General features: G+C 40.4%; 3 protein-coding genes and 1 long non-coding RNA gene across 5 annotated transcripts; 2 read left to right on the top strand and 2 right to left on the bottom strand.

Moving 5' to 3' along the window:
• Nucleotides 1-12,293: 12,293 nt before the first annotated feature.
• tmem63a (transmembrane protein 63A) lies at nucleotides 12,294-34,425 on the top strand. The gene is made up of 23 exons (XM_061929795.2): nucleotides 12,294-12,437; nucleotides 14,397-14,566; nucleotides 14,644-14,723; nucleotides 15,411-15,489; nucleotides 15,560-15,597; nucleotides 15,676-15,818; nucleotides 16,186-16,237; nucleotides 16,639-16,747; nucleotides 16,821-16,891; nucleotides 16,965-17,045; nucleotides 17,670-17,787; nucleotides 18,055-18,188; nucleotides 18,316-18,462; nucleotides 21,804-21,957; nucleotides 22,034-22,140; nucleotides 22,205-22,291; nucleotides 23,936-24,001; nucleotides 29,246-29,408; nucleotides 29,531-29,636; nucleotides 32,456-32,623; nucleotides 32,708-32,823; nucleotides 33,642-33,692; nucleotides 33,827-34,425. The coding sequence occupies exons 2-23, from the start codon at nucleotides 14,399-14,401 to the stop codon at nucleotides 33,998-34,000; spliced, it is 2,412 nt and encodes an 803-aa protein (XP_061785779.1). The 5' UTR covers nucleotides 12,294-12,437; nucleotides 14,397-14,398; the 3' UTR covers nucleotides 34,001-34,425.
• Nucleotides 28,102-43,574, bottom strand: LOC133576512 (uncharacterized). Of its 2 annotated transcripts, none has more exons than XR_009811644.1 (5): nucleotides 43,518-43,574; nucleotides 39,400-39,442; nucleotides 39,217-39,277; nucleotides 33,833-33,938; nucleotides 28,102-29,382 (listed from the first exon to the last, which is right to left on the bottom strand). It is a non-coding gene; the product is annotated as an uncharacterized lncRNA (long non-coding RNA). The 2 variants fall into 2 exon arrangements; XR_012049315.1 differs by lacking the exon at nucleotides 43,518-43,574 and adding an exon at nucleotides 42,811-43,246.
• rsph9 (radial spoke head component 9) lies at nucleotides 43,442-47,729 on the top strand. Its single transcript, XM_061929796.2, has 5 exons — nucleotides 43,442-44,075; nucleotides 46,708-46,864; nucleotides 47,010-47,139; nucleotides 47,215-47,361; nucleotides 47,434-47,729. Exons 1-5 carry the CDS (start codon nucleotides 43,849-43,851, stop codon nucleotides 47,592-47,594), a joined length of 822 nt encoding a protein of 273 aa, XP_061785780.1. The 5' UTR covers nucleotides 43,442-43,848; the 3' UTR covers nucleotides 47,595-47,729.
• A 3,727-nt stretch (nucleotides 47,730-51,456) lies between these two features.
• On the bottom strand, nucleotides 51,457-56,423 carry mrps18a (mitochondrial ribosomal protein S18A). Its single transcript, XM_061929695.2, has 6 exons — nucleotides 56,226-56,423; nucleotides 56,012-56,043; nucleotides 52,553-52,657; nucleotides 52,303-52,426; nucleotides 52,154-52,223; nucleotides 51,457-51,607 (listed from the first exon to the last, which is right to left on the bottom strand). The coding sequence occupies exons 1-6, from the start codon at nucleotides 56,368-56,370 to the stop codon at nucleotides 51,463-51,465; spliced, it is 621 nt and encodes a 206-aa protein (XP_061785679.1). The 5' UTR covers nucleotides 56,371-56,423; the 3' UTR covers nucleotides 51,457-51,462.
• Nucleotides 56,424-72,089: the final 15,666 nt, after the last annotated feature.

Below are 72,089 nucleotides of genomic sequence, written 5' to 3' on the forward strand. Positions count from 1 at the left end.
TTCACCACCAGGGTTGCAAATAAGACATTCTCTATTAGATGCAATGGTTTTCCGTATTGGGACCATGATTTATGTCCTAACTTGTTCACCGGTCCTCGTATGGAAGGTACTTTTCCTTGTTGATGTCTCAAGAAGGGTAGAAATACAAGAACACACACACACACACACACACACACACACACACACACACACACACACACACACACACACACACACACAGAAGCCAAGGAGAGTTGGCTGAGTTAATGTCAAAATATTGACAGTGGAAGGAAATATTGTGATGCAAACTTGTACAAATTGTGTAGGTTAAAAAATGTCCCAAGATTCAATGCAAGCTTTTGATCTGATTAATGAATTAAACATACACAGGAGAATGTACAAGTGAAAAAAAGAGGGACAAGAAAATAAAGAGTGTATCAGTTTGTGAACTGTGATACTACAGTACTAAGCTTGAGTGAAACACCGGTGTCTTCTACCGCCTTCTGCTCATTTGAATGCACAGTTTTGCAGCTATCTGGACCTACTCCCACAATCATTGCTGCTGTTTACCGACCACCAAAATAAAACAAAGATTTTATTAGTGATTTTTCTGCTTTTATTGCTCATCTTTCTTCGCTTTCCCCTAATATTATACTGCTGGGGTTTTTTAATTTTCACATGGACAGCACCAACAGTACAATCGCCAGTGACTTTTCATCCTGTCTTCAAAGCTTTGGTCTGCAGCAGTACATCAACTTCCATACCCACTGTAAAGGACACACTCTTTATTTGGTTTGCTGTTCAGGTGTAAATGTTGTTAATGCCACTTCCAATTCACTACCTTACTCCGATCACCTGCTAGTATCTTTTACTGTCAAATTAAGTTTTTCTACAATTACCTTTCCCCGCAATATCTGTTTTCGCAAAATCAAGGACATTAACTCTGACACTCTTTCTACCGCCATTGACAGCCTCCCCGACAGTGACTCTCTTTCCTCTCCCGATGAACTGGTCACCTACTACAACAATAATCTTCATCATCTACTGGACATGCTGGCTCCAGAAAAAATCAGAAGCGTCTCTTTCACCAACTCTGCACCCTGATTTACTCCCACACTCCGCAATTAAAAACAAAGAGATGCCAACTTGAACGTCTTTACAAGAAAACTGGTCTCACTGTACACAAGGACATGTACATGCAAAACCTTCAACATTACAAAGACTGCCTAAACAACACCAACTACACAACTTTAATTAGTTCTAATGAAGGCAACTCCAAGACACTTTTTTCTATCCATGGCAACATTTCAAATCCTCCACACTCACTTCCCTCTCATATGGCCTCAACTTCTATTTGTTGTTCTTTCTGCAATTTTTTAATTCAAAAATCACCCAGATTCACTAACAACTTCCTTCTTCTTCTCCTCAACCCCAGTTCACCCCCCTGCCTCCCTCATCCATTCATTTTCTAGTTTTTCACTGCCTTCTCAGTTGGACATCACTGCACTTATCCGTCGATCGAAGCCATCCACCTGCCTTTTAGATCCCCTCCCTACTGCTTTGGTGAAAGTCTGCCTCGCCTCACTGATCCACCTCATCACCAATATCATCCATTCTTCTCTCACTACTGGAATTGTTCCCTCTGCTTTCAAAACAGCAGCCATAACACCAATTTTGAAAAAACCAGGCTCAGGTCCAAATAATTATAATAACCTTCGTCCAATTTCAAATCTGCCATTCATCTCAAAAATCCTTGAAAAAACTGTCTTCACTCCCACCTACAGTTAAATAACCTATATGAACAATTCCAGTCTGGTTTCCGCCCCCTGCACAGCACTGAAACAGCAACAAGTAAAAATCACAAACGATCTCCTCCTGGCAGCTGATTCTGGTCTTCTCACTATCCTAGTCCTCTTAGATCTCACTGCCTCTCTTCCTCCTTCCTCCCTTACAGACTGCCTCAGTGAACTCAAGCAGTGGTTCTCATCCAAATTCCTTCAACTCAATAGTAATAAAAGCGAAATCTTACTCGCCAAAACCAACAGCTTGTCCATTACTCTCTGCAGTTCCTCTGCCTCACCCTCCTCCCAAGTCAAGAGTCTGGGTGTCATCCTTGACAGCACACTCTCCTTTCAAGCCCACATAAACAACATTACCCGGTCTGCTTACTTTCATCTACGAAACATTAATCGTCTTCGCCCATCCCTTACCCCACATACTGCTGCCATACTAGTCCATAGCCTGGTCACCTCTCGCCTGGACTACTGCAACTCTCTCCTGTTTGGTCTCCCTCACAAGTCACTTCACAAACTTCAGCTTCTCCAGAACTCTGCAGCCCGGATAATCACCAGAACCCCTTCAATCCAGCACGTCACCCCTGTTCTGCAGTAACTACACGGGCTACCCATCAAACATTGTATCCACTTTAAAATAATTCTCCTCACCTTCAAAGCCATCCATAACCTCTCTCCGTCATATCTCTCTGAATTGCTCTATGTCGCCACACCCTCACGTTCCCTAAGATCTTCTTCATCTGTCCATCTCACTGTCCCCTTATTTAAATTGTCCACCATGGGTGCCCGAGCTTTCAGCCGCTCTGCCCCACATCTTTGGAAGTCTTTACCACCAGACCTTCGTAACTTAGACTCAATATCCTTCTTCAAATCACGACTCAAAACACACCTATTCCTGACTGCTTATTCATTGTAATCTTCTTATCTTCTCTATCTTTGTTGTTGTTGATGTTGTTTTTATCCAATTTGATTTTATTGTTTTGATTTTGTACGGTGTCCTTGAGTGCCCAGAAAGGCCCCTTATAAGTAAAATGTATTATTAGTATTATTAATTATGTGATAGAAAAGCATACATTATGTATATGTAGCAGTGACCTGCGGTGACCTTCACACCAGGAGCTTAATGTAATAAGAGTTGCGTGGAATTCCTACAAAAATAGACATACGTTTAAATCCAGAAAATATTGCACGCAAGCAAAAAAAAATTGTTTTTTTAAAGTGTGCGCACGCACAAATCCAAGCACATTTCTTTTTTACATTGCAATCAACTTGAAATTGATGCAGACTTTGCCCAGACCACACTTTCTTATAAATATGCAAATCATATTGAAAGGAGCCATGTGTTTTGAGCTTGGCATGCTCTGGCCAATCACTAGTCAGTAGGAGGTGCTTTCCAGTGAACATCAAAGCCAGTCAGTCTGTCTTGTCTCCAAGAACTGAACACAGGATGAAATAAAAAACAAAAACAAATGGTCAGGACAGGAAGAAGGTGAAGAAGTTTTGAAAAGATAGTCGCTACAATGATACGTAAAACTTTAGAAGCGGTGGGTGTCTCTGATTACCCCTCAATATAAATATGATTTGTGTAACTTACAACAAAATGTGTTCATACAGTAGCATGCTCACATGAGCCAGATTACTTTATTATGTAATTTTTGGTTGAATGTGCTCTTTTACGTTTAAACATGCAAGTACTATCAAAAATGATACGTAAGACTTTGACTCTCATTTGATTACGCAATTTATTATTACAACTCAGGAAAGGACTCGACACATAGAGGTCCCAGTGTGCAGACACCGGCTGCTGCTGCTGCTGCTGCCTGCCCGACTGTGCAGGAGTCAAATGAACACATTGTGACAGCAAAATGATCGCCTACAAAAATAATAAACGTCCTCACAAATAATAATATAAATATGAAGAATTAAATGCATTGGCGAAAAAGTTAATTTTGTGTCCTTACCGCAATATTATTTTCATTGTTGAAATCAAATGTTGGCAAAGCCCAAACGACCACCTCTGTGTCTCGCCAAAGTATCCACAGCCTGTAGAAATGTGCGAATGTGAAGCATGATGTTGGCGCACATTTTCATCAGTCTTGATACATCTCAACTTTGCCGTGAAATAGGGTGAACGCCAGGTTTTTCGTGTGTAAGGAAGCTTGATACATGAAGTCCCTGGTGAGGCATTGATATCTTTTCAATTCATATGTGCTAATCACTGTTCATACAGGTTGCTCATGAAGAGGATAGCAAGAAAAAGAAGGGGGTTATTCACTTTCATAAAAATTGTGTCAAATACTTCTTGGTCACACGTAACTGCTTTGATAATAATAAATTAAATAAAAACATTTGGAAGCTTTCTTACTTTCTACTGTATTTTTATGTAAAGTAGAGGCACTATCCTCATACATTGATGGATTACCTTTGTTTTGTCTGAAAGTCAAGTTTAGATATTTATTTGATCTCAGATATATAATTCTCCATTCCTATCTCAATTCGCCACATTCATTCATTCTGCAGCGCATTAAAACATTTTTCTTGCAACCAACAAAAAAACAAACGCGATTGGACACCAGATCATGCGAGGAGGTATGTGCGCCGTAGCAGACCCTTCGTATGGCGCATGTACCAGTCTCAACGTGCGGGATATAACCCGGAAGCAGATACCATTCAATCAAAACAGGTAACAATTGTAATGAAGAGCAGACTGGTTATTTTCTTCACAATATAAAGGAACATATATTTTTTTAAATGCATCGATGGCAGAAAAAAAGAAACTGAGATATATTTAAGGAAATTCGAGGTCCAGAACGAAATACGAACGAGATGAAAGAGAATGACGCAGGCATTTTACAAGGCAAATAATAAAGCGTACACAAACCTCTTCATGCTGCATTTGTGCACTCCAAACTGATTAACAATAACTCTGTATTCCATACAACTGGCAAGATAGTCCAGAACAACAGCAACCTTCATCTGGAACATTATCAGTTGGGGCACGAATGGTCTTTTCCTACGAAATTAAAAGTCCTTCCATCAGTCCACAGAGCCTTATAAATGAACTCCAAGACATTCAAAAGTTTTGTTTCCATGATTCTGCGTCCTAAAATATATTTTCGAAAAAACTCCTGTGTCGCCTGTCTTTCTTTGCTTTGGAGCTGCATCTGTTCAGATACATTCTTGATAGCGTCATGTTCGTAGCACAGAATAAGATCATTTCTTGATGCTGTCTGCTATTTAACATCAGCATAGCCATTAGAGACGTAATATTTGTAATCTGTGCTAATATTACAGCAAACATCAAGTACAACAAAGCTCGGCTGGTGACTTGAAAGGAGCCACAGAGGCGAGCGTGACATCATAGGTCAGGTGTGGGCAAACTTTATGGCTCAGGGGCCACGGCTGAGTCATACCAAAGACTGTAAAAATGGGACCCATTACCTCCCTGCTTGGCACTCAGCATCAAGGGTTGGAATTGGGGGTTAAATCACCAAAATGATTCCCGAGCGCGGCCACCGCTGCTGCTCACTGCTCTCCTCACCTCCCAGGGGGTGGAACAAGGAGATGGCTCAAATGCCGAGTATAATTTCACCACACCTAGTGTGTGTGTGACTATCAGTGGTGTTCTAACTTTAACTTTTAACATTGGCTTTTGAAATTTGACAGATGGGCCGGGCGGGCACATGATGCATTTCAAAGAATATCATATCTGTTGGAACTGAGAGTAGGCTTCTCAAACATGGGCTATTTTAATCATAATATGTCATGTCTGTGTGATCATGTTTTGTTTTGGTTATGTTCGGTTTGGTTTTTGGACTCTTTGGGCACTCTTGTTTGTTTTGTTTCCATGACAACTCATTAGTTTTCACCTGTCCTCATGTCACGCACCTGATTCATTTGGACTCACACACCTGTCATTAATCATGTTCAAGACTATTTAAGCCGGTAGTTGCCAGGGAGTCAGCTGGCGACATTAACTCTGTTTGACTTCTACTACCCATGTTACCATAGTTCCATGCCAAGTGTGTTTTGTCTATTTTCATGTTCCAAGTAAGTTTTTGTTTATCGTCCATAGTTTTGCCTTTGTGGTAGTTGTTGTTTCTTAGCCAAGTTTATCTCCGCCTTGAGCGCGCTTTTTGTTTGTACCCTTTTTGTAGTTAGTGTTAAAATAAAATGATGTCCTTACCTTCACGCCATGTGCACTTCTATTCTTGCATCTCGGGAAAACAAACACCCCATAGTCCACGTCCTGACATAATACATCTATTTTCAACAATATCATATAAGAACATCAAATAAACTTAACAATTGTATTAAAGGACTAGCACTTACATTCTCTTTTAGGGGAAGCAGTGTTGTTGATCAACCTTTTTTGCCAGTGCGTCAAAGTCTAGTATGAGTCTTGTTGTGGCTGTTCTCAAAACAGATCTTTGCTCAATTCTGTTTTAATGTTTGGCGGGCCGGATTAAAGGGACCAACGGGCCGGACGGGGCCTGCGGGCCGTAGTTTGGCCATCACTGTCATAGGTCAACCGTAAAAGCAATATATTTATCTGCGCTAAAAGAAAATAAGCACCCCCCAGAGGCACACTGTATATGACCATTAGTCCAATTAGAGAGGGTGCATGGACACCTGGACTTCACACGTAGGTGTCCATCCATTTTCTACCGCTTGTCCCTTTTGGGGTCGCGGGGGGTGCTGGAGCCTATCCCAGCTGCACATGGGCGGAAGGCAGGGTACACCCTGGACAAGTCGCCACCTCATCGCAGGGCCAACACAGATAGACAACATTCACACACTGGGGCCAATGCAGTCTGCCAATCAACCTATCCCCAGGTGCATGTCTTTGGAGGTGGGAGGAAGCTTGAGTACCCGGAGGGAACCCACGCAGTCACGGGGAGAACATGCTAACTCCACACAGAAAGATCCCGAGCCCAGGATCAAACCCAGGACCTTCGTATTGTGAGGCACATGTACTAACCCCTGTACCACCGTGCTGCCCACACGTAGGTGTAAGAATACAAAAAAAAAAAAAACTATTTGAGAAATCAGACTAATTTAGTGCATGTAAACGTTGTGACTGACACATTTTAAGACAAAATACACTACGACAGCATTTTTGATAAAACTGTTAAAACTTAAGCCAGCGCGTCTTGCGTTCCAGTGCCAGAACGTAGCTACCCGTACAGTAAGCCTGATTACGTCTCCAGCTTTCTTTGCATGTGTTTCATTGCTCTCTGTGTTCTTCCCCCGTCGTGCTCATTGTGTCCTGTGTTGTCATCATCCAGCTTCCCCGTTGTCAAGCTGTGTGTCTCATCTTCCCGGATCCCCTCTGGACTCTCTGCTGCCTCTATGGATCTCGACCTCACGCCTGCCCTCTGACCACGACGCCTCGTTCCAGCCCTTGACCTTACGCCTGTCTCTGGACTTCCGAGCCTGCCTTTCCCTATCTGGACTTCCGCCTCAATTCCAACACGCACCTTCAACACCCTCTGGCAACAACCCACATATATTTACCACACATTGTCACACTACATTCATTTGGATTACTTACACACCCCACATACATTTTCTTGTGTTAATAAACACGCTGCCCTGCCGTCTCCTTCTCCCGCTGTACCGTTACAAAAATTCTAAGTTTTGAACAAATAAATGATGTGCATTTAGGTAAAACACTTAAATATTTTGCCGTATGACATTCTGACAATAAAATTGCATTTGTGTGAAAATATTGGTATCGTTTTAAAGCTAATTTTCATTCACACAAGTCATTTACTTAAAGTAAATCAATCTGATGGAAAAATGTAAACATTTGACAGCACTATATAAAATGTAAATATACCTGAGCACTCCAGGTTAACAAAACCTTAAAGAAGATGGCACAAGTATCTTTACCTCACTTCCTGACTGTCACTGTTCCCCCTCCCGCTCCCTACTAAGTGGCCGTGATTGACAGGCGGGCTATATCCACGCAATATCACCCAGCACACGTTCCTATTCCCTCCTGGAGGCTTCATCCGCCGGTCAAATTAACCTTCCGTGCCAAAGGGAGGCGAGAGGAGCGGGTTTGCCCTGCGTTGGCCAATCAGCAGGTGATTAGGCCGGGTGCGGGAGGGGTGAAGGGTCACTGCGATGGGGCCATCGCAAGCCTGATTGGTTTCAATCAGCGGCCAGCCGAGAGGACCGCTGGGAGCTGAGCTGCGGCCAGCGCTAATCAACGCGTCCCACAGTGAGGCATGAACGGTCTCGCACTCACACACAAACACACACATCATGGACATCACTGTGAGTACACATTGACATAAAGAGACACAAACACACAGCAGGGAGAAATGAACAGTCCAAGGGAGGAAACCTATAAACATCCCATAACAAAAAGCTTGAGGGAAAAACCACAGAATGTTACAGTAAACTGAGTGACTAATTACATTGGATTCATTAATTTGACCATCTGATAGGCGCCCGTGACATTGCTTAGCGACGCCCTGTCCCGCTCAGACTGCTACACATCTCCCAAATGCGGAACCAGACACATTCTGCCCACCGTGTCGGATGCCGTGCTAATTCCTGATCCCATTTTTAGTCAAGCCCAGCATAAATCAGACAGTGAATGCAACGAAAAATATTATCATCATTGCTGCCTCCACATTGACCTGCTGGTAGTGACGTTACTGACTAGCAGTGGATGGTTAGGTGTCAGCGGTCACATGGGGGGGTTGTTCTTTTTAAAATAGACTTTGTCTTGCACGCTTCCAGTCACGTTTGTGTAGATGAAATTAACTTTACCCGTTACAGTGTTCGCAGTTTTTATGTCACTTGCCTTGCACAACATGACAGATTCTCCCCATCAAAGAAACTACACATCTCATTCCGAACATACACTCATATTGAAATTTCTACCAGTGTATTAATCTGTTCCAGTGTCAAACAGTGGCATGTTTGAAGTAACATTTATTTTAACATGAGGTGCCATCTCCTCCTGATAACAACGTCATCTGCAGTGGACATTTTTATTTGGTTTTTCATTCGCCACACCTAGTGTGTGTGTGACAATCATTGGTAGTTTTTTTTAACTTATTTGTCATAGTCACAAATGTTGGGGTAAAAAATAGCCAATGGTTGTTTGCAGAACCTGTGTAAAAAAGGTAAACACTAAAGAAACGAAACCCTACTGCTATACCATATCTGTCATGTTGCGGTATTGTGTTCTTTCAGTATAGCCTACTTTAATGTTGACTTGGTGTTTACTGACCATCCTGGACAGACACCTCTGAAATGAATGACTGTGTGACTAATTTACATAAAAGACCCAGCTGTCATCTTAGTATTGTCGATTTAGCCATATTGTACCGAGACTATTCCCTCAGTGCTAAGTTACATTGCTGATTTTATCATTTAGTTTGAAGTGATACTCTTTGCACTCTCTGGTTTCACCGATTATGGAGGCACCACCATACAAAACAAAATCCTAAAGACTACTTAGTATATGCGGCGTATCCATCCATCCATCCATCCATCCATCCATTTTCTACTGATTGTCCCTCTCTAAGTCGCACTTGCTAAAAAGATAACATAACATGATGAGTCATAAAAACACGGGTTAAATATGATAATGTAGAGGCTTTATTGAATTATTAACATTAGCTTATTTGTCCAAAAATACAATATTGTTACGCTTGAATTCATTCTTCCATCCATCCATCCATTTTATACCGCTTGTTCAGGCCCGTTGTGCGTTCTCTCTGTAAAGACGTGGATTGTTTTTGTGCAGAGAACTCCGGGCATTTTGCATATAATGCATATAATGCTCTGTGACCCAGACCGCTCTGGCTGCAGTGCCCTCTGCTGGTTGTTCAGGAGAGTGTGTAGGTCACATTTATTTGTGCATCTGGTTTGTGGGAGGAATGTCTCATCGACACAAAAGCAAAAAAGCGATCCACATATGCAAATTCAATACAAATACAAATACAAAATCAAGCATATTTATATTCAAATCTCAAAAATATATTTACAAATACACGTTTATTTATACAAATTCTTGATTTATATGTATGTCACATTTTTATATTTATACATTTTATTTGTATATATTTTTTTCAAATCTCAAATACGCGTTTATTTTTACAAATTATTTATTTATTTGTACATCACATTTGTATTAGTATTTGTATATGTATTAATATATGCATATGTATTAATATCATATTGATATATATATATAAGTTGATGTGAGACAATTCTACTTCCATACTAACCAGCTTTTTACCTGAACATTATTGATATCTTTAAATGTTGCCTTTAATTTGTTGGTAGTGATTATCATCAGAATAAAACACAGGCAATTTCAGTCATAAACATTTTATTTTTGACTTAGTGTGTTAAACATATTATACATCAAGCATATTTATATTCAAATCTCAATAATATATTTACAAATACAGGTTTATTTATACAAATTATTGATTTATTTGTATGTCACATTTTTATATTTATAAATTGTATTTGTATATATTTTCAAATCTCAAAAATATATTTACAAATATGCGTTTATTTATGCAAATTATTTATTTATTCGTATACCACATTTGTATTTGAATATTTATTCATATATACATATGTGTTAATATCATATTGAAATATATAAGTTGATGTGAGACAATTCTACTTCCATACTAACCAGCTTTTTACCTGAACATTATTGATATCTTTAAATGTTGCCTTTAATTTGTTGGTAATGATTATCATCAGAATAAAACACAGGCAATTTCAGTCATAAATATTTTATTTTTGACTTAATGTGTTAAACATATTATACATCAAGCATATTTATATTCAAATCTCAATAATATATTTACAAATGCACGTTTATTTATACAAATTCTTGATTTATTTGTATGCCACATTTTTATATTTATAAATTGTATTTGTATATATTTTCAAATCTCAAAAATATATTTACAAATATGCGTTTATTTATGCAAATTATTTATTTATTCGTATACCACATTTGTATTTGTATATTTATTCATATATGCATATGTGTTAATGTCATATTGATATATATAAGTTGATGTGAGACAATTCTACTTCCATACTAACCAGCTTTTTACCTGAACATTATTGATATCTTTAAATGTTGCCTTTAATTTGTTGGTAATGATTATCATCAGAATAAAACACAGGCAATTTCAGTCATAAACATTTTATTTTTGACTTAGTGTGTTAAACATATTATACATCAAGCATATTTATATTCAAATCTCAATAATATATTTACAATTACATGTTTATTTATACAAATTCTTGATTTAATTGTATGTCACATTTTTATATTTATACTTTTTTTTTTAATATAGTTTCAAATCTCAAAAATATATTTACAAATATGCGTTTATTTATGCAAATTATTTATTTATTCGTATACCACATTTGTATTTGTATATTTATTCATATATGCATATGTGTTAATATCATATTGATATATATAAGTTGATGTGAGACAATTCTACTTCCATACTAACCAGCTTTTTACCTGAACATTATTGATATCTTTAAATGTTGCCTTTAATTTGTTGGTAATGATTATCATCAGAATAAAACACAGGCAATTTCAGTCATAAACATTTTATTTTTGACTTAGTGTGTTAAACATATTATACATCAAGCATATTTATATTCAAATCTCAATAATATATTTACAATTACATGTTTATTTATACAAATTCTTGATTTAATTGTATGTCACATTTTTATATTTATACTTTTTTTTTTTAATATAGTTTCAAATCTCAAAAATATATTTACAAATATGCGTTTATTTATACAAATTATTTATTTTTTCGTATATCACATTTGTATTTATATATTTATTAATATATGCATATGTGTTAATATCATATTGATATATATAAGTTGATGTGAGACAATTCTACTTCCATACTAACCAGCTTTTTACCTGAACATTATTGATATCTTTAAATGTTGCCTTTAATTTGTTGGTAATGATTATCATCAGAATAAAACACAGGCAATTTCAGTCATAAACATTTTATTTTTGACTTAGTGTGTTATATTTATATTCAAATCTCAATAATATATTTACAAATACACGTTTATTTATACAAATTCTTGATTTAATTGTATGTCACATTTTTATATTTATACATTTTATTTGTATATATTTTAAAATCTCAAAAATATATTTACAAATACGTGTTTATTTATACAAATTATTTATTTATTCGTATATCACATTTGTATTTGTATATTTATTCATATATGCATATGTATTAATATCATATTGATATATATAAGTTGATGTGAAACCCCGCCTTCCGCCCGATTGTAGCTGAGATAGGCTCCAGCGCCCCCCGCGACCTCAAAAGGAATAAGCGGTAGAAAATGGATGGATGATGGAAGTTGATGTGAGACAATTCTACTTTACTTGGTATCGGGTCGATACAAAAATGTGCAGTATCGCCCAACCCTACAGGACCGCTGTGAAAATAACAATTATCCACACAGCTGAGCCGAGTGCGCATGTGCGGAAGAAGAAGAAGAAGAGGGCAAAGCAGCCCAGGGAGTTCTGTAATAATGTTGACGTTGTCTTTACAGCTTTAAGCAGAAGTTCCTTGTGCAGCTAAGCCTTGGATGCAAACACAGCAGGTAGGGTGGTATCTACTTTTTCTCTCCTTCGACGAGTGCAAGTCAGAAAAACGCCTTTTTGAATCAGGAGGTTTCTTATTGAAAGTCGGATAATGACAGTGGTGACTTGTCCGTTTGGAAGGAAAAGTTGTGCAATGTTGTCTCCGGTTTGTATCAAAATAATTCCTACCCGGGTTTATTTACTGAATTATTTATATTAGCTTGTCACAGTCTAACCACAGTTGACAGATAGTGCCAACCGGTTAAAAACAAATGTTAAAGGTTTGGTCGGTTCGGTAATGTAGTTACTCGTCCACTGCAAATAGAACTCCAGATGTTAGACGGAGCCGCGCTGTAACGTTGCATTGAGTCCTCGTGACGACCGGCGTGCCTGGTTTATTTTAAGTTTAGGCGTGGTGGGACAAGTGGAATTATTGACACGGGTGGGAGCAAAACATCACATTGTTCACGCCCACCCACGTGACATGACCCTGTGGTAAGACATGAAACACGGCAAAGGTTCATAACTAAGCGGAACCAAAACATTACAGAAGAAGTAACTCCACGACCCTATACTAGAGTTTGGGCCAAACAGGGCCACAAAAAAACAACATTCACGCCCATTAGAAAAATCTAAATAATGTGAACCACGATATCTGGGACAAAACACATGTAACAACCCATCCATCTTTTTCCGCTTATCCGAGGCCGGGTCGCGGGGGCAGCAGCCTAAGCAGGGAAGCCCAGATTTCCCTCTCCCCAGCCGCTTCGTCCAGCTCCTCCCGGGGGATCCCTAGGCGTTCCCAGGCCAGCCGGGAGACATAGTCTTCCCAACATGTCCTGGGTCTTCCCCGTGGCCTCCTACCGGTCAGACGTGCCCAAAACACCTCCCTAGTGAAGCGTTCGGGTGGCATCCTGACCAGATGCCACCTCACCTGGCTCCTCTCGATGTGGAGTTTTTTAAAATTATCACCATCATTCTTCTTATAAGACTTATACGACTCATGAGAGGTCCCGGAAGGACAGTTGATGAGGGACATGACAAGAAAGACTGAAAATAATCCATCAAATCAAAAACATGGTAAAGTAGCTCCCAACATAGTTCATTCATACAGTATAGGGGCGGTATAGCTCGGTTGGTAGAGCGGCCGTGCCAGCAACTTGAGGGTTGCAGGTTCGATCCCCGCTTCCGCCATCCTAGTCACTGCTGTTGTGTCCTTGGGCAAGACACTTTACCCACCTGCTCCCAGTGCCACCCACACTGGTTTAAATGTAACTTAGATATTGGGTTTCACTGTGTAAAGCGCTTTGAGTCACTAGAGAAAAGCGCTATATAAATATAATTCACTTCACTTCACTATATGTGATTAAGACAAGTCAAGCAAAAAGTCAATTGATGAATGTGTTTGCTCCTCCCATGACAGCCAGAGTGATCCTCACTGTACGGCAGGAAGCCCTAACCCATTTTCTGTAAAATAATGCTTTTTTGACATTTAATAATAACATACAATTAATGTACTTACTACATTACTTTACTCTGACGTCATCCCAGGCTCAAAGTTGTCCAATCCGTGTGTACATGAAGAGACCAACTTCGTCAACAATCTTTCTCACGGGGGACTGCTAGGGAAAGCAACGACTTCCCAGGTCAATAAGGGTAATGAGTTGATTAAAAAATATATATATATATAGTTTTGTCGAATCCGGGCAGGCTAATGTGCCAATTCTTTGTAGGTCCATTAAGTTCAAGTTAGGACTCTAGAACTTTGTGAAGATTGTCAGCCATCCAGGTCAGGGTAATCCGCAAACGATGAATTAAGGTAATTGGTATTTAAAGACGTTTGACCAACGTTAATCTAAAAGGCTTCTTCAGTTCTAAATGTTATTGATGGAAAATTCCCTCATTTCCCACCAGAGACATAAAAACTGGTAAACACTGTCATTGTGGGTTCACAAAAACTGACACTTCTTCTCCTGCAGTGATGTCATCTTGGTGGTGGGATCAGTGGTCGCTGAGCCCGAACCGAACGCTGCGCTCCACCGGGCCAGACGACAAGACCTGCTTTAATGCTACGCAGAACACTGTCCTGAACGGAGTCAGCTTTGGCGGCGTCCCTGTTGTGTTGCTGCTAAACTTTAGCGTCTTTTTGGTACTTCTTAGTTTTGTCTGTCCTTTTATTGAGATTGAATGGGATCGATAGACTGTTTCAATCTTTTGGGCCTACAGGTGTTGCTGATCCTCTTTTCTGTTATACGGAAAACGTTCTGGGACTATGGACGTCTTGCACTGGTGGCAGACAATGAAAGGTTTGTTCTGTTTTTAACACTCTACTTTTGGCTTAGTAGAGTAGGGACTTTAGTTATTTTACGATTTATATGAATATTGTATGCATTTACAGTCTTTGTAAGCTTTCAAACCCACATATAAACACTTTCTAGGCTCTCATTGTGTTTCACATCAACATGAAAACTTAAATGAGTACTCACATCTCAATGTACTCAATGTTACTTTAAAATTTGCAACGCACTGAGACCGTAGTAAATGACAGGAGGCTCCAGAAGACGTCTCAAAAGGCGCATCAGCTTTTGAAAACTTTAGTTACAGTATGTAAAAGGCAAATTGTATAGAGCAAGATAACAGAGTCTGCTTGTTACAGCACATTAAGTGGGGTTATACATCGTAACTCTACTTAAGACCTTAAATACACATGTTCTGCCAGAGAATAAGTCAACGAAGTAGGAAGGATAGTTGTTTGCCAACTTAGCAACTGTGTTGCTATATTTAGTGAGTTTGTATTATCTGCACCTTCAGAAAAAATCGAAAATACATATTGCAGTTTGGCTTTGTTCTAACCTCAGATTTAAAAAAAATTCTGGATCAGATGATTGTATGAGACCTGCAAAGAGTCCACGTGTCATTGCCATAGTAGCAAATTGGACAAACTGTTTATTAAATATTCTTTATAAAATTGTGTTGTTAAAATTTGCTTTTAGGGTCACTGAGTCGGGACGCCAACGTTACAGAAATCTGTCATCCTGTGTGTCCATTGGAGATGACCCGGAGTATGAACTGGTATGTAAATTAACAGAAATCCTGAACAAAGGGTACTTTGCTTCTTATTCAAAACATTGTTTTCCCATAGGGCTTCTGTTCTTGGCTTCCTTATATCCTCAGAATGGAGTAAGTCATCTTCTTTAATGCTCGTATGTGACATTATTACACCCATTGTTTAATCACACAACTCCTTTTGCGTCTCAGTGACGACAAGATAAAAGCCCGGTGCGGCATAGACGCTGTCCACTACCTGTCCTTCCAGCGCCACCTCGTCATCTTGCTGCTGGTCATTACCGTCACCTCCCTGTCAATCATACTGCCTGTCAACCTGACAGGGGACCTGTTGGGTGAGTTTGATTTTGAGGTTGTTGTTTTTTTACTCTACAGCCATACAAATTAAGTCAAGTCAGCATTTGAACTAATGTGTGAAGACTTTAAACAAATCTCTTTGCGACTAGTTTACTTTCACTTCAATTACAGTGTAGTTTGCGAAAAAGACCTTAAGCAGATACACCTAAATACTACTGAATGAACTCTCAATGTATAAATATATTTAAAAAAAAGTGAATTTCATAAGGACTGAATAAAAATTATTGATATGTCAACAAACCCTACACAAGCCTACTTGGATAAACAATATTAAAAAGGTGTGACTAGTTAAGTTGCATCCAAGTGCGTCTCACAATTTCCCGATCACATGATCATGTCTTTCAGGCAACGATCCACAGAGTTTTGGAAGAACGACTATCGGGAATCTTCAAAAGGGGTAACAAACAACAACATGGCTGCAGAACACAACCCCTGTAAAGCTACAGTAACATACACAAAGTCTTAGGCTACTAAAAGCTGCTCTGTTGTTTTAATGACCTGTTTGCATATAAACTCTATACAGTAGGACACATACAGCTAAATACACAAAATATAAAAATGCAATTTAAACAAAAAACTTCTGGGCCAAAGAAGAAACAATTACATTTTGGTGAGGATTTGAAAAAAGGGTACAATAATAATTCAGGAAGTAGCCACAAATGCATTACTCGATTAACTTTTGTCACTACATAATGACATTATGATTGTTTTGTTTAACATAAGAAATCTGACAGTGGCCCCTTGACTTTTTGTACAAAACATGAATTTAGTTTTCTTGTACTTTGCTGTCATTTTCAGAAATGACCTGTTGTGGCTGCACACTGTGTTTGCCGTCCTCTATCTGGCCCTCACTGTTATTGTCCTGCGACATCACACATCGCAAATGAAAGGCATGGGAAGAGACACGGTGAATTTGCTACTTCCTCATTCTTTTACTTCAGGAGCCACACACAGTTACTTGACACCGACTATATTTGCAGACCAGAAACACCTTGTTTGTAAAGGCTGTACCTAAAACAGCGACAGAGGAGGATGTAAGGACACATTTCATGTAAGTGGACTGAATGGAGTTTGCATTGTTCGCCATTTACACCTTCACATTAATTTGTCCTGCTTTTGCCTAGAGAGGCGTACCCCACTTGCAGAGTGTGTGCCGTCAACATTGCCTACGATGTGGCTAAGCTCATGCATCTGGACAAGGAAAGGTAAGCATGTAGAGCTAGTTAAAAATATAAGTCAGTATGTATAGTATATATAGTATATCAGCATGTGGAATTAAATTAGGGAATGGATTAAGCAAAGAAATCAAACAATGTACTAATATGATCCACTTCAAGAAACTCTTCAAACTTAAAGTGTTTACAAAGTACAAAGAAGAAGAACCATGATATACACTCTGAATTTATTTCATCCTTCTATTAATTTTCAAGATAATCTTACTCATCTCACCATTAGAAATATAACTTACTTCACCAATTAATATTTAGTTATTTTTATTGTTATTACTTATGGAGTACATTGTGAATAAATTGAGAACAGCAAATGAACAAAAGTTTTAGCAACTGCAATATAAAGGAAAAGGGGTAGAATTAAATAAGCTCTGCTTCTTCCTACTCCTTTTCGAACATGTTCAATAGAGAAATTGGAAATTGTGATGTACCATGTTGTATGCATGCATGTTCCAAATAAACTCAAACTCAAGTCAAAGTGAAAGAGGCAAATTGGTGAGAAGATTTGGAAGAACAAGGCCTATGTCACACTGACACTTCTGAGAAATGTTATCACAAGCCAGTATCATTTGTTCAGCGAGCTTTTTGTTTCCACCCCAGGGTTCGAGCAGGAAAAAACCTGCGCTACTACGAGCGTGTCCTAGAAAAGACAGGGAAGCGTGAAACAATATACCCCCGACTGTGCGGTTACCTCTGTTGCTGTGCCAACTGTGACAAGGTAAGACAAAGCAGAGGACTTCAAATCGTCATGAAAAGGGCGTCCTATGACGTCATCGTAAAATACACACTGGAGCTCACACGGGTTTGTTGTCACTGAGAGATAATTGTGTGTATTCTTGCCAACGGTGAAGGCTGTGTAAAGAATTAATCTGGTTTTAGAATCCCCGTCTTGAACTCCTTGTCAGTGGGGTGTGATTTTAATACTGGTATTAGTCATACAGTATGTGCATGGATGACAAGAAACATTCATGTGTGGCTCCCTCAGGTGGACGCAATAGAGTACTACAGCACTAAAGAAACAAACCTGCTGGAGGAGGTGAGGCAGCAGGTGGAGGTGGTGCCACAGCGCTCCCTGGGGCTGGCCTTTGTCACTTTGCAGACAGAAGCAATGGCCAAGTAGTAAGTAGTCATTTTATATAAATGTATTCCAAATTCTCAACACAAAACTTTTTTTTATTATTTTTTTGCGCACGAGGACAAGAAAATGTAATTATTCTTTTCCCTACCTGTCCTGTGCCACTGTTAGCATTCTGAAAGACTTCAACGCGCTGGAATGTGGTGGCAGGAGTTGTTGCTGTTGTGGCAGAGAGCCACAGCCTTCCACCAACAGTGGAGGTCTCAAAGTGAAGAAGTGGAGGGTGAGCTTTGCACCTCATCCCAGAAATGTTTACTGGTAAGCACCCTTCATTTCAGACTTTTACTGTGGAGCTTTATATCACCTTAGATTTGTCATTTACAGAATTCAACCTGATATTTCAAGGAAAATATATAGTTCAAAAGTTGGGGGGAATTGGTCAACAAAAATGGTGCCTTTACAAGGGTACACAGCAAAATAGTAACAGTACCTTTGTGCACATGGACACATTTAATTGGATAAAAATATTTCATGTAAACACGCCATTCGGAATATTCTGACTCGATCACACACGTTCAGATCACAATTAAATTCCGATCAAGACGGAAGTAATTCAGATTGGAGCACATGAAAACACATCTTCCAAAATTCGGGTAAGAATTACACTTACTGTTTTCAACAATCAGTTGAATTCTGATGTCAACTATACTTTGGTGGTGGAGCGGGAACTAGATTTAATAGTCTCGGAATGAAGTGATTGTCTTGCTGCTGTCTCACCCCATTCAACATGCAGAAGGAGCATTATATACTGTTGAGTTTGTTACTTTAACACAAGACTAGCAAAAACAAAAGTATAGTAGGGAGTGTCATGTGTCGATGTAACAATAAAAGAAGGTATCCAGTTGTCGTCCTAACCAGCTGTTTTATTCACAACATTACAGCTACTCCATGTGCTAACTGTTAGCCTCAAACACATACACACAATGTTGAAATATGAAGACGCGCCACAACATGAAAAGCACAGAACAAATACATTCCAAAAAGAGAGGTAAGACAAAATTAGTGAACAGAAGGAAAACAATTATAAATGTTGGAATAACATTGGACAAGCAGAAATGCACAAAGCCATGTTTGAAAACAGTGGAAGTCTACTACTCCTTCTTCAGCACCTGCAGTGAGCGATCTCGTCCAAAAGATGGAGCCATGCCACAAATAACACACCTTTCTGTTTAAGTTAGGTTCTGTGCATTTCAAAGTAAAGTATTCCGATTTAAGATGTGATGCATAAAAATGCTCGGCATAATTTTTTTCAGACTCTATGTACACAGTAAGATTCTAATCCGAATGATGATCAGATTAATTAAATGTTGTCCATGTACACATGGATACTGACATAGAAATAAATAATATAACATTGTTAATTAAAGCTGTAACTTTCATGCAGTCTAAAAGTTATGACTATTAACAGTCACGTGTACGACTTCTTTTTGCACTTTCAACTAACTACAACATACAATATTCTAACCGTAACATTTGGCGGCATTTAGAAGTCTATAGAACATCCCTCAAAATTTAACACTGTTGTATTCATAGGTCTTTTCAGGATACTTTTCAGAGTACTTCTGTTTAGTTTTTTGTACAGTGCGCCATCCAAATGCTTAACAATTCTGTGTGATACTATTAGTCAGAATTCAACCTAACATGTCAGGGAAAACAGGGTGACATTGTAGCATTCTAGTATTACTTAGAAGAAAATCTTAACTATTAGGGATGCACAATTAATTGATAATTTAATTAGTGCAACATCATAACTGCAGAGGCTGAGGTTTTTTTTGTTGATTTTTTACTCTTTGCATCAGAATTGTCAAACCTTGTGTCCTTGGTCTGCTGACCAATTGAAAGTGGTTACAAAACAGCAAATTTGTGTGCGTTTCAGCCGTGTTCGTTATTATTGTCAGTGTGCTAATAACAAACACCGCTTGTGTTGGTGTACAGTATCTGCAAAAAGGTTTAATGGTGACAGTGTAAAATGGCTAAAATAACTTCTCTGGTGACCGCAGTACAAGGCATGTCAACTTAGTTCACAATCTGGTGGAGGCTACAACAGGTGGCCAAGGACGGCTGTTGTACACATAAACCCAAATATTTTTGGTCGTAGATTATTACATATTGTTTTGTGTGGCAACCTGAAACAAGAACATGTTGATTGACAGTCGAAAATATTTTTTTCCTTTGCGCATCAGTTTAGCAGCTTTAAAAATCTAAAAATTGAAAATCGAATCGCTACCGCAATTTGAGGCACAGCAATTGCACTTACATTTTTTTCTCAAAATCGTGCAGCCCTATTACAGTAAATATGCTGCTAAAAACTACAACATTGTTATCAAAAGCTTATGCTGCCTGCATTTTTTTATTGTTGTTTATAGTACTAACAGTTATGTATATGGCTTCTCTTTGCACTTACTATTAATAACCAAGGGTGTCAAATTCTCTAACGTTACTGTCGCAGTATGCAAACGAGTTGTCTCGCCCTCTTGTGTTTGACTGAGAAAAACACTACAGCCATGCGGCACAAAGATAATCGGCGAAAAAAGGACCTCACTCTGTCAGGAAACTTGGCCGGTGACTTTAAATTGCGGGGATAGGATGAATTATATCTGACAAATAATGTAAAATGTTCATAATGAAATCAAATACCATCACAAGTTTGTTTATGGTTTGTATAAATTTGAATGTTGTTTTTTTTGTGTAAGGTGCATTGCTTTATTAGACAAGCTATAAAGAAGTGACGTGTGTTTTGACATACATTAAGCTGACTTTATACTATAACAAATCTGTGCATAAACAGAGGTATATATTACATGTTTTAATGATGTTTACGTCATATTTACAATCAGACACATTCATGGAGGATAATTGATCATTTTGTTTTAGTTGCATGAAACGGAAACTTAAGTAAATAACTTCATGTTCTGTGGTTATATGCGGTTTAAACAATTACATAATGTTGCACATTAATGCACATGTATGAAACATATGTGATTTGACGGTGGGGAAAGCCAATCAAAGCCAACATTTCCTGCGGTCTTTGACAACTAATTCTTACAAATATAGACATTTATTTTTTAAACCACAATTGGTAACATACCACATCACTGTGATTGATGGGTATTTTTATTTGATATTATCTGAAGCAGAGGAAAAGCAACAAGTTCAACATTAATTACCTATTACTGAGAAAAAATAGTGTTTTTTGATGTATTAAACTACAGCACTTTATAAGACTTGATGTTTTATTTTAGTAAAGAAAACAGACCGTAACTGTTCAAGTCTGTTAAACAAAAAATTATTTTATAAAGTCAGTGTTTTGTTATTTAAAATACATGATCATGATTAATCGCCCATTTTTTTTAAATCCCTTGACTGCATTATTAATAACATGTATACACTGTAAGTGTATTCAAAACCAGTAATTGCACACCATACTTCTTTTGAATGTAACTGTTTTTAACTATGTTTTTGTTTATTGACATTGTTGACATCTAAAACATACTTACTGGGTTTAGACTTATGCATTACTAACATAATGTTGAATTTGGCTTTCACTTTCTCTCTGGTGGCAAGTAACCCACTTTGACCCCACCAATCCTCCTTTTCAGGGACCACCTCTCAGTGCAGGGTTTTTTCTGGATCATCCGCTACATGATGCTTAACTTCCTGCTTTTCTTCCTGCTTACCTTCCTGACAACGCCCACCATCATCATCAACACCATAGACAAGTTCAACGTCACCAATCCCATCCACAATCTGAATGTACGTCTTAAAAACTCAACATTTTAGGAAGATGCTGTCCTCTGCAACAACTGTATTCTCCCTCCTCCCACCATAGAGCCCTATCGTCAGTCAGTTTTTCCCCACGCTCCTGCTGTGGTCCTTCTCTGCCCTTCTGCCCACCATCGTCTACTACTCCACGCTGGGGGAGGCACACTGGAGCAGGTGCGGCACATTCAGGTTTGGAATGCTGGGAAAGGCTTGGATTGAATGGTGTATGCTCTTTCAGGTCCAGTGAGCAGCTGAGCATGTTGCACAAGCTTTACTTCTTCCTGCTCTTCATGGTGCTCATTCTTCCCTCACTCGGGCTCACCAGGTAATTACAGCTGACTGCTACTACCATTTGCTTAAATTTGTGTGCCATCATATCATATCCTAATTTATATTGGACATACATTAAAGGAAAACTGCACTTTTTAAAAATTTTGCCTTTCATTCACAACCCTTCTGTAAAAGACAATCACACGTTTTTATTTATTTTTTGATCATTTTAATTTCTAACTATTTAGAAAATGCGAGCAAAAGTCTGCTTACAGTGGAGTCAACGGGAGTCGCTCTATTCCGCCTGTAGGAGCCTAAATGCTATTTAAGTTCATTTACATTTTATGGAAGGTGCTTTATGTTTATTCAGCAAAAAAGGGACTGTTTACTTTATTTGAATAATACAAACATTTATATATTGCATGCTTAGAGTAATTATAAGGCGAACTTTATTTGTAATTATTAAATTTGTGTGAATAATTTGATAACGTACTATTTTATACTGCCTTTATACAGTGAAGAATATGTAACTGTTTAATTGCAAGTATGGCAGAAGGATCTGTGTGGTAATAAGGTTTGGACACAGTGTATTATAGGTTATGGCAGTCAGGTATGGTGGAATCGAGCCACACAGTTTTTTTGACCTTACTCTTACTTTTTCTTACTCTTTCTTACTGTAACACACACGCTTTATTTTGCCACAAGTAAACGATACACAAAACGAAGAGGAGCGTTTGGAGTTTTGTTTGTCGTTGCGGGAGCAGGACAAAGTAGAGGAGCGTCAAGCTAAGGCTTCATTAGGAAACTACACCGCTTATTAAGCGTTTTTAAAAACCTCTAAACACCTACATCATCCTATTATAAACACACTACAAGTATACATGTAGTACAACAAGTACATTCATAATAACATGTTATATTATGTATTTTGCTCATTTCAAGTATACAGTGGCACATTAATTTTATAGATGCATCACAACGTTCACTTTTTCCTTCACTGCACTCATGCAGACTTCATGAGAGCCAACAAACATAATAAAACAACACTTACTGTATAATGTCTGCTTTCACTGCAATGCAGACTGTTGGGATGTTGATATATTCCCATTTAGATGAAGAATGACTCAATCCTTTCAAAGGGATAAAATAAAGGGTCGTCTGTCTTTTTTGTCATCTTCTGGTCTAAATTGGCTGTCAAAGTTTAGCAACTTCCCAGTTTATATCCATTTTTTACTATCAAGGTGAGAGGCATGATTTATAATCTAGAATTACCTTTCACGAGCTCAGAGACGAGAAAGCAGCTCACAGGTGAGGATGTTAATACAGCAGCATAAGGAAGTTACCTCTCTGTGATCAATGTGCTGCTAAATGTAGGTCCTTAACGTTAGCTCTTATAATAATATCGCTATTACTTGGTTAATATTCAAGTCAGAAAATGTAAATGGAGTATTGTTGGCGCTTTTTAGATAGTTATTTATTGTCTTTTATTGTCTTAATAAATGTAATAGATGCAAAGATGTCATTGGTCTAAAAAAATATTTTCTCTCAAGGATTGTGACTTATAGGCAAAAAAAAAAAAAAAAAAGGGCAGTTCCCCTTTAAAATAAACACTTAGACTGTAAAGTTTAGATTGAATGTTAGACAACTGAATATTTCTCCACGCATGTTTGGTCAACTCACTTTTGTTTCTCCCTTTCAGTCTTGCGTTGTTTTTCCGCTGGCTGTTTGACAAAGAATTTCTAACAGATGGGAAACTGCGGTTTGAGTAAGTTCCCCTTTCTGGTGAACGTCTCACAATTAGACACACATTCTTTAATATACTATTCCACATCACAAAAGTAATCTAATTTTAAATCAAGCAAACAAGCACATCTTTCTGTATCGGACATACTTTTTGATTTTGTGTATTAAACATTGTTTTGTTCAGCAGTCAAATTTATAAAGATGACAGATTATCAAGAAGACTGATTTTAGAAGTACTTTTTCTACATTAAAACTGAAGAAAATGCTTTATATTATACATTTTGTGTTTATGATGGTATTATATATATATATATATATATATATATATATATATATATATATATATATATATATATATATATGCCGATGCCAAAACCCAAAATTGTTCTACTCCAATACGGGGAGGGTGTGCCTGCAGGGCGAGGATGGTTTCTCCCTATCGTAGTGAGAAAACAATTGTTGAGGTGCAAACTAGCAATCATACAATGCCAACGACAGTCGTTGAAGTGTAATTTCCCCTAGTTAGCATTGAGGTATGTGTGGCAGAATGATCGCTGTGGATCAAAAACTAACCGCCCGAAACAGTCGGAATCCCCCACGTTAGCATTCCATTCATCCATCTTCTTCCGCTTATCCGAGGACGGGTCGCAGGGGCAGCAGCCTAGGCAGAGAAGCCCAGACTTCCCTGTCCGAGGGGCATCCTGAGCAGATGCCTGAACAACCTTAAATGGCTCCTCTCGATGTGGAGGAGCAGCGGCTTTACTTTGAGCTCCTCCCGAATGACAGAGCTTCTCACCCTATCTCTAAGGGAGAGCTGAGAGAGGAAACTCATTTCGGCCGCTTGTACCTGTGATCTTGTCCTTTCAATCATAACCCAAAGCTCATGACCATAGGTGAGGATGGGAATGTAGATCGACCGGTAAATTGAGAGCTTTGCCTTCTGGCTCAGCTCCTTCTTTACCACAACGGATCGATACAGTGTCCGCAATACTGCAGACGCCCAATCTTCCCCCAGCCCGGAGATGGCACACCACCCTTTTCCGGGCGAGACCCATGGACTCTGACGTGCTGATTCTAATCCCAGTCACTTCACACTGGGCTGCGAGCCGATCCAGTGAGAGATGAAGATCCTGGCCAGATGAACACATCTGCAAAAAGATCCCCTCCACGCCCTGACTTTGCCTAGAACTTCTGTCCATAAAAGTTATGAACAGAATCGATGAAAAAGGGCGGCCCCGGCGGAGTCCAACCCTCACTAAAAACGGTCTAACTTACTGCCGGCAAGCTCTGACACCGATCATACAGGGAGCGGACCGCCACAATCAAACGGTCCAATACCCCATTCTCGGAGCACTCCCCACAGGACTTCGCGAGAGACACGGTCGAATGCCTTCTCCAAGTCCACAAAGCACATATGGACTGGTTGGGCAAACTCCAATGCACCATCAAGGACCCTGCCGAGACTATAGAGCTGGTCCACAGTTCCACGACCAAGACAAAAACTACACTGCTCCTCCTGGATCTGAGGTTTGACTATCCGGCATAACCTCCTCTCCAGTACACCAGAATAGACCTTACCGGGAAGGCTCGGGAGTGTGATCCCATGATAGTTGGAACACACCCTCTGGCTCCCCCTTCATAGATGGCTTCCCTCACTCTTCTTTCGTACTGTCCATCCTCCCTGTCCAGAATCTGTAAATTTTTGTTCAAGATGCTGCCCTTTCCCCATTCTTTGACAGTGACAACACTATGTCCGCTTTACCTTGCATGTCATCACCCCTGCGCGTTGCGCAGAAGTGCATCCAAGTGCTACGTTTCCTTTGACTTTTGTTAATTTTCTTTTCTTTTCCAGTTGCCAACATCTCTTTGTTATTCCAAAAACAGTTCTCGAGTAGGTTCAGGTGCCTATTAAACTCCTCCCCTAAGTTAACTGCCTTCGTAAGTGCGTTCACATGATAGCGTTCACATGAATAGAGCCATCTGGGACGACTCTAATGATGTCATTACTTAAAGCCAATTAAGCTGATTTTGATTCTGATTCTGACTTTGAATCTGAGAGGGCATCATAGGCAATTTCAATAAGATTGACTCTCAAACGAATGAATTACAACTGACATTCGGTTCTCATCGTTAACTTGAAAAAACATTCAAAAGACTTGACTTGTTCACAAACGTCACATCTCTAAGAAGAACTATTTTCTTCATGTTTTGTGCCAGGAAGTTACAGCAATGTTCTGGGGGAGTGCGGCTAAGGTGGCGTGGTATTACCGGTCTTGGTGGGGACGAGCGCCTTGCATAATTTACTGACCATGTTGGTCTGACTATGGTCCTTTTCAAAAAATCCAAAAAACTGCTATTTTGTCAAGGTGACTTTTCCTGTTTTATCGACAATTTCTTTGCTCTCTGTAATGCTTATTTCAGTTTCTCTTCACACTCAAGAATCAATCGCGAGACAACAAGACGGTGCAACCAAACCTGATGGTTGATACTGTTACCAGATTGGCTATAAGCGTGTCACTCCCACTGATCAGTGATCACTTCCTACGTTGCTGTGTTACCAGCAAGCAAGTGCCTTTGTTAATGTGAACAACCTTGGTTCTGGTTTCTTCCAAAAAAACATATTTTTTATTGGTATCGATTTCGTGTCTATCGCGATATATATTGAAATCGGGGTTGGGTGGTAGCGGGTGGTGTATATTGTAGCGTCCTGGAAGAGTTAGTGCTTCAAGGGGTTCTGGGGTGTTTATGTTGTGTTACGGTGCGGATGTTCTCCCGAAATGTGTTTGTCATTCTTGTTTGGTGTGGGTTTACAGTGTGGCGCATATTTGTAACAGTGTTAAAGTTGTTTATACGGCCACCCTCCGTGTGACCTCTATGGCTGTTGATCAAGTATGCTTGCATTCACTTATGTGAGTGTAAAAGCCGCATATATTATGTGACTGGGCCGGCACGATGTTGGTATGGAGGAAAAGCGGACGTGACGACAAGTTGTATGGGACGCTAAAGGCAGTACCTTTAAGGCACGCCCCCAATGTTGTTGTCCGGGTGGAAATCGGGAGAAATTCGGGAGAATGGTTGCCCTGGGAGATTTTCGGGAGGGGCACTGAAATTCGGGAGTCTCCCTGGAAAATCGGGAGGGTTGGTAAGTATGATGCTGATGCTAACTGCAGGAATGTCCACCAGAGCTGTTGCTCATGAATTGAATGTTCATTTCTCTACCATAAGGCATTTCAGACAATTTGGCAGTACATCCAACCGGCCTCACAACCGCAGACCACGTGTAAACACCAGCCCGGGACCTCCACATCCAGCAGGTGCACCTCCATGATCTTCTGAGACCAGCCACCTGGACATCTGCTGCAACAATTCGTTTGCATAGCCAAAGAATTTCTCCACAAACTGTGAGAAACCGTCTCAGGGAAGCTCATCTGCATGCTCGTCATCCTCATCGGGGTCCCAACCTGACTGCAGTTTGTCGTCTTAACCGACTTGAGTGGGCAAATGCTCACATTCGATGGCGTCTGGGACGTTGGAAAGGTGTTGTCTTCACGGATGAATCCTGGTTTTCACTGTTAAGGGCAGATTGCAGACAGCGTGTGTGGGAGAGTGGTTTGCTGATGTCAACGATGTGAATCAAGTGGCCCATCAATCAATCAATCAATCAATGTTTATTTATATAGCCCTAAATCACAAGTGTCTCAAAGGGCTGCACAAGCCACAACGACATCCTCGGTACAAAGTCCACATAAGGGCAAGGAAAAACTCACCCCAGTGGGACGTCGATGTGAATGACTATGAGAAACCTTGGAGAGGACCGCATATGTGGGTAACCCCCCCCCCTCTAGGGGAGACCGAAAGCAATGGATGTCGAGTGGGTCTGACATAATATTGTGAAAGTCCAGTTCATAGTGGATCCAACATAATAGTAAGAGTCCAGTCCATAGTGGGGCCAGCAGGACACCATCCCGAGCGGAGACGGGTCAGCAGCGCAGAGATGTTCCCAGCCGATGCACAGGCGAGCGGTCCACCCCGGGTCCCGACTCTGGACAGCCAGCACTTCATCCATGGCCACCGGACCTGTGCCCCCCACCCCCCCCTCCTCCACAAGGAAAAGGGGAGCAGAGGAGAAAAGAAAAGAAACGGCAGATCAACTGGTCTAACAGGGGGGCTATTTAAAGGCTAGAGTATACAAATGAGTTTTAAGATGGGACTTAAATGCTTCTACTGAGGTAGCATCTCTAATTGTTACCGGGAGGGCATTCCATAGTACTGGAGCCCGAATAGAAAACGCTCTATAGCCCGCAGACTTTTTTTGGGCTCTGGGAATCACTAATAAGCCGGAGTTCTTTGAACGCAGATTTCTTGCCGGGACATATGGTACAATGCAATCGACAAGATAGGACGGAGCTAGACCGTGTAGGCCCATGGTGGGGTTATGGTGAGGGTGGGGTTATGGTATGGGCAGACGTATGTTATGGACAACGAACGCAAGTGCATTTTATCGATGGCATTGTGAATGCACAGAGATAACGCAACAAGATTCTGAGGTCCATTGTTGTGCCATTCACCCGAGACCATCATCTTATGTTGCAGCATTACAATGCACGGTCCCATGTTGCAAGGATCTGTACACAATTCCCGGAAGCTGAAAACAACCCATTTCTTGCATGGCTAGCATACTTAACGGACATGTCACCCATTGAGCATGTTTGGGATGCTGTGGATTCAGCGTATATATGACAGCGTGTTCCAGTTTCTGCCAATATCCAGCAACTTCGCACAGCCATTGAAGAGTGGACCAACATTCCACAGGCCACAATCAACAACCTGATCCACTCTATGCAAAGGAGATGTGTTGCACTGCGTGAGTCAAATAGTGATCACACCAGATACTGACTGCTTTTCTGACCCCTCCAGACCCCAAATAAAACAAAACTGCACATTTCAGAGTGTCCTTTTACTGTGGGCAGCCTAAGGCACACCTGTGCAATAACCATGCTGTTTAATCAGCATCTTGATATGCCACACCTGTGAGGTGGGATGGATTATCTTGGCAAAGAAGAAGTGCTCACTAACACCGATTTAGACAGATTTGTGAGCAATATTTGAGAGGAATAAGTTCTTTGTGGATATAGTAAACATTTTAGATCTTTGAGTTCAGCTCATAAAAAATAGGAGCAAAAACAAGTGTTGCGTTTATACTTTTGTTCAGTGTATATATAATTCAATTTGAAAATTTTTCTAACTTTGCCATCTGTGCACCAAGGTGTGTGTTCCTACCGGACCAAGGGGCCTTTTTCGTAAATTACGTGATCGCGGCGGGCCTGGTGGGCTCGGCCATGGATCTATTGCGGCTGCCTGGCTTGCTGCTTTACACCATTCGCTTGGTACTGGCTCGCTCCGCTGCCGAGAGGAAATACGTCAAACAAGTAAGAAAGACACCTCAACAGCGGGTTACATTTTTTGCTGTAGAAATCTTCATTTTCATAGATACCATAACATCACAGAGAAATGTTTAAGATTAATATGAATGTTATTTTTCTATCAACAGAACCAGGCTTATGAGTTTGAATACGGGGCTATGTATGGCTGGATCCTGTGTGTCTTGACGGTCATCATGGCATACAGTGTGATTTGTCCCATTATTGTACCTTTCGGTGAGTTAAATCTCCTAAAATTGAGTGCACCCTTTATATTTCAACATTTTATTGTATTTTGAAATGACAATACTTTAGAAAGGGAACCTGGATATACTATAAAGTACTCTATGTACAGGCTTGTTTAGCAATCAAGATTTACTATCCACTGAAATAGGCTCCAGCGACCCCCGTGACCCCAAAAGGGACAAGCGGTAGAAAGTGGATAGATGGATGGATGAAAATAATGCAGGATACATTAACAAATTGCGTCATTAACCAGTTGTATTATTTTCTCAAAACTCTAATAATATATTTGCTAATTTACTGTTTATATCTTGTTACTGTCTGCTGTAACATGATTCTATCTACACTAGTATTGAAATATATTTAACATTTTAGGGAAGACCATTTAAAGAAAAGATGGTTGAAGTGGATTATTTATTTAGAAAAACATTAATGATCCTTATGTTTGGTAAAGAAGCATCTTCTAGACCAGGGGTCGGCAACCCGCGGCTCCGGAGCCGCATGCGGCTCTTTGATCACTCTGATGTGGCTCAGCTGCATACTTGCTGACTCTCCCGATTTTTCCGGGAGACTTCCGAATTTCAGTGCCTCCCCCGAAAATCTCCCGCGGCAACAATATTGAGGGCGTGCCTTTTGCGTCCGATTTTACACTATCTGCGTGCCGGCCCAGTCACATGTTGTATGCGGGCTCTGCCCTTCACACTTCTTTTTGTTTTGTTGTGTTTATGTTGTGTTACGGTGCGGATGTTCTCCAGAAATGTGTTTGTCATTCTTGTTTGGTGTGGGTTCACAGTGTGGCGCATATTAGTACCAGTGTTAAAGTTGTTTTACATGCCCACCCTCAGTGTAACCTATATGGCTGTTGACTAAGTATGCATTGCAGTCACTTATGTGTGTCTGCAGAAGCCGCATACAACATGTAACTGGGCTGGCACGCTGTTTATACAGCCTGTAGAGGACGCTAAAGACAGTGCCATCACGGCACGCCCTTATTATTGTTGTTTGGGTGAAAATCAGCAGACATTCGAGAGAATAGTTGCCCTGAATATCGGGAGTCTCCCGGAAAAATTGGGAGGGTTGGCAAGTATGACGCTGTCAAGCGCCATTCATATAGAACTTGCGAAATAACGTCTCACGGGCCGCGTGTCTGGTTTATTCATAGCACAAAGCAAAAAAAAAAAAACTGTATGCAGTGTTATTTCATTTTAAAGGCCTACTAAAACCCACTACTACCGACCACGCAGTCTGATAGTTTATATATCAATGATGAAATCTTAACATTGCAACACATGCCAATACGGCCAGGTTAGCTTACTAAAGTGCAATTTTAAATTTTGCGCGATATATCCTGCTGAAAACGTCTCGGTATGATGACGCCGGCACGTGACGTCACGGATTGTAGAGGACATTTTGGGACAGCATGGTGGCCAGCTATTAAGTCGTCTGTTTTCATCGCAAAATTCCACAGTATTCTGGACATCTGTGTTGGTGAATCTTTTGCAATTTGTTCAATGAACAATGGAGACAGCAAAGAAGAAAGCTGTAGGTGGGAAGCGGTGTATTGCGGGCGGCTGCAGCAACACAAACACAGCCAGTGTTTCATTGTTTACATTGCCGAAAGATGACAGGTCAAGCTTTACCATTGGCCTGTGGAGAACTGGGACAACAGAGACTCTTACCAGGAGGACTTTGAGTTGGATGCACAGACGCGGTACCGTGAGTACGCATGCAGCTACGGCTTCCAAACATTTGATCGCTTGCCCGTACGTGCGTGCCGCTATGTGCATGTCACGTACGTAACTTTGGGGACTTTGGGGAAATATATGTGCTGTATGAACTTTGGGGAGGTGAACGGTACTTTGGAATGTGGGATTGAGTGTGTTGTGCAGGTGTTTGAGTTGTATTGGCGGGTTATATGGACGGGAGGGGGCAGGTGTTTGTTATGCGGGATTAATTTGTGGCATATTAAATATAAGCCTGGTTGTGTTGTGGCTAATAGAGTATATATATGTCTTGTGTTTATTTACTGTTTTAGTCATTCCCAGCTGAATATCAGGTCCCACTCGCCTCTCACAGCATCTTCCCTATCTGAATCGCTCCCACTGCCCTCTTGTCCTTCACTCTCACTTTCCTCATCCACGAATCTTTCATCCTCGCTCGAATTAATGGGGAAATCGTCGCTTTCTCGGTCCGAATCGCTCTCGCTGCTGGTGGCCATGATTGTAAACAATGTGCAGATGTGAGGAGCTCCACAACCTGTGACGTCACGCTACTCGTCTGCTACTTCCGGTACAGGCAAGGCTTTTTTATCAGCGACCAAAAGTTGCGAACTTTATCGTCGATGTTCTCTACTAAATCCTTTCAGCAAAAATATGGCAATATCGCGAAATGATCAAGTATGACACATAGAATGGACCTGTTATCCCCGTTTAAATAAGAAAATCGCATTTCAGTAGGCCTTTAAATTTCAAAAGAATTTTGTGGCTCCCATTGTTTTCTTGAATTTGTGAAACGGGTCAAAATGGCTCTTTGAATGATAAAGGTTGCCGACCCCTGTTCTAGACGATAAACAGCCTACTAGAAAGGTATAAATAAATCAAATTAAACAATTATAAATTGTGTATACCCCACAACCATGTTTTATTATAATTAAAATTATTATGCTTGTTTTATGTTTTTTCATTTATTTTTTTAACAAAATACAAATGAGTTTGAGTTTGACACCTGTGATCTAGACAAAAAGGCAGTATATTAAATGTAGATTAGAATCATCAAAGTTCCCCTTTAATGTCTCAGGTGTTGTCGTCCACCAGGTCTCTTATACATGATGCTGAAGCACTTGGTGGACAAGCACAACTTGTACTTTGCCTACTTGCCGACACCCCTCGACCGCCAAGTCCACCTGAAGGCTGTCAATCAAGCTCTGGCCGCGCCCATCATCTGCCTAATATGGCTTTATTTTTTTTCCGTCCTCAGAACGGGTTAGTGATAAGCACGTCAGGTCACATGATGACTAAGCAGAAATCCTTAATGACAGGAAACAATAATGCATAATGATATTTCAGGTTTCCTGACCCCAACGTCTCTGTTCACCCTGGTGGTCCTGATCATCACTATCATCATCTGCCTCAGCTACACCTGTTTCGGCCATTTCCAGTACCTCAGTCCACACAATTATGAGGTGAGTTGCACCTTATGGCTTACATGTTTCTTTAATACGACTAGGGATATTCCGATCAGAGTTTTACGCTGCTGATTCCAATACCAATCATCTATAAATGAGGTCGGCCGATACCTATCACATGTATTGACTGTACATTTTTAAATGCATTTAATTAATGCTGTTGATAGTTTAACAACACAATATTCAAACTAGTTCCTTATTCTCTTTTATTATAAGCACATATTTGAGCATAATAGAATAGAACACCCTTTATTGTCACTATATGCATGTACAATGAGATTAAAAGCAGCTACTTCTCTGGTTTAGACATGAAATAGAAAACAGAATAACACAAATACTGATATACTATCCGTGGTATCGACACACCAATTTACGGCTTGATCCGCTCTGCTCTATGTGTTGTATACTGACTGCGACAATGCTGACAGTTGTTAATTTTTTATCCTCTCTAGACTCTTTATCAATATATTTGTTAATATCCTGTTAATAGCTTCTTACTTTCTTTCCATTTCAACTTCTTAAAGTTTACTAAGCATTTATTTATTGGTGTTGTTTTAAGCTAATTTAGCTGTTAGCTTAGCTATTAGCATGCCTGCTCCTGGCTTGCAGTTGGTGTGTAAAATGTTTAGCCCTGTCCTCTTGTGATAATAATACATGATACGATCTTTAAGATACCAAGAAATGCAGTTTGTCATTATGGAAGTGTTTATTACCAGCTTAGGAGAGTGGCTCCACACTGTATGGAGACACAAACGAAAATCGGCCAATACTGATCAATAGACACATCCCTAAATGTGATGTTTTTTCTTATTCAGGTGAACAAGAAAGATGAGGACTCGCCTGAGGAAGTGGAGGTACAAACTATGGTACGGCTCTTGTCTCATTAAGACACAATAATTCAAATTTAGCAACACCATTGAGTATGCGGTCATTTGTTCTTAAATTGTGTGTGTGTGTGTGTATATATATATGCATACACATACACACATTTATATTTCAGGTTTACCTTCCAAGAGTGCTGAATCCAAAATCGTCAGTGGAGGCTTCAAACGGGTCTCTGACCCCGCAGTCTTACGGTTCTACTGAAGGCAGCCCGGCACACACCTCCAGTCCTGTAGAGGGCAGCGTGATAAAAGACAAAGGCATTGAAGTTCAACACTCAACACTGAGCTAGAATGAAGACATTCACTGTAATGCTGGGATATGTGCTTGTACTTTAGGACGTTTTGGGGTCTGATATGTTTACACAAAAGCAACTTTTTGGGCCTTTACGATAAGTGTCAATTTATCAAACAACATTCCGCAAATTGTTGACACTTGTTTTGTAATATAATGCTAGTATGCTTTTTGTCATTTCTTGTGGAATAATGAAAGTCATGTTGAGAGGGACAATCGGTAGAAAATGGCTGAATGGATGTTGCATAAGAACAAAATACGCAGTGACGCCAAAAAACCTTGTGAAGAATTGCGCTTAAGACTTTAGGTGGAACTGCACTTTTTTGGGGAATTTTCTAACTTGTAAATAAAAGTCTGCTTGCAGAGCCAATGGGAGGTTCTCTATTTCGCCCATAAAATCCAATAAATAACCATTCAAAAACCGCCACTAATACTCAATTTACATTTCGGGATTTGAATATTAACCAAGTATTAGTAATATTGTTATTATAAGCGCTAATGCAGACAAACTATTTGTAATGGCGCTGTGATCACAGGCCTGTGTACAAATTCAACATGATCGACTGGCGAGGTGTTTCCTTGCTTCCTTTCTCCCTGGATGGAATTTTATTGTATATCATAAATCATGCATCTCACCTGGACAGAAAAAGTGAGGACGTATTCCGATAAGTTGGGACACTTTGACAGCCATTTAGGACCTGGAAATGGCGAGAACGGCGTGAAAAGATGTTTCCCCCAATGATGAAGAAAAAAACTGTGATACTTTTTTTAAATTAATGCGCCACGTATGCTTAAAATTATCAAAATACGTCAATATTGAATGTTATTATAAATGTGCCCAGTACTACATTACATATATACTTACATTATGTATATAAAACCTCAATGGAGGTGTTTGGATGTTTTAGGGCTTTATAGGCAGAACAGAGTGGCTGACATAAGTCCATTGTAAGTGGACTTTTGATTGCATTTATTTAATATATAGAATGCAAAAAAATAACATCCCTCATAATGATTGTGAATGATAGGCAAACTTCCAAAAAAAAAGTGCAGTTCCCCTTTAGTAATTGATTTTGCACTTTTTTTTTTATTTACACATTGAAGCCTGTTCATTATTAACCAACAAGTGCCTACTGTAGTTATCTCGCGCTGTTGTATTAGCCATCATGTCCAAGGTTTTTATTTTAAAGTAATGATGTTAGTGATGAAACTTGTGTTGGACAAAATCCATGCATTCACAAAATACAAACATTTGAAGTAATGAGCATTGTTTGTCAACAGAGGGTGCTGTCGAGTCGCAGCAGACAAGCAAAAGCGGACATGGTTGGGGGATTTGAAAGGGAACTTGACCTTGGTATATGTCTACACTTGACAACAATACTACCAGTAGCTCCGCCCCCTCACCTGATCTCAAGACCTTTTTAGGTCTTGAGCTGGTGTTGTCATGTAAAGCTTCTTGGCTGTGCTAATTAGCACAACATACATGGTTAGTGGGTGACATGAAAAGGGAGCTTTTGAGGAAATGGGATCCAGTTTAGTCCAGTCATCAAAACAGCAACATGTCGCGCACACACCAGCACCAAACAGACACCACTTGGCTGTGCTGAACTTAATGAACCTGGGAAAAGAGTGATACGATTGTAGAAGTTCCGCATGAAAAAATATGGGTCACAATAAGGACAAACTCTCTCAAGGCATGAATCCAGAACCGTGTGTGCCAGTCGCACGGCCTTTGCGACTCATTTGGCAAACGATTCAAATTCCAGCCAAGAAGAGCCACGGCACAGATGACGTGTGATGCTCACGCATTGCTGCGCTAGTTGTGACCCCAAGAGCCAGGAGGGCGATGTTGGGGGTAAGACAAGTATTACATTGTTTAACACAAGGCCTTCAGCAAAACAAAACATGTAACATTGTACTCAACAAGGGCAATCTTCCAGCCCTGACTGCAGGGCAGGCTGGGTTATGAAGAAGTCTGATTGTCAACCATGAACAGGTGTGCGCAGGATGCCAATCAGGGACAGGTGAGGGAAACAGCAAGAGTGGTGAAACCAGACAGGAAGTTAACAAATAAAGGCGCTGGACAGGAAACAATTACAGAAAGTAAGGAAACACAAGAACATGTCAGACCTGACACGACAGTTTGTGACAACATTTAAATTAAGTGTATCAAATGGAAATTTAAGGAATGTCGTGGTAATGTTTCACGCCAAGATCGATGAATGTGACCTATGATTTGCCAGCTAATGGGAGCATCTGGCAGCAACATGCTCTGTGACGCTCACGCCTTTTGTCCTAGCAGGATTAGTGTCGTGGCAACACCGGATGGCTGAGCCTCCTGGGTGGCTGCAACTGATTCGGATTCTAAAGTCTTCCTCCCGTTCTGGCCTGAGGAGTGCGTGGCGGTCACTAGAACCCAGCTTCCGTGTAGCCTGCCAGCTCTAATGAGGTGCCATCTTGCGCTCAAAGTGTGTGGGCGGCGCTTCTGTAGAAAGAAGTCACCCCACTCAGGCTCCTTTTTCCACGTTAGCTTGGCGGGCAGAGGGCCAACCAAGCAGCTGAAATCACCACTGCTGATGAAGCATGTGACTCCAGACTGAGGCCTTTTTGTTTGGACAATTGCAGCCGAGGCTTGGGAAGAGGCTGGCATGGAAATGATTAGACATTTCAAATTCATAAAAAGGGAAAAGCCATTTGTTCTTGAGAGAAAGCTCCTTAGAGAATATTAATAGAGTCTAATAGACCTGACATAACCCCTACCTTTACTATTCACTGACACCACCTAAAGAGCAGACATGGCATCTGTAAAGCTGATGTTTACACAGAACTCGGCTGACTTGCCTGGCCCATTGTTAAAGTATGTGATCTGGGGTCATTATTAGTGTCAGTTCAACATCCAAATTATGCTTAAGCTACACTCACTACTGAAATTAGCTTCAGATGTTTCTCATGCATAAAAGCTATTTTATAGCCTATTTAAGATAGCTGATTGATGGAGAGGTGTCCTGCCTGGTCCAACCTGGTTATATACAGTATAGTTAATGTAGGTGATCTGAGGTCAACGTTTCAACAAGACATGTTTTTCTCTCCATGAGGAGACAGTGCAGCTACCAAATGATGTTCAAGCTTCTTTTACAGGTTATATAAGTCTTTAATACACATCTTAGTTGGCATAAATGTGTAGATCAGGGGTGTCAAACGTACGGCCCACTGGCCAAATCAGGCCCGCGAACAGGTTTAATCCGGCACACGGCCCGCACGATCAGTTAGCTAAATATAAAAATGAGGTGCAAATTTTTTAATGAAAGAAACTGCTGTTCTAAATGTGTACTGGATGTCGCAATAGCAATTCAAATGTAACCCACACATACATGACACTGTTTAAAGAGTTAAGTTTAAAAGTTAAAGTACCAATGATTGTCACACACACACTAGGTGTGGTGAAATTATTCTCTGCATTTGACCCATCACCCTTGATCACCCCCTAGGAGGTGAGGGGAGCAGTGAGCAGCAGTGGTGGCCACGCCCAGGAATCATTTTTGGTGATTTAACCCCCAATTCCAACCCTTGATGCTGAGTGCCAAGCAGGGAGGTAATGAGTCCCATTTTTATAGTCTTTGGTATGACTCGGCCGGTGTTTGAAATCACAACCTACTGATCTCAGGGCGGACACTCTAACCACAAGGCAACTGAGTATGTAATGAGACTGTGCACCTTCACTCCATCTCGAACACATAAAAGATGACATCTGCAGATTATGCACAATTTAAATTGCGGACAAGGAGCCTTAACAGACTTTGCATTCTAAAATTCTTCACCGGTATAAAAAATGACTCTGTTGACGACAAGTGTACAAGTTTGGCTTCGACAACAGCGGCAACTTACTGGGAACCTCTTGTCTGTTGGACGTGCTAATATGGATCAATTCTACCAATTTACAGTGCATCTGGAACGTATTCACAGCGCTTCACTTTTTCCACATTTTGTTATGTTACAGCCTTATTCCATGATGGAATAAATTCATTTTCGTCCTCAAATTCTACATACAATACCACATAATGACAACGTGATAAGGCTTTTCTTAAAAAAAAAAGAAGCAAATGTTTTAAAAAAATGTTTTTAAATAATCCCATGTACATAAGTATTCACAGCATTTGCTCAATACTTTGTTGATGCACCTTTGGCAGCAATTACGGCCTCAAGTCTTTTTGAATACGATGCCACAAGATTGGCACACCTATCTTTGGGCAGTTTTGCCCATTCTTCTACTGTACGCAGTACCTCCTAAGCTCCATCAGGTTGAATGTGAAGTATTGGTTTTCATCCAGGATGTCTCTGAGATGGTTGTCCTTCTGTTAAGTTCTCCTCTCCACAGAGGAATGCTGTAGCTCTGACAGAGTGACCATCGGGTTCTTGGTCACCTCCCTGACTATACTAAGATGAATGCAGCAATATACAGAGACATCCTTGATGAAAACCAACTCTTCCAATCCAATCTTATGGAGCTTGAGAGGTGCTACAAAGAGGAATGGGCGAAGCTGCCCAAAGATAGGTGTGGCAATCTTGTGGCATCGTATTCAAAAAGACTTGAGGCTGTAATTGCTGCCAAAGATGCATCAACAAAGTATTGAGCAAAGGCTGTGAATACTTATGTACATGTAATTATTATTATTTTTTTAAAATAAATTTGTGAAATTATAAAAAATAAAAACAACTTTTCACTTTTGGAAAAAGGCTGTAAAATAATAAAATGTGGAAAAAGTGAAGCACTGTGAATTATTTCCGAATGTAGTGTAACTTAATTTTTCGAGGGAGTGAGCCTTTAGAATAGAGTACAGTGCGGTCCCTTGATTTTTTTAAATTTTGTACGATCCATTTTAACACAGTTGTTGCTCTCTCACATTACATCTCACACGTTAAAAAAATAAATAAAAAAATATGTATTTATTTATTTTTATCTTAGTACCAATGTTCTTACGTTTTTATGTTTCATCTATAAATTTGCACTAATGGGTTTGCTTGCAATTTCGTTGTACAATGTACAAAGACAATAAAGATCTACTCTATTCTATTCCCACGTGTGTAGTACGTACATGTAAACCAATCCGAGGTCGTCCAGCAAAAATGGCTACTTGGCAGGCAGGTACCCACAATGCATTGCAAAATCACAGGCCCTTTCAAGCCCTATGGGAAAAATATTACAAGAGGACTTACCATAGATGCTGAAAAAGTGTTGCTAGCATGCCTCCATCTTCCCTCATCCACCACACAGAATCTACAATAAAAGATGTAGAAAGATTTTTATCATACATAAAACAAAAATTCACTGTTTTTGTTGAAATTACATTGGTTGTATTTATATGGATTTATGTATGTGTATCCTGTATACTCACTAACCTGTCAATTTGTTGAAACGCTAACTGGTTTTGGAGAACACAGCCTTTAAAAGGAAAAATAGATACATTTAAACTCAGAGGGGATATAATTTTGGTTTGATTTCAAAACAACCATCATGAATAATGATTGAAAACAAACACCTGCGTGACGATTCTGGTTAACATTAGCTTTCATCAGAGCCCCCGCACAACGGCGTCTTATTGGATGTCACGTGATGTGTTTGAAACAGCCAACCAGTGGCGTTGTCATGGGTCAAATGACCAACCTGCTGTCTTGATCTCAAGCACCTACAGTATGTATGACAGGGATGTTCAACTAACGGCCCGGAGCCAAATCCGGCTTGAGAATTACACCAGTTCAGTTCAAAACTTTGAGAGATAAACATGTTTGCAGCCAATTCCTAAAAACACTGGAGTGCTCCTGTTGTATAAAGGAACTTGGACCACGAGAAACACATGGACACCTTGCATTGACATTTGAACTAACAAACTTGTGATTTACGTAACTGATGTGTTTCTCAAGGCAGTCCTCTCCTTTTTGGCAGTTACACTTTTTCTTCGTCATGTGATTTATGTAACTAAGGCAGAGGTCGGCAACACAAAACGTTGAAAGAGCCAAATTGGACCAAAAATACAAAAAAACAATCTGTCTGGAGCTGCAAAAAATTTAAAGACTTATGTAAGTGTTATAATGAAGGCAACACATGATGTAAGTGTCTATATTAGCTATATTAGCCTACTATCAAAGGCTGACACAAATCTTCGTTTGTAGAAATGTAGTATTCTAATTTTTATTCTACACATTTTTGCAACATTGGAAATCATTAGTAAAATGGAGGCTTCTCACAGGATGAGATAACTTCCGGAAATTACTGTCTCAGAATGGCCAAATGTATAGATGTGTGTGTCCAAGTTAAAGGAAACTGCAGGCTGTCTTCTTCTAATGGATTTATTACAATCTTTGCAAGCTGGGTAATGTTTGCTGTGGTCTGGCCCAACATAGCACACAAACAACTATCTGAAATGCAGCCAATACTACATACAGATAATGTATCATGAGACATGCAAATATAATTTAAATACACAAAGGACATAAGTACAGCATATTAAATGAGCTCAAATATACCTACAAACGAGGCATAATGATGCAATATGTATATACAGCTAGTCTAAATAGCATGTTAGCATCGATTAGCTTGCAGTCATGCACTGACCAAATATGCCTGATTAACAAGTCAATAAAATCAACAAAGCTCACCTTTGTGCATTCACGCACAGCAAAAAACGTTTGGTGGACAAAGAAGGAGTGACATAAAACACGTCTTTCTGTGGCAGCATCTGAGAAAGTTGTACATGTAAACCAACTACGATGAGTTCAAGGATCGCTGAAATTAGTAGGACAAAACGGTGCTTGCCCAATACTCTCATCAGTTAAGCATGTTTAAATAATAAATGATAAATGGGTTGTACTTGTATAGCGCTTTTCTACCTTCAAGGTACTCAAAGCGCTTTGACACTACTTCCACATTTACCCATTCACACACACATTCACACACTGATGGAGGGAGCTGCCATGCAAGGCGCTAACCAGCACCCATCAGGAGCAAGGGTGAAGTGTCTTGCTCAGGACACAACGGACATGACGAGGTTGGTACTAGGTGGGGATTGAACCAGGGACCCTCGGGTTGCGCACGGCCACTCTCCCACTGCGCCACGCCGTCCCTAATTTTAATATAATATTAAATATTAATATTAATATAATTTTAATATAAACAATGGGATTTCTAACAATTAGGGAGGTTTGTGTCATGTCTATTCTCCTACGGAAAATATATTAATCTTTATATTCATTATATTAATCTTTTTCCATTTTCACAAATCTCTGAAAGAGGTCCAGGGAGCCACTAGGGCGGCGCTAAAGAACCGCAGGTTGCTGACCCCCGAACTAAGCTGTTGCTGTAGCAATTGTTTACTTCAGATGCAGTCAGTAGTCATGTGTTCAACATCTTTAGTTATACTTGTGTTCCTCAAGGTTGCATTCTAGGTCATCTGTTTTTTTATCATTTGGGCTATTCAAGTTCAGTTAAAACACTTGTGAGACTCGCATTTTTGCAGCAGATTCCTAATAACACTAGAGTGCGTTTTTTTTGGATTGATTTAAACTTTTATTAGTAGATTACAAAGGAAGAGAATACATTATATGAAACAGTACAGTTTACACAGTACAGTACATATTCCGTACAATTGACCACTAAATGGTAACACCCAAATAAGATGTTCAACTTGTTTAAGTCGGGGTCCACGTTAATCAATTCATGGTCATAAAATTGATCTTTGATTAGCTTTAAATAGCTAGCAGAGGGTCCTTAAAAAAAGCAGAGCGCTCCTGTAATTAATAAAATAGACCAAAATCAAATGTCTATTATATAGGACGCTGTTTTTTTTTTTGAATATACAAAATAAGACTGATAAAGGGAAAAGTTCATTAAAAAATTGTAGCCAGTTGCATTATCCGATAGTTAGCAACAGTAGTAATGGACAGATTTTGATGAAACTTGCAGAAGATATACAGAATAGGTCCTCGAACAAGTGCTTTTGTAGTTTTTATTATCATTCATATATGAGCTTGTCAAAATACTCATTGTTGACATTCATTCTGTCACCGGCATACAGCCAGCCATGCATTTCAGGTTAATCAATATTTACACCGGTTTTTTTTGGTTAGTTTCCTAAAAATAACCACAATACATGGTGTTTACGTGACGTCACACATCCGGGTTAACCCGGGTCATCCGCCATCTTGGGAGGCAAACAAAACACACCTGGCCTAGTTGACACGCTTCACGATTATTGACAATAGCTTCGAGCAAACACTGGTGAAAGGCGCATAATGGTTATTTCCTGTTGGGTGAATGGATGTACAAATCGACGGGATGGATCAGTGCAGCGAGGATTTTTCAGTATTCCTAAAATTAGACACAACGAAGGAGAACAGACAAGGAAAATCAGCGAGGAGAGACGACGCTTGTGGTTGGCAAGCATCAACAGGAAAGAGGAGCCATCTCAACATTCCAAAATATGTTCTGATCACTTTGTAACAGGTAGGATTACGTCTCAATCTGTTTATTAAACATTTTAGAACGATGTATTGTTTATTTTTTTGTCAATTTGCTATTCTCGAAGCCCTTTATGGGATGGACCACGAAAGCGAAAGCCCCCCCCCCTCAGGATATATAGCGCCCATCTCAGCCCAGGTTGCTTGTACACGAATATAAAATTAACAAATTTATCACATATATAAATAAATATAAGTGGATGGGAGAGGACAGGCTTGGGCAGACTCCCCTTATCCTAAGGAGTCCGACGTGTCCTCGCTAAACACATGGTTTTAATGTACGTTATATATACATACCCTGCCCACTACAAGCACTTTCTCGTTTGCAGTCATGCTTTTAACGTCGCTGACCCATCCGTTAATAAACTGGTTGTACGCCTCCAGAGACTTGAATGCCCTCAATTCCTCCATTGTATAGGCACTGGTGTAATTGACGAGGTAGTTCAAAATGTCTATGTACGTTATGGCCGGGAGGCATTTGTGGTCATACGTGAAACTTTGTTTCGGCACTTCGTACGGGTCAACGCCTATGCATTGTGTCTTCTGGTTGTATCTTTCCAACGTCTGGTTGTCCAAGCCTTCTTTATACTTCTTTTTTGCTGGTTTCTCGGCCATTATGCATACGTTTGTGAACGGGTTCGTATATATGAATTTGCTGATGTTGTACCGGTGCGCTTGCCTTTCAAAATGGCGGATCGCGCGGAGCATCATGGGAAATCAGTCGGGCGTGAAAACTATGTATATAGGAATTATTTTTTTACCTTAAATACAATGGTTATTTTGTTAAGGAAACCTTTAGCGTTGATGCGCATGCGTGCGCATGCTCAGTGACGTTAGGTAGCAAATTTGTTTTTACGGGTGGCACATTTGCTCAAAAAAACAGCCCTTGTCCTTAAGAGTTACTTTCTGGGAACAATAGTTGAATAGCACCTTCTGAACGTTTTAATGTACGTGGGAATGAAAGCCGAACGCTAATTTACAGTGTGTAGTTGAGGTTTGCTTACCTTTTAATTCGTGCAACGCTTCTATGGGCGCCATTTTTAATATTTAACCGTTCTGACGTGACGTCAGGTGCAGGTGACACGCGCCTACCAATCAGATGCTTTGTTTAAACGTTGCTATAGCAACCAGGAAGTACGCGGACAAATGACGCTCAATGAGTTCATCGGCAAGTTAAACCAGACAACGACGCAAAAGACGAAGTAATTTATAGGAATGTGTGACGACTCGGTTTATTGACACTAAGGTGACCGAAAGGAATGTCCGGAAGTGTTGGCTTGTGTTAGCCAGCAAACTAATTGACAGCAACACTATTGCTCATTACGTTAAACCATCATGGACGCCAGTTCGTTATCCTACTCGCTGGAGCAGGTTGCTGGCAGCGGGTGCATTTTGAACTCTGAGCAAAGGGCAGCTCTGCAAACTTCTCTGATTATCGTGAAGAAGAACTACAAATTCAACCGGGTGCTGTTTTGGGGCAAAATACTCGGATTAAAAGAGCATTACTTTATCGCTCAAGGGAGGAGGGATGATGAGCTGAAGGACACGCAGCATTTCTACAGGTAAACCTTCTATTGCAGTGTTTTTCAACCACTGTGCCGCGGCACACTAGTGTACCGTGAGATATTGTCTGGTGTGCCGTGGGAGATTATGTAATTTCACCTAATTGGGTTCAAAATATTTTTTGCAAACCAGTAATTATAAATGTGCCATTGTTGAGTGTCTGTACTGTCGAGAGCTCGGCAGAGTAACCGTGTAATACTCTTCCATACCAGGAGGTGGCAGCAGGTAGCTAATTGCTTTGTAGATGTGGGGAACGACGACAATGGTTTGCAGGTAAAAAGGTGTCTAATGCTTAAACCAAAAATAAACAAAAGGCGAGTGCCGCTAAGAAAAGGCAAAACTAAACTGAACTGGCTGCAAAGTAAACAAAAACAGAATGCTGGACGACAGCAAAGTAGAGATGCGCGGATAGGCAATTTATCTCATCCGCAACCGCGTCAGAAAGTCGTCAACCATCCGCCATCCACCCGATGTAACGTTTGATCTGAACTGCATCCGCCCGCCATCCGCCCGTTGTTATATATCTAATATTAATTTTAAAAAAAAAAAAGGGTGAAAACTACGCGAATTGCACCTTGTGCAGACAAGATTTTTCGATCGGACACGGAGGAATTAGCGATGTAAAAGACCACGTTGGGACAAAAAAACACAAGTCTAATGCCGTTGCTAGCGATACAAGTGGAAAACTTTCAACGTTTTTCGTCGCCCAAACAGATTCTTTGGATGTGATAAATGCCGAAGTTTTATTTACGGAGGCAATAATTGAGCATGGACTTCCAATTGCACTGGCTGATCACATGGGACAGTTAATAATGTAATGCAACCTTTAAAAATCATTACGCGGTGATCGCGATCCCAAAAATAAACTTTTCTTGCATGATAATGTCCAGAAAAATTCGCCTTATATTACTATAGAGTCCTTTTAACGAATGAGTTTGATGGTTTATCACAAACCTTAAATGAAATTCCATGGCCACTGTCCTGCTCTCTATATCAACCAGGGTGAGCCCCACCCCTTTCGTGAGCGCACTGAGCGCAGAGTGACCCCTTTTACGCGCCCCCGGCAACAGGGGTGGCAAGCAGGTAAGCTGCGCGGGCGGAGCGCGCGGAGTGACCCATGTTACGAGCCCCCGGCCACGGGGGTGGCGGGCAGGTAAGCTGCTTACCTGCTGCGCGTGACGCCGGCCGCGTCGAAAGCGGACGAGGCGGGGTGTCGGTGCGGTGGGCGCGGTAGTGACCCTGGACGTGCGTCAGGCCCTTCTCGCGGATCGCCTCAGCTACGGCTCCCGGTGGGGCCCTCTCGGGGGAAGGGGCCTCGGTCCCGGACCCCGGCGAGGCGTCGGGGGCCTTCTCCGCTCCGTAAAAGTGTCCATCTCTTTTTTTTTTTCTTCTGTTGTGGCATATGCAGCAGGTGCCTGCTCGTTTTTCGTATGTGGGTAACAACATTTAACTATGTATATATATTTCCCAATTGGTTTAACTGCCACCCGCAAAAAAAAAAAAAAAAAAAAAAAAATCTAATTAATCCGCCCGACCCGACCCGCGAGCGGATAAAATCTTATTTTTTTTTATTTCATCCGCCCGATCCGCGGATAATCCGCGGACTCCGCGGTTGTGTCCGCAAACCGCGCATCTCTAGAAAGACTTACAGCGTGTGGAGCAGACGGCGTCCACAAATGACATGACAATCAACACCAAAATAGGAGCGTAAAACGTGAATTATATTTATATAGCGCTTTTTCTCTAGTGACTCAAAGCGTTTTACATAGTGAAACACAATATCTAAGTTACATTTAAACCTGTGTGGGTGGCACTGGGAGCAGGTGGGTAATAAGTGTCTTGCCCAAGGACACAACGGCAGTGACTAGGATTGCAGAAGCTGGGATCGAACCTGGAACCCTCAAGTTGCTGGCACGGCCACTCTACCAACCGAGCTATACCGCTTTGAGTCACAAGAGAGAAAAAATGCGCTATATAAGACAAGAACTAAAACACTACACACAGGAAAACACCAAAAAACTCCAAATAAGTCACAACGTGATGTGACAGATCGTGACAGTACACCTACTTTGAGACAAGAGCTATAGTGATGCATGCTTGGTTATGGTTGGAATTCATATCCAACAATTGCGAGAACTACTTTTTATTGTCAATATCGGCTGATGGGTTTCTTTTTTTTTAATGTTTTCTGCTGGTGGTGTGCCTCGGGATTTTTTCAATGAAAAAAAATGTGCCTCGGCTCAGGAAAGGTTGAAAAACACTGTTCTATTAGGTGTGTCCATACGGCACATTAGATTTTTTTGTGATTTTACCTTTAATTAAAACTATGACGAATATTTTAGTCCAACAAAAACATGTTTTAGCAACAAACGTATTTAGTTACTGTTTACTAATATACAACAGTATACAAAAACAATACATTATTCCCTTAACTAAAAACAGCAAAAACTACTTACTGGCTCTCATTCGAATAGTTTTTGCCCTCCTATTATCCGAATATGTTAAAATAATATAATGTACCAACACAAAATATTTGTGAAAATAAACACAATAGAAAGAAGCCTACAATGCAGATCAACAGAACTTTACTGATGCTATAATTATTCTGTATTACGATGTTGGGGTCTCCAGCTTCAACTGCATTGACTGGTTCCTGATCCCCACCACCACAACGGCAATGATTGAGGACGTCTCCAAAACGGCGAAGGGCCGATTCGAAGGTGACCCGTCTTTTGTGTACGAACCAAAGCAGGGAGACAGACTTGACGGCACGGCCGAAGAGTCGACAGTGAGTATGATCACTCAAGACCTTCTTGAGCTTCCTTGCAGTGGTGCTCCTAACATGTCAAGGATTACAAGGCTTGTGAACACCCCTCTTCTTCAGATGAACCTATAGATTTTCATGCGATTATGGTTTCTTTTGGTATGTTTAGAACAAAGTGACAGAGGAAACCAGACTCGCTGTGACGGTTCACCTCATCAACGAGGAAGCGTCTGTGGTACCACGAGGTGCCTTCATCACCAGCACGCACGGAGTGGTCCATATCAACCGTAGCTTTGGCGGTGACTTTGTCTCACTTTTTTTTTTAACCATATACATGAACATTTACTTGAAAATAAATGTGATGTGTCCCTTAGGACTTTCTTACTCTCAAGCCGGGAAACTAGAACACTTTCTTCATTTTGCTCAACCTAAGACCCTGAAAAAGAAGTCCCTCCTGGAGATGGCTGAGTTGAACCCTGCCTTAGACTTCCTAGATCCACTGAGTGAAGACATTCCAAAAGGTAACACAAGAAAAACTGCTGTGTCTATAAAGAGTCGGCACTGTTAAAGTCCTTGTGTGCATGTATGTATAGGATCATGGAGTCTCCAGTTTGAAGGTGCCAACAAAGTGTGTGTGATCCGCAGCCTGCTGTGGTTGGGCCTGACCTTCTACCACGTACCCATGACACCGCTGCACGGATTTGGCTATATTGGATACGGAACCAAGAACTTGGACCTACCCTTCATGCTTTAAAATATGTTTATTTTAAAGCACAGGTCTCAAACTCAAGGCCCGACGCCAAATCTGGCCCGCCACATTATTTTATGTGGCCCGCGAAAGCCTGGAAATAATATGCGTAAATAAAATGCTTAATCTTTTCTTTCTAAATATATTTGTTATTTCCCTTTTGACGTTCAAAATAATGTACTGCATGCAATTGCATACTTTTTTGAAATTCATCCATCATTTTCTACCGCTTGTCCTTTTCGGGGTCGCGGGGGGTGCTGGAGCCTATCTCATCAAAATATTATATTATCATGAATTCCAAAAATATTTTTTGTTAAAATAAAGAAATACTGTACTTGACTTATGTACTAATTGTACACTGTAAAATTGACAATAGATTTTACGGTTAAATTCCGCCGACTTGAGGTTTTTTTTACCGTAAAATCAACTTTGGTACTGTCTTTTTCTTAATACAATAAAAACAAAAACATTAAAACAAAATTTTACAGTAGAAAAAAAGGCAGTTCTGTTGCTTAAATTTTCCCGCTAAAAACCGTGGTATTGTTTTTCAATTCCATTCTATTTATTAAATTTGTTTATATGCTGTAAAAAGACCCCACTGCTTTTACTGTAAAATTCTGGTGACTGAGCTGCCAGTTTTTAAAGTAAAATGTAAATATTTTTTTTGCAGCTTATGTTAAAAAATATATACAGTTAATGTATTATATATACTGTATATACAAACCCCGTTTCCATATGAGTTGGGAAATTGTGTTAGATGTAAATATAAACGGAATACAATGATTTGCAAATCCTTTTCAACCCATATTCAGTTGAATGCACTACAAAGACAAGATGTTTGATGTTCAAACTCATAAACTTTTTTTTTTTTTTTGCAAATAATAATTAACTTAGAATTTCATGGCTGCAACACATGCCAAAGTAGTTGGGAAAGGGCATGTTCACCACTGTGTTACATCACCTTTTCTTTTAACAACACTCAATACACGATTGGGAACTGAGGAATCTAATTGTTGAAGCTTTGAAAGTGGAATTCTTTCCCATTCTTGTTTTATGTAGAGCAACAGTCCGGTGTCTTCACTGTCGTATTTTACGCTTCATAATGCGCCACACATTTTCGATAGGAGACAGGTCTGGACTGCAGGCGGGCCAGGAAAGTACCCGCACTCTTTTTTCACGAAGCCACGCTGTTGTAACACGTGCTGAATGTGGCTTGGCATTGTCTTGCTGAAATAAGCAGGGGCGTCCATGAAAAAGACGACGCTTAGATGGCAGCATATGTTGTCCCAAAACCTGTATGTATTTCAGCATTAATGGTGCCTTCACATACAGTATGTGTAAGTTACCCATGCCTTGGGCACTAATGCACCCCCATACCATCACAGATGCTGACTTTTCAACTTTGCGTCGATAACAGTCTGGATGGTTCGCTTCCCCTTTGGTCCGAATGACACGATGTCGAATATTTCCAAAAACAATTTGAAATATGGACTCGTCAGACCATAGAACACTTTTCTACTTTGCATGAGTCCATCTTAGATGATCTCGGACCCAGAGAAGCCGGCGGCGTTTCTGGATGTTGTTGATAAATGGCTTTCGCTTTGCATAGTAGAGCTTTAACTTGCACTTACAGATGTAGCGACGAACTGTATTTAGTGACAGTGGTTTTCTGAAGTGTTCCTGAGCCGATGTGTCGGGAGAAAATTTGTCCCGGGAGGTTTTCGGGAGAGGCGCTGAATTTCGGGAGTCTCCCGGAAAATCCGGGAGGGTTGGCAAGTATGCTTTAGAGATTGATGTCGGTTGTTGATACAGTGCCGTCTGAGGGATCGAAGGTCACGGTCATTCAATGTTGGTTTCCGGCCATGCCTCTTACGTGGAGTGATTTCTCCAGATTCTCTGAAACTTTTGATGATATTATGGACCGTAGATGTTGAAATCCCTAAATTTCTTGCAATTGCACTTTGAGAAACATTGTTCTTAAACTGTTTGACTATTTGCTCACGCAGTTGTGGACAAAGGGGTGTACCTCGCCCCATCCTTTCTTGTGAAAGACTGAGCATTTTTTGGGAAGCTGTTTTTATACCCAATCATTGCACCCACCTGTTACCAATTAGCCTGCACACCTGTGAGATGTTCCAAATAAGTGTTTGATGAGCATTCCTCAACTTTATCAGTATTTATTGCTACCTTTCCCAACTTCTTTGTCACGTGTTGCTGGCATCAAATTCTAAAGTTAATGATTATTTGCAAAAAAAAAAATGTTTCTCAGTTTGAACATCAAATATGTTGTCTTTGTAGCATATTCAACTGAATATGGGTTGAAAATGATTTGCAAATCATTGTATTCTGTTTATATTTATATATATATATATATCTTCGACCCAACTCTCTCGTTTGAATCACACATTAAGAGTGTTACTAAAACGGCCTTCTTTCATCTCCGTAATATCGCTAAAATTCGTTCTATTTTATCCACTAGCGACGCTGAGATCATTATTCATGCGTTCGTTACGTCTCGACTACTGTAACGTATTATTTTCGGGTCTCCCTATGTCTAGCATTAAAAAATTACAGTTGGTACAAAATGCGGCTGCTAGACTTTTGACAAGAACAAGAAAGTTTGATCATATTACGCCTATACTGGCTTACCTGCACTGGCTTCCTGTGCACTTAAGATGTGACTTTAAGGTTTTACTACTTACGTATAAAATACTACACGGTCTAGCTCCGTCCTATCTTGTCGATTGCATTGTACCATATGTCCCGGCAAGAAATCTGCGTTCAAAGAACTCCGGCTTATTAGTGATTCCCAGAGCCCAAAAAAAGTCTGCGGGCTATAGAGCGTTTTCTATTCGGGCTCCAGTACTATGGAATGCCCTCCCGGTAACAATTAGAGATGCTACCTCAGTAGAAGCATTTAAGTCCCATCTTAAAACTCATTTGTATACTCTAGCCTTTAAATAGCCCCCCTGTTAGACCAGTTGATCTGCCGTTTCTTTTCTTTTCTCCTCTGCTCCCCTTTTCCTTGAGGGGGGAGGGGGCACAGGTCCGGTGGCCATGGATGAAGTGCTGGCTGTCCAGAGTCGGGACCCGGGGTGGACCGCTCGCCTGTGCATCGGCTGGGAACATCTCTGCGCTGCTGACCCGTCTCCGCTCGGGATGGTGTCCTGCTGGCCCCACTATGGACTGGACTCTTACTATTACGGTATGTTGGATCCACTATGGACTCGACTCTCACAATATTATGTCAGACCCACTCGACATCCATTGCTTTCGGTCTCCCCTAGAGGGGGGGGGTTACCCACATATGCGGTCCTCTCCAAGGTTTCTCATAGTCATTCACATCGACGTCCCACTGGGGTGAGTTTTTCCTTGCCCGTATGTGGGCTTTGTACCGAGGATGTCGTTGTGGCTTGTGCAGCCCTTTGAGACACTTGTGATTTAGGGCTATATAAATAAAGATTGATTGATTGATTGATTGATATTTACATCTAACACAATTTCCCAACTCATATGGAAACGGGGTTTGTACACATGTATATTCACATTGTTAAAAGCGGCCCTCTGAGGGCAACCGTAACTGCTATGTGGGCCTCATTGAAAACCAGTTTGACACCCCTGCTTTAAAAAGTGACAAATGTTATAAGTTATTGAAAAAAAATTTGGTAAATGTTATTTGATAACTCAAACACCTAATTTTCCTTCCATGATGTCACTTTAAGTTCACTCTTAGAGCTTTTTGGCAATAAAAAAAGTAAATATGGTTTAAGTGGGGCCGCTTGTGAATCATTGAAAGGGTTACGCACCTTAATGAACAAAAATAAGTACTATATATACATAGTTAAAAAGAAATTTGGTGGAGGCTTAGTGTCTTTCATTGTTTAATATGAAGGGGCTTGGGACCGTAACGCACATTGTTTTTGAGCAGCGGGCTTCCAACTTGCATGTGCTTCTTGCACCACTTCAGTCCTCGTTTATAAATGGGCTTGACAGACTTGACGGACCAGCAGGTCAGGTATCTGCACAGGAGAAACAGAAGAACAAGCATTTTGTTTAGGCAATGGCAAAAAACTGTTTAAAATATTAAACTAAGGCTGTCAAAATAAACGAGGTAACTCATGTGTTTAATCACAAAAACTAATCGCATTAAATCATGTACACACTTTGATTAATAATGCAATTTATTTTGACATCACAAGCTATTTTACCTTAACACTTACACAGTCAGTGATCAGATCAATGTATAAGTCAGTGCAAAAATGAGCGAGGAGATGGACTGGTGTATTCGCTGGCAAATTTCACTCTAAAAAACAGCCTGAAAGAACTTTAGATAAAACTGTTTCCATGATTTGTGAAAATAAATGACATGCATTCAATTGCTTAAAAACGTTCCTGGGTGACACTCTGACAATAAAATTGCATTTGTGTACAAATAGAGATATTTTCTTAAATTAATTGTAATTATGCAAGCAAGTAATAACCTGTGTGAATAGTCCAAATTCCAAAATGTAATCAATCTGATTTAAAAAAGCTATCATTTGAGAGACCAACAATAAACACATCACCTGTTGAGTTGTGGCTTGGGCTTTGGGACATGGCCCTCTGGAAGTATGGGCCTGTGGTCAGGAAGCAGACCTGGGACCACAACAAAAATGGTCAATTTGTTTACTTGATGTCAAAACAAGGTTTTAATTGTAAACGAACGGTAACAAACCTGCTCTGTGAGCCATCTTTACACACACGACAATCTTGCGATGCTCCTCAAGACATAAGCCAGTGATTTTTCTGGGCAGCATCCCTCCATCTGAATTGATGAACTGACTGAGCAGCACCACATCCTAGTAGACCATGACAAAAAGAAAACCAAGAATTTAATCATTACCACAAATACAAAGTTGCGCAAAAACACAAACTACAAAAGCTGTACATTACTTTCCTTTTGTGAGTGATGTATATTTATTTACCGTGTAGTTGTATTTGTTTTGCAGGTTCCATCTGTAAATAGGACACTTGGCTGCAGGGTTTGGAGGTTGCGGCACAGCTGGATTATCCAGGATTTTCCCTTCAATCTGACAGAGATTGTCCCTTTAATTCATCCATACTTAATGATGTGGACCACAAATTACATTTTCAAATGATTTGCTTTGTCATATCAACGTTTGGTAGTCTTACGCTGAGTTGTCTTGCTTATAAGTATCACCTGCTTAGTGGCCTTGTGGTTAGAGATTAGGATTTTTTTACTTTTTATTCGACCCCTTTTACCGTATTGCTTTTGCACTCTCTTGTTCAGCTCATTCATTGTTTATGTTCTTTGTTTGTTTTTTGTTATGTTTTGTTTTTTGTTCTATGCTTTTTTTTTAACCTGTAAAGCACTTTGGTTCAATTTAAAAGTTGTTGTAAACGTGCTATATAAATAAAGTTGACTTGACTAGAGTGTCCGCCCTGAGATCAGTGGGTTGTGAGTTCAAACCCCGGCCGAGTCATACCAAAGACTATAAAAATTGGACCAATTACCTCCCACTCAGCATCACACGTTGGAATTGGGGGTTAAATCACCAAAATGAATCCCGAGCTCGGCCACCGCTGCTGCTCACTGCTCCCCTCACCTCCCAAGGGGTGGAACAAGGGGATGGGTCAAATGCAGAGGTTAATTTTACCACACCTAGTGTGCGTGACAATCATTGGTACTTTAACTACCTCATTAATTATTGTTATGCTCTCACCTGATCTAAATCATTAAATATGAACTCCATCAATAACAAATTCCAGTTCCATTCACACATTTAAAAAACACATTTAAAAAACACAGTAGTTAATCCTATGATCAATGTGGAATATAAATAATAATGGAATCCAGCACCCCCCGCGACCCCAAAAGGGACAAGCGGTAGAAAATGGATGGACTGCCGATATTATCGGCCGATAAATGCTTTAAAATTTAATATCGGAAATTATCGGTATCGGTTTCAAAATTATCGGTATCGGTTTCAAAAAGTAAAATTTATGACTTTTTAAAACGCCGCTGTGTACACGGACGTAGGGGGAGGAGTATATTTATAGCTAGAATTCACTGAAATTCAAGTATTTCATATATATATATATATATATATATATAAAATACATACCGGTACTAGACTTTCAGTGATTTCTAGCTATATATATAAATAAATAAAATAAATACTTGAATTTCAGTGTTCATTTATTTACACATATACACACATAACACTCCTCTCTACTCATTGTTGTATTTGAAAGTGCAATGCTTTGCAGCCAGTAGCACAGCCTTTGAAGGAGCGTAGGTATGGGCAGTGTAATATTCTGGGTTGGAGTCAATAACCAGGCGAGGTGATGAAGTTACGTCTCTTTACTTCATACTTCAGAACCGACTCCCACACTTGCCGCCAGGGTGCGCAATACAGCGTAAACCGTTGGCCAACCAAAAAGTAACCACAGAACACGGTATAGTGTTCTGTAGTTACTTTTTGGTTGGCCAAGCGGACGTGACGACAGGCTGTCCTCACTCAGGTCCGCACGGACCTGGAGGGGGCGTGCCTCAAGTCCGGCTGGAAATCGGGAGAAATTCGGGAGAATGGTTGTCCCGGGAGATTTTCGGGAGAGGCACTGAAATTCGGGAGTCTCCCGGAAAATTCGGGAGGGTTGGCAAGTATGATATCGGTATCGGTAATTAAGATTTGGACAATATCGGAATATCAAATATCGGCAAAAAAGCCATTATCGGACAACTCTAGTTTGTATATAGTATATTATTGGTACAAATGTTAAACCAACACGTGTACAGGGATATTTCACGCGTCTTTACTGTGTATATATTTGAACAGTGTTTATGTTGTGTAAAGAAAATGTTATATTTCTAGGAAGCTCATCTTGTATTTCAGATTGTTTATAGGGTTAGACGAAATAAGTGCTAAACTTCAGCCTAAACGGTCGGTAACATTGTCAATTTATGAATGTACAACTGTTTGTTTATGTCAAACTGTTTGTTTATTTTGTTGACCACTGAGCCGAAGAAATAATAAACCAACTAACTAACAAATTGACTACAATTTGTCACCCTGATACACATACATACATATATATATATATAAATAAATATATATATATATATAGGGCTGGGCGATATATCGATATACGCGATATATCGCGGGTTTGTCTCTGTGCGATATAGAAAATTACTCTATCGTGATATTCGAGTATACGTTCTCACGCAGTTGCTTTTAGCTGCTGGCATTACACGACAGGCTCTTCCCACTCCTTCTTGTGTCTCCTTTTCACAGACAGCAAGCGCACCTTCTGCATACGTCACATACTGTCACGTCATACGTCACATACGTATACGCCCTCGCGGAGCAGAGAGGTAGCGTCATGGGTAACGTTAGCTGTGGTGCGAGTGGTAATACAAGAGAAAGAAGGTGCGAATCTGGTAACAAATGAAGGAAGAATTAATTCCCAAGAAAAACAGCAGGGGTCCATCGTCTGCCGGTGGTTTGGCTTCAAGTGGGAATATGTCGAACAGACAACCGTAATTTGTCAAGTGTGGGGCAAAAGCATTTCTACAAAAAGTAGCATTACTGCTAATATGTAGCATCATTTAAAAGTCACCTGCTAGAGAATGAAGAGTGCTTACTCCGCATGTCAACATCTCCATTCGGTGCCACACGCCCACACCATCAAAATGCCGAGGCAAACATTTCCAGATCAACACCGTATGAAAAAAAGAGTCGACAACAAAAGGAGATAATGTCCGCAGGAACCTACCACATAGCGAAGGACAAACACTATTTGATTTCCTATTATGCAGCTCATTTTTATTTGACACTTATTGAAATATCTTGTGTGACATCATGTTCTTAAAATATTGTAGTGGCTTTCTGTACAAAAATTGCACTTTAATTTAGTGTTGTTTTGATAAGTCATCTTAGTGACACCATGCACAAAAGTGCACTAATAGCTTGTTTTAAAAGGTCTCTGACAATCTTGCACTTTCTGTTTTGGAAATAACATGAATGTTTGTGCCACTGTTTAATAACTGTTTAATAAATACAGTTTTAGTAAATTGACTTAGTTGTGATTTCCTTCTCTGCCTGAAAGTTTAAAATGAGCATATATTAACGCAGTATGAAGAAGAATGTTTTAATGTAGACACATAGAATCATCATACTGCTGTGATTATATGCATCAAGTGTTAATTCAAGGCTAAGGCAAAATATCGCGATATGGCCTAAAAATATCGAGATATTAAAAAAACGCCATATTGCCCAGCCCTATATATATAAATATATATATATATATATATATATATATATATATATATATATATACCGTTTTAGACCAAATGAACAAGACTACTATTGTAATGGACGTGACATTCACAGATGTCATTTTAAGTAAAAGTGTGTACTTACAGTTAGAGTGTTACCCTCTTGCTTTTCCACGACTGCAGAAAAAACAGTGGAAAACGTCACCTATGTTTGTAGCATCCAAACGTTCTTTTAGGCGATAAATAACGTTCTTTTGTAAAATCCATATTGTTCAACAAGAGGTTAGAAACATGTAGAGACTGTTAGCTTGCTAGCATTAGCCGTTTACATCTAACATCGCTGCGTTTAAAAGTCTCACCTTGGCGTAGTCCTCTCCGCTGGGTCACTAAAGACGTCAACTGCGGTACTGTTATCCTATGTATAGCACTTAAATTGCTGCTAACGCCACAGTTTAACGCCGTAAATGAGCTCCACACGGACTTTATCATTGTGCATGCCGCCATGTTTGATCACTGACCTTGTTGGCTCGCTTTCGGCTTGTTGTCTCACAAGTAATAGAACAGCGCCTCTATCGGCCAGGAGAGTGACTGCAGCCAGTAAGTCAACCTTTTGAGCCATGTCACATTTTTTTCATTCCACCAGCAGGAATCATAAAAAAAATTAACTCAATAGACAATAAAAAGTCGTTGTCGCAATTGTTGGATATGACTTTAAACCATAACCAACCATGCATCAATATAGCTCTTGTCTCAAAGTAGGTGTACTGCAGTGACGTGCGGTCACTAGAGGCAGGTGAGGCGGGGCCTCACCTGTCATCATGGAAAGAAAAAAAATGTAAAAAGAAAAAAAAAGTATTAAATTGTTATATGTATCCAGTGATTATACTATAAAGTTATTTTCCATTTAACTTCACCAGTTTTAGATTATTTTTATTCAAAATCGCTGAATTTTCACATATGCCGTTCAAATACTGAGAAGAGACGGTGCGGTGAACAGCAGCCAGTTGAGGCACGTCACTCAGTGCCGCAACATGGATTCTGGACTCGGCTAACTGCTGGCCTACTGTGCAGTGAGACTGTATTGCTACTATATTATACATTTCCATAGTTTAGTTAGCTGAGGTATATAATGTACAGTGTATTTTGTCAACAACTGTATGTGTGTAAAGTATTTCTTGTGCTGAGCAATCATAAAACTGCTGCGAAGACGCACTGGCTGAGGCTCGCGTAACCCCGCCTCCTGGTGCCGGTTAAGGCACCTTCGCAGCAGAGTGCACCCCGCGACCGGAGCGCCACACCAACCAAAGCCCACACCCAAACCCTCCACGTGCAAGACCGAATCCACCCAAAAAAAGTCACTTAACAAGAAGCCAAAAAGTGCAAAAACAACATTGCTCGCGCCGGAGGAGCCGAGAACAACTGCAGGGACACAACATTAGGTACACTTGCAGACTGCAGCATGGATTTCATATTTCATTCATTCACAACTCCTCCAACACCAACACCACTGTTCCCGCACTTATAAGTAAAAGGTAAGACCATTTTTTTTTAATTAAATGTGCTTTTTTGTGTGCTACAGTTTGTATGTAAAGTTAAAGTTAAGTTAAAGTACCAATGATTGTCACACACACACTAGGTGTGGTGAAATTTGTCCTCTGCATTTGACCCATCCTCTTCTTCACCCCCTGGGAGGTGAGGGGAGCAGTGGGCAGCAGCGGCGCCGCGCCCGGGAATAATTGTTGGTGATTTAACTCCCAATTCCAACCCTTGATGCTGAGTGCCAAGCAGGGAAGAATGCTGGTATGAGCTTTTAAACATAACCCGTTAACTGCTGCCAATCAAATGGTGAATAAGATACTCTTTAGGGTTCATATGTTTGTAAATCTGACTGTGATGAAGTCAGTGCCTCACCAGTCATGAACCTCACCGCACGTCACTGGTGTACTGTCGCCACCTGTCATATCACGCCGTGACTTATTTGGAGGTTTTTGGTTGTGCTCCCGTTTATAGTGTTTTAGCTCTTGTCTTGCGCTCCTATTTTGGTGGTGTTTCCTTTTTTGTTGGTGTTGTCCTGTTGCAGTTTCATGTCTTCCTTTGAGTGCTATTCCCCACACCTGCTTTTTTTAGTAATCAAGAATATTTGAGTCGTTGCTATCCTTTTTTGTGTGGACATTGTTGATGTACCCTTGTCATGTACGGATGTACTTTGTGGACGCCGTCTCTGTAAGTCTTTGCTGTCGTCCAGCATTCTATTTTTGTTTACTTTGTAGTCAGTTCAGTTTTAGTTTCGTTCTGCATAGCCATCCCTAAGCTTCAAGGCCTTTTCTTAGGGGCTATCACCTTTTTTTTTTTATTTAAGCGTTAGACACCTTTTTACCTGCACACTGCCTCCCGCTGTCGCCTGCATATTGTGATCACGACAAACCATCATCGTCTCACACGACGTGTTTCCGAAATCTACAAAGCAATTAGCTACCAGCTTCCACCTACTGATATGGAAGAGTATAACATGGTTACTCTGCCAAGCTCTAGACAGCACTGACACTCAAAAATGGCACATTATTTGCGGATTATAATTACTGGTTTGCAAAAAATATTTTAACCCAAATAGGTGAAACTGCATAATCTCCCACGGCACACCAGACTGTATCTCACGGCACACTAGTGTGGCACAGTGGTTGAAAAACACTGCAGTAAGTAAATGCAGCGAGTTACAACTATGCTGATGTAATTCACTTGAGCTTTGTCCACTTATCAAATGTGGCTTTCAAAAATTGTATTTATTTGCCACGGGGAAATTCACATAAAATTTTATGAAGGAACCTTTTTTAAAAGAGTTCTCTCTTAGGACATGCTGGGTCCAGATCTACATTCAAGATCAGTGGTACAGTGTACAGAAAAAAGCTTCAAAGCACAATACAGGACAACATTAAATACAAGGGACACAAAAGTGTGTAAGTATATGTCTTTCGGGACAAACTGTAAAGTAATAAATGCTTTAATTAATTTTCTTCGTTTTCTGTTTTAAGTAACAAAAATGAGACTTCATGCAGCAAGAAAGATCAAACGAGGGCAGCGGTTTCGAAGCAAGCCAAGCCTTTGTTGCAGAAAACAAAAAGATGCAGGTATACAGTCTTCTTATCTTATCTGGGTTTCATTTTCATTTAAAACAACAAGATAACAAGATGATAGTTATGCTTTATCTGGAGCAGTGGTCCCCAACCACCGGTCCGGGGATCGGTACCGGTCTGTGACACATTTGCTACCGACTGCATTTTCTCTGACTTAACTTCCGCCTGTCCCACTAAGCCGGGGGTCGGCAACCCGCGGCACTCGAGCCGCATGCGGCTCTTTGGCGCCGCCCTAGTGCCTCCCTGGAGCTTTTTCAAAAATGTATGAAAATGGAAAAGATGGTGGAAAAAAATATATTTTTACTTCTCTTTTGTAAAGTACATTTGTACAGCCGATATGGGCATCTACATCAACAATATGATTTGCCTGAGAAGCTGGACAGGACAAAAAAAAAAATAAATAAATAAAAAAAAAAAAAAAAAATATATATATATATATATATATATATATATATATATATATATATATATATATATACATGTACAACTTACTTAGATGCTGCCACAGAAAGACGTGTTTAATGCCGCTCCTTCTTTGTCTCATTTTGACCGACAAATGTTTCATGCTGTGTGTGAATGCACAAATGTGAGCTTTGGTGATGTTATTGACTTGTGTGGAGTGCTAATCAGGCATATTTGGTCACTGCATGACTGAAAGCTAATACAGTAAATGCTGACATGCTATTTAGACTAGTTGTATGTACATATTGCATCATTATGCCTTGTTTGTAGGTATATTTGAGCTCATTTAATTTCCTTTGCTTATGTCCTCGCTGTATTTAATTTATATTTGCATGTCTCATGACACATTATCCATATGCAATATTGGCTGCATGTCTGAAAGTTGTTTGTGTACACTGTACCATGTTGTTCCAGACCACAGCAAACGTTACCCAACTTGCCAAAGATTGTAATAAATCCATTAAAAGAAAACAGCCTGTCGTTTCCTTTAACTTGGACACACACATCTATACCTTTGGCCATTCTAAGCCAGTGATTTCCAGGAGTTATCTCACCCTCTGAGAAGCCTTCGTTTTACTAATATTTTCCAATGTTACAAAAATTGGTATAATGAATATTACATTTCAACATTTCTATCAACAAAGATTTGCGTCAGCCTGCAAAACATAGTCATTTTGATAGTTAATAGCTAATATAGACACTTACATCGTGTGTTGCCTTCAACATAAGACTTATATAAGGCTTTTAATTTTTTGTGGCTCCAAAAGGATTTTTTTTTTGTATTTTTGGTCCAATATGGCTCTTATAACATTTTGGGTTGCCGACCTCTGCACTAGACACATCAATACGCTTGTTTATAGATGTACAATTAAACTCCTCATAGGAAGTTGCCATTTGTTATAACTTTGGGACATGATACAAAGCACATTAATGAACATCCAACCATCCATCCATTTTCTACCGCTTGTCCCTTTTGGGGTCGCGGGGGATGCTGGAGCCTGTCTCAGCTGCATTCGGGCGGAAGGCGGAATTATAAAATATAAATGTGACAGATTGTAGCCAAAGGCTGATTTCCATCTGCAGTCCCCAGCAGGTTGTTGGTAACCAGCTGGGGATCTCATTGCAAAGAAAGAAGCCCATGGCTCTACCACTAATTCAGCGTTATAGTGAGTTGTATTTTTCATGCACTTATTTTTGCTGTATTTATCTGGCACATGTGGTAAGCCGGTCCCTGAAAATAATGCCTACATCACAGGTGTCAAACTCAAGGCCTGGAGGCCAGATATGGCCCTCTGACATCATTATATCTGGAAATGAAATGTGTCAAAAGTGCTTAATATTTTCTCACTAAATGTAATTGATTCTTTTCATTTTGACAGAAAATTATATGTACTACTTGCATACCTTTTAAACTTTAATAGTATCCAATATTGCAACAAATATTACAGTATATTATCATACTTTCCAAACATGTTTTTGTCTAAATAAAACTACTTAACTTTACAGCAAACTACCCATCAAATGAATACAAATGACAATACATTTTATGTTGTTCTTTACAGCATATTACTGTAAATTGAGAAAAACGACTACTGTTTTTTTGCGTTAAAATTCTGTTAACTGAGGTGCCAGTGTTTGACTGTAAAATCTACGGTTGTTGTTTTTCACGGAGTATTGCTGTAAATGGAAAGACGGTACATTTGTTTTTATGGTAGAAAAACTGGCAGCTAAGTTGCCAGAATAAAAAAAGGACTTGTACTGTTTTTCCATTAACAATATAATGATGTAAAAACCAATGTCAATTTAATAGTAAAATTCTGGCAACTAAGCTGCCAGCTTTTTCCGTAACCCCCCCACCCACCCCCAAGTATGGATCCGATACCAAGTACATACAGGGCTAGTATCACTCATAGAGATACATTTGACTTGAAATGTACAGTACATCTGGAAAGTATTCACAGCGCTTCACATTTTCCACATTTTGTTATGTTACAGCCTTACTCCAAAATGGAATAAATTACATTTTGTCCTCAAAATTCTACAGACAATACCCCATAATGACAATGCGAAAAGGGGTTTTATTTTAATTTTTTGCAAATGTATTAAAAATAAAAAACGAAAGAAAATCTTGAGTACATAAGTTTTCAGAGCCTTGCTCAATACTTTGTTGATGCATCTTTTGGCAGCAGTCACAGCCTCAAATCGTTTTGAATACGACGCCACAATCTTGACACACTTATCTTTGGGCAGTTTCGCTCATTCTTCTTTTCACCACTTCTCAAGCTCCATCAGGTTGGCTGGGAAGCGCTGGTTTTCATCCAGGATGTCTCTGTACATTGCTGCATTCATCTTTCCGTCTATACTGACTAGTCTCCAAATTCCTGGCGCTGAAAAAACATCCCAACAGCATGATGCTGCCACCAGGGATGGTATTGGCCTGGTGATGAGCGGTGCCTGGTTTTCTCCAAACATGATGCCTGGCATTCACACCAAAGAGTTCAATCTTTGTCTCATCAGACCAGAGACTTTTGTTTCTCATGGTCTGACAGTCTTTCATGGGCATTTTAGCAAACTTTACATTTGCAAAATTACTTTTTAACATTATCATTATGGGGTATTGTCTGTAGAATATTGAGGAACAAAATTGTTCATTCCATTTTGGAAAAAGGCAAAATGTGGAAAAAGTGAAGCGCTGTAAATACTTTCCGGATGCACTGTAATGATCATTGAATACAGTTGTGAATTTTCTTTTGGTTAGTTATTTATGATTAGAAGAACTTTTATGCAAAACATGTTTTAATAACTAAATTACAATCTAAATTGATGTAATAGTATAAGAATTATAACATTCCTCTATTATATTCTACTACACACATTTGAGAAAAAAAGTCACTATTAAGAAAATAGTACTAGTGAGATGATGGCGGGGCCGAAAGACCACTAGTCTGTAGGTTTTAAGTTTAGAGCCTTTATTTATTCCCAACAACCACACATCCAAGCCTGAGTGACAGAGGGTGTCCTATTAAATGCACTACACAAGTAAGTCTATCACATGAATATAACAAGTGAAATTGTTTACAAAATAAAGTCATTTATGTATTTATTGCAAAGAACATGAATACTGCAAACTACAGTTGGTGTGGAGGATTATGGCCTGGCTCGTGCAACACTACTCAAAATCCAGACTCCAGGTCCTCATCCCTGTCTTCTGCTTGTGCATATATGGCCAGAGTTCCAGGCACTCATCCAGAGATGGCAGAGCTACAGTATTCAAATTAGTTACCTTAACTTCCTCTTGCAGCCATGCAAACTCCATAACAATTCTGCACTGGAGGGAACGCCATGACAGCTTCAAGAAAGTGCATGAAAAAAAAGACCTGCATGCCCTTTTGTAGCACTGTTAGTTAGTACTGACCATCTGGCATGTATGGTGATGCGTTTTCAAGAGCGCTGACGGTGGGAATTTTGCATTATCCAAAGCCATAACATTACATAATAAATGTAACAACCATACAAATATCAAAATTTAAACAAAACAACTAAAATAACTACCATTTTATGCATAGTTTGCAGTGACATAATAGGCGTGGCGCTGCTGCGCATAAAGTACAGTATGTGAGGAAAAAAAAATTGAGTAATTTTCTGGATGTATAGAAAAATCATGCGAGCACCCATGGTATATGTTAGGAATTGGTGGGGTGGGTCCCAAGGACGCAGAGACGTATTGTGTACAATAGTTCTTCCTTTTATTTAGGAGGAAGCACAGAGTAGCAAAACAAAGGCGATGGTGGTAAACACAACAAAACACACCATGTAAAAAACTACTAAGAGAGATAACACACAAAACTAAAAGCGCTAGACAAGGCTAGGAAAAATACTTCATGAAAGAAGTTAATATAAAAACAAAGTACAAACTAAAAACGCTAGACAAGGCTAGGAAAACATACTTCATGAAAGAAGTAAATAGATAAACAAAGTACAAAATGAAAACGCTAGACAAGGCTAGGAAAAATACAGGCAAACCTGAGAAGAATGGCACACGACGAACTAGTGAGTTCTCTGGCAAGCTCAACAGGTTGCAAGCAGTGACAAAGTTCCGGCGTTCACAGGCCGTCAGCAGCCAGGTTAAATAGGCTGCTTCTAATCTAAGTCAGGTGTGTGCTGCTGCCTTGCGCCAGCTGCACTCCATACTGTGGACGAGAGAGAGAGTGAACATGGTGTGCAGACAACAACAGAAATGGGCAAGGAAATTTCAGATGGGACGGCGTGGCGAAGTTGGTAGAGTGGCCGTCCGTGCCAGCAATCGGAGGGTTGCTGGTTACTGGGGTTCAATACCCACCTTCTACCGCCCTAGTCACGTCCGTTGTGTCCTTGGGCAAGACACTTCACCCCTTGCTCCTGATGGCTGCTGGTTAGCGCCTAGCATGGCAGCTCCCGCCATCAGTGTGTGAATATGGGTGAATGTGGAAATACTGTCAAAGCGCTTTGAGTACCTTGAAGGTAGAAAAGCGCTATACAAGTATAACCCATTTATCATTTATTATTACCACAGTAAAAATACTATCCATACTAAGATTGACTTTTAGATTGACTTTTAGCAAAGTCACATTGCCTTCTATGCCAAATATTGGTATGGTATGCACATCACAGTCATTATAGTCATTCTTTACCAACATATGCATGAAAAATTTTCAAAAAAATAATTGCTGCGTTTTTTTGTCATATAACTGTACTCACAGCTGAGGGTTGTTTTTGATATGATGGATTGCAACATGGTAAGTACTGTGCAGTGGAAAAAGGGGCTATCTGTCACAATCAAAATAATGTTCTGTGGAGTCGCACTACCCACAGCACATCCTCGTGAGAACAGATGTCCTCTACAGTAGACATTTGACTTTTGCATAACAGGGCAAATTGGGAAAAAAAAGAAGGTAACTCTGACAAAAGAAATAAACCAAAAACAAATGTCCTCTTTAGAGTAGGCTTGGGCCAAAAATACATTTGGCTGGATGATATGTTGTCCCACAAATCTTTGCCGGCATTATTATTATTATTATAATTATTGTCAGCATTATTTTGGGACCAAATTAAACACTAACGCAATAATAATATATAATGATAACAATGTAAGTTGCTAAGGTTGCCCATGGTTGCAGTTGGTGTGATCCCAGGATGCAGAGAAGTCAAGCGACTTGCAAGTTGAAGGTCGTTTTATTTGGTACCAAAATTGAGGAAGCAACAACGTGGCTACAGAAGTTGATCAAGGGTTAGCAAAATTGAAATGTGTGAACAATTTCAACAAACCCATAATAAAAACTTAAAAGACTGATAGTATTGCAGTAAATCACACACTGTTCACTTTCTTTAAATTTGCACAGAAGACAGTAATTTTCACAGAACCATATAAATGTGCAGTCTCTCATGCAGCATTTTAAGTGGGGTTACCAACTGTTTATTTTACCCATGTTTGTTTCACGCTTGGTCGAGGGGGAGGAGTCGCAGCGCCGCTTTACCGTGTACCTCTTGCTGGTATACTTGCTCTCCCCGGTATAAACTATTTGCTTGCCTAACATAATTGCTATTGCGACATCCAGTGGACACTGTTAGAACAGCAGTTTCTTAAATTAAAAAATTCATCATCTCGCGGGCCGTATTGAACCTGCTTGCGGGCCGCATGTTTGACATCCCTGGACTAGAGACTAGCGACTAGACACTAGTGACTAGTGAAGCTCTCTGTCCATGCATCTGGTTCCACCTCCGCCCACAGAGACAAAATTATGGATGATTGACAAGAGGGTTTGATGTACAGAGTTGATCCTCTTGTACCCTGATTGAAAGGAAGAGATGAAGAAAACAAGCACAGATGTCAATTTATCGATGCTGGCAAAGTTATCCAGTTATCATTCGATGAAGTGATTTACTGACTACTACAGAGGATACTGGTTCTCAGGAGGATGTACATTTTAAACCTAAAGATTTGGGTGGAGTTTCTCAGCAACTACACCGACTAGTGGCCTAGGCATGCATATTACATAACTTTCAGTTTGAAGAACAACATTTCGTGTTTGTCTGGGCTGTCGTCACATAAACGCTGACTAATTCGATGTTGCTAAGCTTGAAGGGTCTGCAATGGTTTAGGAAACAACGGATTGCGTGTTTCCCCAGCATTTAAGGAACATGACCATTCAGTTTTTCATGCAATTATGTAAAAAAAAAAAAAATGCTGAATTGCACATCATTGTTTTGTTTCTTGAAAGCTCTCCATCTTTGTTGGAATTTCTACTTCTTGCCAGTGAGTTGACTGTGGTCCAGGACATGAAAAAATTGAAAAGAAAAAGCTTCCTGTGCCATTCTTTTGTCTGAGCAACAGATGTCTGCGCTTTTCCATTGTTCTGGCAGCGTGGTGAACACAAACATAACACCAGATGGGGCATGTTCGCCATGACGCTTCCTTAATGGAGAAAAAATGGGTCCAATTCTTCAAGTGGCCTTTTAACCAAGGGGAGAGGCACACAGTGAGATGCAAATAGGTCTGGGCTCTCATTAGCGGTGGAGAGTTTGGATAGATTACCACTACAGAAGCCTCATTGTCTCAGCTGATCAGCTTTCTTTTGTCGGCGGTCACATTCCTTGAGGGAAGTCAGAAATATTGCATTTAAAGTGTCTGGCCACCCCACCCGCAGGCTTTGATATTCAAATGAAACAAGGCCCTGTACAAACAGGCGCCGTACCCAAAGTAAATCAGATAGGACCCCCCATCGCCCCCCCTACCCCTTACATGAAAAGAGCCCGTCTGACATTCTCACAGCGAGAGGCGAGGCACACTGGAGCAATGTTGGTTCGATGTCATGGTGGGAAGTTATTGCTTTGTGGAAAAAAGGTTAGTGTCTTCCCCTTACTTGCCGGGATAAAGTGCAAGTGGCCCAGCATGGGGCGGGCAGATGAGCTGGACCGTCGCAAAAAAATGAATCCGCCCCGCCCCTGATGCATTCCCCTTTTATTATTGTCACGCTGCTCAGTTTGTTTTGCCTTCAACGTTCTGGTGAACACAAAAGGCCTCCAAACGCCGAGGGGCCCAAACGCAAGCAGTAGAACGGCAAGATGGTTGTAACAGCCGCCATCAAGGCATCACATCGTTGGGTGTGTGGAAAGTGCACCGCTGTTGATCAAGACATTAACAATTGGGGAAAATTGTTTTATTTTTAGATGCGTTTTGGACTTTTGTCCACATGCACAGATTAGATTTTACCAGGCTTTGCTAGGCTAGACTTGCTCTACGCCAAAAAATGTGTCTGGGGTTGGTATATATATTTTTAGGAACACTAATACCAAACCTCACAATAATGTCTGAATGCTGAAAACGTTATGACAGACCGCCTTAAAAAACGGAATGGAATTTTAATTTTTTTTACTGAATGAGACACGCAGAATGTACATGAAAATAAAGAATGCGGGATTTACAATATTAACTATGAACGATAAAACACTGAATATTGACAACATATGAACGTCACACCCCCTCTCCATCCACATATTTAACAATCAAGCAAAACGCAATAAAAATGAAACAAACAGCCAAATATGAACGCGAAGGCTAAAAAAAACCCCCACCTACGATCTGACACATCTGATATATCACTAAGCTTTAGAACTTTGTTGTAAAAATCTTCTTCCGCCTTTCAGGCTGGCCGCTCTGGAAACACTCTGTGGAAACGCTCCCACCCACACTGCTTGGTGCCTTGTCTGAGCTGCTGTGACTTAGATTGCCATAGTAACTAATTCTATTACCATAGTAACTAATTAGATTACCATAGTGTAGAGGGGGGCGTGGCCTGCAGGCCTGCAGTGGAACGGGGTATGCCAGGACCGGCCTCGAAGTCAGCGACAGGTGTGTAGATGGCCCAGGTGGGCCTTGTTATCTAATCACCTGTCGCTCTGTATAAACAGCAACCGGGAGGAGAAACGTAACAAGACACTTCACCCCTTGCTCCTGATGGCTGCTGGTTAGCGCCTTGCATGGCAGCTCCCGCCATCAGTGTGTGAATGTGTGTGTGAATGGGTGAATGTGGAAATACTGTCAAAGCGCTTTGAGTACCTTGAAGGTAGAAAAGCGCTATACAAGTATAACCCATTTATCATTATTTATAAATTGTGGAGGTTGCCCTCCAGGGGGTTCTTTGGACCACCAAGCACCGACATGATAGCCCGGTTCAGGTTCAATACAGTTTTATTTTTCAATAAAGTCTGTGGGTTGCTTTCCAGCAATTGTCTTTTGTGGCAGTGACCTCTCGCTCTCACCCCAGCTCCAACAACGTCTCTCCTCCCGGTTGCTGCTTATACAGAGCGACAGGTGATTAGATGACAAGGCCCACCTGGGCCATCTACGCACCTGTCGCTGACTTCGAGGCCGGTCCTGGCACACCCCGTTCCACTGCAGGCCCGCAGGCCACGCCCCCCTCCACACAGAGTAACTAGTATATCAAGCAAAAACGCACATACCAACCATTGAAATACTTTGTATAGTTCAAGACTTACAGTGATTTGAAAACATCACTGCACATCATAATGGCGGCTACAGTTTCCATCTTAAAGATCTAAAAAAAATTTTGGGGAATGTTCGGCCTGTCAGATTGAAAAGCTTAACGGGCCTTACGCGGCCCCCGGGCCTTAACTTGCCCAGGTCTGCTCTACGCTGTGGCGCCACATGAGGCTCTTCAGCATCTTTGTTGTGGCTCCCTTTGCAGAGCTTGGAGACGTTTTAACACCAGAGTGTGGGGAGTGTGTCTTTTTGAAAATAGTTGTATTATTTACGACTTCCTGTGAGGCCGTGAATGTGTATAGGTTAAGTCCTGAAGGCTGAAGTATGCTCCTCCCCGTCCCCTCTGACGTTTATAGGTCTTTCATGGGGGCTGATGGGTGACTTGCAATTCTCTTCCATAACACTAGAAGGCAGTGTCTTCATGAGTAAGCAAACCACAATTCTTAGCTATAAGTTTCCTGTGTGGTGTTAGTAATTGTAATAAACAATGGCAACAGAACCAACATCCACATTGCTGTTGAAGCTGGAACGGTCACTTTTCTTGTCCATATTGGTCCAAAACCAAAGGAGAAGACGTTCACCAAAGTGACCGAAAAATGATGTCCAAAAAAAGCCGACCAAACATAGCTCTGCGTTCTGCGTTGTAGCTGATGCGAAGCTATAATTTTTGGATCCGTCACAGAGACTATGTGACACGGGAGAATATTTTAGCCTTGACTGGGGATTGGATAAGCGAGATGAAGGCAAGAAAAAAGGGACCGGTGTGTGGCGAGAGAGACGTATGCATTAAAGTGCTTGTTAAAGGGGAACTACACTTTTTTTTGGAATTGTGTCTATCGTTCACAGTCTTAATGAGAGACTAGAACACATACGTTTTTTTTTTGCACTCTAAAGATTAAAAAAAACACCCGTAAGATACGGCTAGCACACAGCTAATAAGAGCAATCTGAGTCCCTACGTCACTCCAAAAACGCATCCAAAACCCACCAACAATACTTCATTTATGTTTCATAACCTGTATGATAACCAAGTTGTAGCGACATTGTTATAGTAAGAGCAAACTCTGAGCAACCGTTTTTCTAGTCTACTAACATCGCCTTGCGAATGTATGCTATGGCATTAGCAGTACGCTACCTTCTGTGTCAGAAGCTTAATGGGTTTTTGAGTTTGTAATGCACACCAATCTGTACTGACTGAAAAACATATTACAGTATCTGTAAAGTATTAGCCCACATTTCATGTTTTGTTTGTACACAGCTAGTTTGACAGCGTATGCACTGTAGTTGTAAGAAGAATGATGTGCTGGATGTATCATGATCAATATCATAGTGATGTACTCAATAGACAATTGTTTGTTTGGTCAAGCTTGTCACGACGGGGGGGTCGCAGCTTACTGCGAGGTTCGTTCCCCCGGGATGCAGACGGACCACTCTGGACAAGGCGTGCAGGTAGGAACATGATTTAATCATCAAAATTAAACACGTACCAAAAACAGAAAACAAGCAGAAGGAACAACATGCCGATCGCACGGGAAGCTAAGGTACTAAGTTAGCTCAGGAAGCATAAACTAGGAGTCAAGAAATACTAACGTAACTTGTTGCGTTCAGCAAACAATGAAGCCAGACTGAGCGTGGCGAGAGAGGTGAATAAATAGCTTTCTGATTAGTGGTCGACAACAGGTGAGCGTGCCCACCACTAACCAGAGGCAGGTGAACCCAATTAATCCCCATGAAAACTAAAACAAACCCAGAGGTGCACAAACAGGAACTAAGGGAGTCCAAAACTAACAGAAAATAACAAAACATGATCCGGGCCACGGATCATGACAAAGCTAGCTGAATAATTTTTTTTCCCAGTTGATTTTGGGTAGGTGGAAAAAAGTTTCTACCAATGCAGGGTTTTTTAGTGCTATCATTTTTTTTTCCGTTGTGATGCAATTTCTTTAAGCAGTGTCTTCTTCGCCAAATTCAGGAAGCCTTTCCATCAATGATAACGTTGTGTGCCACTCACTTTATAATAATAATAATAATAATACATTTTATTTATAAGGCGCCTTTCTGGGCACTCAAGGACATCGTACAAAATCACAACAATAAAACCAATTGGATAAAAAAACAAACAAAACAACAACAACAAAGAGAAAAGAAAAGATGATTACAATGAATAAGCAGTCAGGAATAGGTGTGTTTTGAGTCTTGATTTGAAGAGGGATATTGAATCTAAGTTGCGAAGGTCTGGTGGTAAAGAGTTCCAAAGATGTGGGGCAGAGCGGCTGAAAGCTCGGGCACTCATGGTGGACAGTTTAAATATAGGGACAGTGAGATGGATGGATGAAGAGGATCTTAAGGAACGTGAGGGCGTGGCGACATGGATCAGGTCAGAGAGATATGATGGAGAGAGGTTATGGATGGCTTTGAAAGTGAGGAGAATTATTTTAAAGTGGATTCGATGTTTGATGGGTAGCCAGTGGAGTTGCTGCAGAACAGGGGTGATGTGCTGGATTGAAGGGGTTCTGGTGATTATCTGGGCTGCCAAGTTCTGGAGAAGCTGAAGTTTGTGAAGTGACTTGTAAGGGAGACCAAACAGGAGAGAGTTGCAGTAGTCCAGGCGATAGGTGACCAGGCTATGGACTAGTATGGCAACAGTATGTGGGGTAAGGGATGGGCGAAGACGATTAATGTTCCGAAGATGAAAGTAAGCAGACCGGGTAATGTTGTTTATGTGGGCTTGAAAGGAGAGTGTGCTGTCGAGGATGACACCCAGACTCTTGACTTGGGAGGAGGGTGAGACAGAGGAATTGCAGAGAGTAATGGACAAGCTGTTGGTTTTGGCGAGAATGGTTTTTGTACCGACAAGTAAGGTTTTGGTTTTATTACTATTGAGTTGAAGGAAATTGGATGAGAACCACTGCTTGAGTTCACTGAGGCAGTCTGTAAGGGAGGAAGGAGGGAGAGAGGCAGTTGGTTTGGTGGAGATGTAGAGCTGGGTGTCATCCGCATAACAGTGAAAATATATTTTAAATTTACGGAAAATATTGCCCAGGGGAAGAATGTAAATGATAAAAAGCAGGGGACCAAGAACAGAGCCCTTGGGGACACCAGAGGAAACGGGAGACGGAGGGGATTTGAATGAACGGAGTTGAACAAACTGAGTGCGGTCTAAGAGATATGATCTAAACTTTGTGCTCACTCAGCTTCTATAACCAGCAATTCGTCCTCCATATATTCAGCTTTAAAAAAAAATAGGGTTGTGAATCCTCACTAGTCCATAAGATTAGCAAACATAAGTTGCAAGTTGCATTTTTTTTTTTTTTTTTTCATGTGTATATTCATTTCACACCATATTCATTGCACTTCTACATTTTTTATATTTTTATATATTTGCACATTGTTTTTCTAGCATGCACACATCGCACTGTATGGAATGGCCTCAATCTCGTTACCTTGCGTAATGACAATAAAGCTGATTCTGATTCTGATTCTGAAGTCCGTTGCTATGAGTAATTAAATCTGTGCGCCCAGGAAAATGCTTGAAATGAACAAAATACTTAAAATTTTGTATATATTACCTTTGTCATGAATGTGTCTGATACTACATCAATCAATCAATCAAAGTTTATTTATATAGCCCTTAATGCCCTGATACCACATCAGGGCAAGAAAAATCTCAACCAAATGGGCACAATGAGAAACCTAGGAAGGGACCGCAGAAGTGGATTCCCCCGGTGACCGGTACAATGGATGCTGAGTGGATACAGTTGATAACGTGAGAGTCCAGTCCACAGTGAGGCCAGCATGTCGACAAGTCAGCAACGCAGAGACGTCATCGACTGATGCAGAGGAATGGTCCCGACTTGGAACAGCTAGCATCTCAACCGTGGAAACTGTTCCGTGGCCACCTGATAACCTCACAACGCAGGAGAGGGGGCAAGAGCAGAAAAGAGAGATGGCGGATCAACTGGTCTAAAAAGCCTAGAGTATACAAATGAGTTTTAAGATGGGACTTAAATGCTTCTACTGAGGTAGCATCTCTAACTGTTACCGGTAGGGCATTGCAGAGTACTGGAGCACCAATAGAAAACGCTCTAAAGT

This window comes from Nerophis lumbriciformis, linkage group LG34, assembly GCF_033978685.3.
Source record: "Nerophis lumbriciformis linkage group LG34, RoL_Nlum_v2.1, whole genome shotgun sequence".
In the NCBI taxonomy this organism is placed as follows: domain Eukaryota; kingdom Metazoa; phylum Chordata; class Actinopteri; order Syngnathiformes; family Syngnathidae; genus Nerophis; species Nerophis lumbriciformis.

Coding starts and splice junctions, on each gene's coding strand:
- tmem63a (XM_061929795.2), top strand. CDS start 14,399: ATGTCATCTTGGTGGTGGGATCAGTGGTCGCTGAGCCCGAACCGAACG. Junction 16,238..16,638: donor ATCGGGAATCTTCAAAAGGG/GTAACAAACAAC, acceptor TGTCATTTTCAG/AAATGACCTGTTGTGGCTGC. Junction 29,637..32,455: donor TCCCATTATTGTACCTTTCG/GTGAGTTAAATC, acceptor GTCGTCCACCAG/GTCTCTTATACATGATGCTG.
- rsph9 (XM_061929796.2), top strand. CDS start 43,849: ATGGACGCCAGTTCGTTATCCTACTCGCTGGAGCAGGTTGCTGGCAGC. Junction 46,865..47,009: donor GCACGGCCGAAGAGTCGACA/GTGAGTATGATC, acceptor TGGTATGTTTAG/AACAAAGTGACAGAGGAAAC. Junction 47,362..47,433: donor GAGTGAAGACATTCCAAAAG/GTAACACAAGAA, acceptor ATGTATGTATAG/GATCATGGAGTCTCCAGTTT.
- mrps18a (XM_061929695.2), bottom strand. CDS start 56,370: ATGGCGGCATGCACAATGATAAAGTCCGTGTGGAGCTCATTTACGGCG. Junction 52,427..52,552: donor AAAACAAATACAACTACACG/GTAAATAAATAT, acceptor ATGGTCTACTAG/GATGTGGTGCTGCTCAGTCA. Junction 52,224..52,302: donor AAAGATGGCTCACAGAGCAG/GTTTGTTACCGT, acceptor TTGTGGTCCCAG/GTCTGCTTCCTGACCACAGG.